Genomic DNA, 69736 nt, shown 5'->3' with positions numbered 1-69736 from the left:
TTTTACTCTCATCTATTATTTAAAACCATTCTATTTATTCTAACGCAAATTACATGCCAGTGTTTTATCTTTTTTTTTATTTTAAATCGTATAATGTCGGACTTTTTTTGTCGTCTGTGAGGAAAAGAAATGGGGCTTAGAGCCTCAAAATACTGAAATCTGTATTTTTTTAATCTTTTTTTCCTTCTAATTTGTTATTCTTTTCGAAATAACACACTGTTATTTACTCAACAATAACACACAATTATCCTTGTTTTTATTTATTCGTTTAATTCTATAATCTTGGGCTTTTTAGCATGCTCTTTAGCCGTAAATAAAGTCACCAGAAAGAGACGGGACATTTCGAGATTTAGGATGGCCGAAGACACTACACTACCCATAATCCCCAGCTATCGTTTGGGACTACAGTCCCGTTGACGAACCCGGTGATGTTGGAGTGGCAGTGCGCCAAGGTTACGCCGAGCGTCAAGCTCTTTGAAATGGAACGAAACCACGGCAGACTATTCAAAACTGGACTCGAACGCCCCCCGAGAACTACACATGCTGGCTATTGTGTTTCGCAACATGTTCTCTATGGCACGTATCTACTGGGAATTGTAGTTTTAAAAGACGTTTTTCCCAAAATTAGAAGTTGCCAGTATTAAACTGTGTACAGCCCTGGAGGTTTAGGCTATAGGAAACACATTGGTGTGTACACATTTAAAACATGTAATTACTAAATGGGTGAAAATCGCTTGTATCCATAATGGGCAGCATTAATATATACCCACACGACAGCTCATTGTGTTAAGAATGTCACAAGGCTCAGGACCCAAACGCACAACACCAGAAACAGATCTCATTCCTCTGCATGTTTTTAAAGCTAGGGTAAATGAAATGCTTGCCGATACAATGGGCACTTGTAAATGTCTATAACTATGTATCCTGTAAATATAATGTATAATGTCCTTTATTGTTTTATGTTTCATGTGGAACCTATATGCTGCAGGTCTCCCTTGAAAAAGAGATCTATGATCTCAATGGGACCAATCTGGATAAATAAAGGTTTGAAATGAAAAATGAAATGAGATCAGAATTAACAAGGTCTTTTAATTAAGGTCAAAACACAAAACACTCACATGGAGGATCAAAAACTCTAAACCAAAAAACATCTACATGGACTATCAAAAATATACTTCACACGATCAAGGGATGACTGGCAGGCTTGACGAGACAAGACGAACTGGCACAGGACAAAGGGAGACGCAGACTATATATACACACTAGGTAAGGGGACACAGGTGGCAACAATTAAGGGAGGGGCTGACAATCACATTGGAGGGAAAAACACACAAGGGCAGGAATGCTCTGAAACGAGAGGGAAAGGTTACTACAAAATAAAACAGGAAATCACAAGACAAGGCAAAAGACAAAAGGACTGAACTAAATAAACTAACTTAACACAAATGTCTAGACACCACACACATTGTTACTTTGTAATTCTACTCCACTACAATTCAGAGGTTAACCTGGTATTTTTACTCCACTTAGTTTAGTTACTTTGCAGATTCTGATTAATGATGTGAAATATAAACAACCCTTAAAGCAGACTTTAGTTACACCTGAGTCAAATTCAGGGAAGGTGATTGTCAAGTGCCAACAATCAGGAGAGATAATTGATAGTTGGTGCTTGAGAAGACTAAACATTTATCTGCAGATCTCTATAAAGTATATTCATTACTCGTTATTCTCTACTAATAGTTCATTAAAAACTGTATAATGGCTATTTTGCACATCCCTTTCCAGATTTCAAGATTTTCTAAGGTGTATTGATCATATACACAACTTGGGTCGCAGGTTCCTCAACAGTGCATTACAAGACATCTATCAATATGTGTGTACCTCCACCATTAAACTGTCATATTCTGCACATTTCTTATCTACATACATAAGAGTATAATTAATGTGTATAATATCAGTTCAAATAAGTGTTTCAACATGGTTAACATTGCAGGAAAGCAATATATTAGACATTAAGTACTTTGTCAGGCTTAATATTCATCGGTAGATAGATACCCCCAAAGCTTTTTTCTTGTTTAAAATAAGACCTTAACCTAAAGTATTCTTTAATGTGTTAATAAAGGTTAATTCGTTTGTCTGTTTTGCACATCCTCCTATTAATATCTTTGCTGACGCTGTCATTTGAACGGCGATCAAGCCTGAAGCCACAGAGCTCTTCTTTACTGTCCTTTCTTCTTAGAGAAAGTACAGAAACACGTAAACTGCTGCCGAAATTACAGCCTCGTCTACTGATTTTAATTTAACCATATATCGAGCCCGATTCTCGATTTCAAATGTGTGCTCTAAAATGATATTTATAAATGACTATTATCATTATTATAAGCAAGACAATAAATGGCAAAGATATGTAGAAAATAAAACGTATTTAAGATACGTTCATAAGGAACGTAACGTGGGAGAAAATATGTTTCTAGAAGAAATGTAGAAAATACGTTTCTAGCTAAACGTAATTGAGAATGCAGTTTAGTTCTGTGGGAACGTAATTTTTAGGAGACAGGGTTGAGATGAAGGTGTGCTTACCGGTGTTGTCAGGGCTAGCATGAGGGACAAGGTTTATAGTGTCGGTGAGTAGTGATAGCAAGAGTACCGTTAACCTAGAGTTAATTTATTCACATTAATTCCCATCAACAAATCCATTTTATGTGTCACATGAAATCTTTATTAGGCAAGGCAAGTTTATTTATATAGCACTTTTCAACACAAGGAAATTCAAAGTGCTTTACAAAAAATGAAAGACATTAAGAAAATGGCATTTAAAATCAGTCATTAAAAAGAAAAGCTAATAAAATAAACATTAAAAGAAAAAATACATGGATAAAAGTTACAGTGCAGTCTAAAATGTGAATAGTTCAATTAAAAGCAGCGTAGTAGTTTTGGTAGTAGTCCAAGTAGTACTGAATCCAACAGTACCAATTTCATTAAGAACTTATTGCACAAAATCATTTTATCTCAAATCAAAGATGGCAGAAAACATGCATTATTGTACTCAGGGGTGGAGTTTGACAAAGGATTACTCAAAAAGTACACAGTAAAAGTACTTGATTGTACTTGTGCTTCTAGTCCAAGTAGTACTGAATCCAACAGTACCAATTTCATTAAGAACTTATTGCACAACATCCTTTAATCTCTCATCAAAGATGGCAGAAAACATGCATTATTGTACTCTGGAGGGGAGTTTGACAAAGGATTACTCAAAAAGTACACAGTAAAAGTACTTGATTGTACTTTTGGTAGTAGTCCAAGTAGTACTGAATCCAACAGTACCAATTACATGAAGAACTTATTGCACAAAATATTTTTATCTCTCATCAAAGATGGCAGAAAACATGCATTATTGTACTCAGGGGTGGAGTTTGACAAAGGATTACTCAAAAAGTACACAGTAAAAGTACTTGATTGTACTTTTGGTATAGTCCAAGTAGTACTGAAACCAAGAGTACCAATTACATGAAGAACCTATTGCACAAAATCATTTTATTGCCCATCAAAGATGGCAGAAAACATGCATTATTGTACTTAGGACAGGAGTTTAAACGAGTATTACTCAAAAAGTACACAGTAAAAGTACTTGATTGTACTTGTGCTACTAGTCCAAGTAGTACTGAATCCAACAGTACCAATTTCATTAAGAACTTATTGCACAACATCATTTTATCTCTCATCAAAGATGGCAGAAACATGCATTATTGTACTCAGGGGTGGAGTTTGACAAATGATTACTCAAAAAGTACACAGTAAAAGTACTTGATTGTACTTTTGGTAGTAGTCCAAGTAGTACTGAATCCAACAGTACCAATTTCATTAAGAACTTATTGCACAAAATCATTTGATCTCTCATCAAAGATGGCAGAAAACATGCATTATTGTACTCAGGGGTGTAGTTTTACAAAGGATTACTCAAAAAGTACAGAGTAAAAGTACTTGATGGTACTTTTGGTAGTAGTCTAAGTCGTACTGAATCCAACAGTACCAATTACATTAAGAACCTATTGCACAAATTCATTTTATCTCTCATCAAAGATGGCAGAAAACATGCATTATTGTACTCTGGAGGGGAGTTTGACAGGGGATTACTCAAAAAGTACACAGTAAAAGTACTTGATTGTACTTTTAGTAGTAGTCCAAGTAGTACTGAATCGAACAGTACCAATTACATTAAGAACTTATTGCACAAAATCATTTTTATCTCTCATCAAAGATGACAGAAAACATGCATTATTGTACTCTGGAGGGGAGTTTGACAAAGGATTACTCAAAAAGTACACAGTAAAAGTACTTGATTGTACTGTTGGTAGTAGTCCAAGTAGTACTGAATCCAACAGTACCAATTACATGAAGAACTTATTGCACAAAATATTTTTATCTCTCATCAAAGATGGCAGAAAACATGCATTATTGTACTCAGGGGTGGAGTTTGACAAAGGATTACTCAAAAAGTACACAGTAAAAGTACTTGATTGTACTTTTGGTATAGTCCAAGTAGTACTGAAACCAAGAGTACCAATTACATGAAGAACCTATTGCACAAAATCATTTTATTGCCCATCAAAGATGGCAGAAAACATGCATTATTGTACTTAGGACAGGAGTTTAAACGAGTATTACTCAAAAAGTACACAGTAAAAGTACTTGATTGTACTTGTGCTACTAGTCCAAGTAGTACTGAATCCAACAGTACCAATTTCATTAAGAACTTATTGCACAACATCATTTTATCTCTCATCAAAGATGGCAGAAACATGCATTATTGTACTCAGGGGTGGAGTTTGACAAATGATTACTCAAAAAGTACACAGTAAAAGTACTTGATTGTACTTTTGGTAGTAGTCCAAGTAGTACTGAATCCAACAGTACCAATTTCATTAAGAACTTATTGCACAAAATCATTTGATCTCTCATCAAAGATGGCAGAAAACATGCATTATTGTACTCAGGGGTGTAGTTTTACAAAGGATTACTCAAAAAGTACAGAGTAAAAGTACTTGATGGTACTTTTGGTAGTAGTCTAAGTCGTACTGAATCCAACAGTACCAATTACATTAAGAACCTATTGCACAAATTCATTTTATCTCTCATCAAAGATGGCAGAAAACATGCATTATTGTACTCTGGAGGGGAGTTTGACAGGGGATTACTCAAAAAGTACACAGTAAAAGTACTTGATTGTACTTTTAGTAGTAGTCCAAGTAGTACTGAATCGAACAGTACCAATTACATTAAGAACTTATTGCACAAAATCATTTTATCTCTCATCAAAGATGACAGAAAACATGCATTATTGTACTCTGGAGGGGAGTTTGACAAAGGATTACTCAAAAAGTACACAGTAAAAGTACTTGATTGTACTTTTGGTAGTAGTCCAAGTAGTACTGAATCCAACAGTACCAATTACATGAAGAACTTATTGCACAAAATATTTTTATCTCTCATCAAAGATGGCAGAAAACATGCATTATTGTACTCAGGGGTGGAGTTTGACAAAGGATTACTCAAAAAGTACACAGTAAAAGTACTTGATTGTACTTTTGGTATAGTCCAAGTAGTACTGAAACCAAGAGTACCAATTACATGAAGAACCTATTGCACAAAATCATTTTATTGCCCATCAAAGATGGCAGAAAACATGCATTATTGTACTTAGGACAGGAGTTTAAACGAGTATTACTCAAAAAGTACACAGTAAAAGTACTTGATTGTACTTGTGCTACTAGTCCAAGTAGTACTGAATCCAACAGTACCAATTTCATTAAGAACTTATTGCACAACATCATTTTATCTCTCATCAAAGATGGCAGAAACATGCATTATTGTACTCAGGGGTGGAGTTTGACAAATGATTACTCAAAAAGTACACAGTAAAAGTACTTGATTGTACTTTTGGTAGTAGTCCAAGTAGTACTGAATCCAACAGTACCAATTTCATTAAGAACTTATTGCACAAAATCATTTGATCTCTCATCAAAGATGGCAGAAAACATGCATTATTGTACTCAGGGGTGTAGTTTTACAAAGGATTACTCAAAAAGTACAGAGTAAAAGTACTTGATGGTACTTTTGGTAGTAGTCTAAGTCGTACTGAATCCAACAGTACCAATTACATTAAGAACCTATTGCACAAATTCATTTTATCTCTCATCAAAGATGGCAGAAAACATGCATTATTGTACTCTGGAGGGGAGTTTGACAGGGGATTACTCAAAAAGTACACAGTAAAAGTACTTGATTGTACTTTTAGTAGTAGTCCAAGTAGTACTGAATCGAACAGTACCAATTACATTAAGAATTTATTGCACAAAATCATTTTTATCTCTCATCAAAGATGACAGAAAACATGCATTATTGTACTCTGGAGGGGAGTTTGACAGAGTATTACTCAAATAGTACACAGTAAAAGTACTTGATTGTATTTGTGGTAGTAGTCTAACATGTACTGAGTCGAACAGTACCAATTGTATTAAGAATTTATGGCTAAAAATGATTGTATCCCTCATCAAATATCATTGATTGATTGATCAAATATAGCATAAGCACTTGTACTACCGTCAGCGCCACTTCTCGGCGATTACCGTAAATACGCTATTAATCGCGCACTCAAAAATGAAGCGCTGCTTATTTGACCAAGCAAATGCGAGAGACGGCTGAGTTGACCGCAGTCTGGACGACCAGGCCTTGTAGTCAAGCAGCTGACCAGATGTTTTCCATCACATCTGCGGAGAACTGTCCTGGGGTTACATTCTGCGGCTTGGGGAGAGCTGCCGGCAACAGGTCTCCAGGGAGCAGGTAAAAATAGCATACCATTTTGGGCTGCCCGGTAGGCTACTCGGTTCCCACCACTCTGCAGGCTGGGAAAGGAGGGAGGAGCCTCGACCTCCCAGTGGAATTGTACAAAACACAATCCCATATCCTGTAAAAACCTGTTGTATTCGAACAGCATTACATCAGCATTATTATATAGCACGGGAAGAGTTGTTACAGGTGAAAATCCTGCATGCAAAAACTAACCTAACTATAAGTACAAAGGAATTGGCGTTAAAATATGCTTAAAGTAGGCTACCATAAGTAGGCTACTCTGTAGGCTATGCGTATTTATCTCTTTATCCAATTTCAGAATATCATATATTACTTGATTGTGATGCATTAGCGTGTTATTATATGTTAATGATTATCAAAAAATGTATTTATATTTTGTACTAACTAGTAATCAGAATCTATAAAGTATATAAAGCTCTTAGAGGAATGTAATGGAGTGAAAACTAAAATACTGGCATTTAAAATGTAGTGGAGTAGTAATATAACGTAGAATGCAATTTAAATACTCAGGTAAAGTAGGCTACATGAATATAGGCTACAGTTTGAAACTTTTCAGCACTGGTAATTTACAAACTATTTTGAATATCTTGCACCAATATTTATGCTTTATTCATTGGATACCATTGAAACTATGACAGCCAATTGAGTTTCTTTGGAGTATGAACATGCAGTCCTTTCTCACAGAGTGGAGACACATGGGAGGTAGTACCATGCGGTTTTGAGATTGGGTAGTCTTTAGTGACATCCCGTGGATTTTAGATGACATAACAATAAAATAAAAAATAAAAATTCTCATACTGATATTCTGAACAATCTATGCTATTGTATTAGCTGTAAAGTGTCTCTACTGTAGGCTATTTTTATTATATGTACAGCACTTTGGCTCGACCAAAAATCGTTTATAAATGTGCTATATAAATAAAACTTGATTTGATTTGATTTGAAAAGGCACAAGAGGGCGCTAGAGGAGTATCATCAATCGAGAAGGTGTCCTTGGTGATGGCCTTTATGATACATAAAACAGCTATCAAGCTAAAGGAAAATATAAACTGCATTCTATAACCCTTTTAAAAAGTATTTTTAAATGACGCTTAAGAATAATACATGTTCCTTCTTTATAAACTGGATGTGATTCAAGTTTTCTTATCAGAATTCTCTGAGTTTTTATCAACTTTGGTACTTAAAACAGATAAAGTGATAATTATCATAGGTGACTTTAATATTCATGTTGACGACAATAAAAATAGCCTAAGCCTTACTGTTGCATTTAACTCTGTATTAGATTCTGTTGGTTTCTGTCAGAGTGTAAATAAACCAACCCACTGCTATAATCACACTCTCGACCTTGTTCTGACTTATGGTATTGAAATTGAGCAACTATTAGTCGAACCGCATAATCCTGCTTTATCCGACCATTTCTTAGTAACTTTTGAAGTACTGTTACGAGACTACAAAGCATTAGTCAAAAGCTCCTGCAGCAGAAACCTATCTGTTAGTGCTATAGCCACATTTAAGGAAGAGATTCCACCAATACTTAACTCGATAGCATGTCTGCATGTAAGGGAGGAAACTTATACAAAATGTACACCACCCCAAATTGATCATGTTGTTGATAGTGCTACAGATGCGCTGCATCTGTATCATGTTTTGCATGAGAGTACCCTTACTCTCGTGCAAAAACTAATAAATAACCTGTTTGTCTAATTATATACTTTTGAAAACTTTTTATCTTTTACTGAATGCAAACTTTCAGTGAAACACTGTCTGGTACTTTTTCTAAATTGTATTCTCAAAGTCCATATTTAATGTTTCAATTCAATCATATTAAAGATTTTTTTTTGGCCTTGTCTATGGAGATTTTGGTTCCTGAATGACAACAGGCCTGACATTGCTTGCACCGCCATTGCAGTTCCCTGCATTTGTGCAGTTCTTTACCATTGTGCAGACACTAGGGGCCACTCAAATCCAGCTTGTGGAGCCAACAACAACTTCCCATTGGAAGCACTGATCTTTTGTTTGTCTGAACATAGTAAATTCCAGACCTAAAGGTCCTTTGACAGTTGTAAAATAAGCTAATAAAACTGCTAAGATCTTGCTTTTGTCAAGTTCATTCTGGGCTATTTTATGTTAATGAGATAAATAAATTGTATGTGAATCGTATTAAAGCATTAGCGTTTGACATAAGCTTTGACCTCTCTTTCTTCCAAAAGTGCTTGGCTTTATGGTCACTTGCTGGCTGGATAATACTGCTTCCCCCACAATGCAACATTGCAGCTTCACAGCTAGAACTTTGTCAATTGTGACGCAGTTTGCACCTCAGGGTCACCAAGGAGACTCACAAAACCAAATAACGTTAAACTGCTTTTTATTCCCCCTGGCTGATTACCGCGGGTTTTTCCAAGTCCTGAATTTACGGCCGTCTAGAGTTAATACAATCAAAGTTCAGTACTAACACACTGAATCTCTAAATTCAACATCCAGCCCTCCCACATTTCTCCTTCTCTCTTCTTTTTGCCATTAATTTAATGTTGCGTATTATTAAAGATAGAATCTTCATGAGTAGCTTAACCTCCTTTCGACATAAAATATTGGACTATGAGATAGTGGCATATTGGGACTTTACTGTAGTATTTTGGTAAGCATATTGTCTGAATTTTGGAAGTACATCAGGGGCATACAAAGCATTTATCTAAGTGTGGTCTTGAATCTACTCTTATGCCATTGTAGTGATTGTTCAATATATTTTTTTTAGTAATGACTACAAACATATGAAACACCCAAATATACTTTAAGAATGTCTTCTTCTAATTCTTTTTCTTCTTTATCTTCTTCCGCATCAGCCACACAATAGCAAGTGGTATCGTTTCCAGATATTGAATAAAATATCAATTACTTTTTCACCAGCTCAAACTGTGAAAATTGGGTCACAGCACACATAAAAGGCGTATTTTATATGTGCTGGAGGTTAGTTAACCGTATTGACTGTATTGAGATGTCGCTGCGCCAAGGCTGATTTCATTATCGAGCGAGGGACTTTAGGATGTAGATGTCAACACGTTGGCCACTAGACTTCTGATTTACTTTGACAGAAATCTATGCTGTGATTTAAATGAAACCACCCATCAAGAGTGGAAACAGAATATCTGTCATTTTGAGGAAAATGTATTTTTAGGTGGCGTCTGACCATGTCGGGTTAATGAAGTGAATGTCTAGTTTTGGAGGTCATTTTTTGTGTTCTTGTCAACTGCTTTTTGGCTTTAAATATGTAGTTTTTAAAACACAGTTGAGGTAGAACTCAGGGCGGGACAAAAGAGATGACCTTGATATTGAAGTATGAGACTATTTATCATCTTACATTTTGGATATTGTAATATTTACACAAGTGTCTTTTCCTGGTTTTAATGGCTGCATTATTGTGATGTATTTTCCTGAACTTTCCAGAATGCAATAATTATATTACTTGTTTTTACCCACCAAGCCATTATATCCACATTACTGATAATTATTTGTCAAAAATCTGGTTGTTGCCTATTGGTGCTGCATAATTAATAAAGATATTGTTGAAAGATTCGTATGGAATATTGCAATATTAATACCGCAGAAAGCTGAATATTTGTTAAAGGCTAATAATATGTTACCATATTGTGTAAAGTGTTGTGGAGCGGCAAAAATATCTCGGGCTAGACAATTGTTTTCTTCAGACCTATAAAACATATTTTCTTTGTTTTTTCTATTACGCCTCTTGTAGCACTTTGGGATTACTTTTAGCAATGAAAGGTGCTTTACAAATAACATTTATTATTATTATTATTATTATTATTATTATTATTATTATTATCTTTGTTTGGCACTGATCCTCCTAAAAAGAGATCCCATTGTAATCAATTTAAGGTTTTTTTATACTAAAATGGTCAATTCCTTAGACATTGTGAATCATATCGCAATTGTGTATCAGTCAAAGAAAAATAGCAATTAGTTATCTTTTCAATATGGTGCATCAGGAATATTGTAATATTTAATCTTCTTTATATCGCCTAGTACTAGTGGAAGTTCAGCAAATGAACACAATATCATGAAGCTTATTTCTCCAAAAAGGGTTGATTAATATTTTGTTTAAAATGTCTATTTAACAATCCAATTTAAGAGTTTTTTTAAATGCCTTTTCAGTTGTACTCTCATTACTATGAATATGCATTCTGGTGACTGAGACGTTTCAGAGAAGAAGAAAACAGGAGTGAGGCAGACAGGGAATTACATTAGTGCCTCTAGTGTGTTAGTAGTCTGGAGGGAGGGGCGGGGGGGACTGGAAGAGCTCTGATTAATGAGTGTTACTGGGTGGTGGAGAGTTTGTGTCCCCACTCACCCTCGTGTCACCAGCACACTCAATGGCTTCATCAATTTGTAGCCATTATCACGTCAATAGGCAAGAATGGAGGGAGGAGGGGAGTTAAGGAGTGAGGGGAGAAGGGGAGAAGGGGGCTTCTGCTGCAACATCTGTGGATAGCTGACCATAGCATGATGCAGAGAGTAGAGGAGTCCATTTTGGTTAAATAGGCCTCGATCTGTTGGTGATGCCTCAAGGTTCCTGTAGGGGGGTTCAGGCTCCTCTCATGGATGCAGTAAAGAATATAGTTTAATAAAAGGCTCCCCTCTCTGAATACAGCCAACAAAGAGACTTTCCCAAAACTGATGTCATCAGTTTTTTTCCCCTATGAAACTGTTGTTTAGTATGAGAGAAATAAAGGCCTTAATGTTTTCAATACATATAAAGGACATCAAATTATAATATAATGACACAATACTACAACAAAGTTAATACATTCAAAACATTTAGGAAGATCAAAAGACAAGCAGATTAATGAAAGAATTGAAAAAAAATGTAGATTTATGATTGTTTTGAATTATTTCTTATTATATATCAGTATAATATAGATTTTATGTTATAACTTGAAAAAAAATATATAATTTAAATGATTTAGAAAAAGTTATAATAATATATATTGTTTTTTTCTAGCCACGTTAGGTCCTGAGAGTGTTTAAGGGCAGGGGTTAGGGTGTTGGGGAACTACTCCGTAGGAGCGCAGCGTGGTGCACGGGCTCTCGGGTCAATATTTTGTGTTTAAAAACCTGTTTAAAAACTCCTGTAGTAAAACCAATACAAGTTTATAAAAGCCGTGTTTGGTCTGTGTTAAAAATGTATACCCCCCCGGTGGTTTTATGGTTCTACCCAAAGAAGAAACACATTTAAGTAAACAGTTATTTTATGGCTAAATGGCCACTTGCAGCATTAGCTTTGAATAAGTAAATTGTTAAATTGTCACTATCTTTGTGCTTAATAATCATTGCACCAACAAATGTGATCGGCTGTGTGTGTTTGAGTGAGTCGGTGTGTAAGTCTGCATGCACGTGTGAACACAAGCAGCTGTGGAACTGATATGGATAAGCAAATAGCTATACACACATCATTAGGCGCTCTTTTACAGACATTAGCAGGAGCACAGGCATGCGAACAAGCGAGTGTGTATCACCACCTGCTCACCACCGCAGACGTGTGAGTTTAGGAAACGTTCATCTCATGCGGGCAATCGTTTAGTCAACCAGAGTAAATAAAGGGATTTTTTCTCGGAATTAGATTTATCCATTATACTGATAAATACGATGGCTAACCTTTCCCCAAAACAATTAAAATTACTATAACTGAACTAAAAGCAAGGTGAAACATTGACTCAAGTACTATACTTAATTACATATTTTAGGTACTTGCAACTTGTACTTGCACTGTGTCTTTTCATCTGCTCCGTAAACTCCCTCAACGGGGCCGCTCGCTCTCTTTTCTTAATCACCCTCTCACGGGACAACACTTCACTCTCCCGCTTCATTGTAGGATTTCTGCCATGTCTCTACCACTTTAGTTTGACCATCTCTGTTATTAAGTTATGGAATACTAAATAAATAAGTAATTAGATACCTTACCGTTACTGCGCTGATAAAGAATGATAAGAATAAGAATAATGCGTAATTCGCAAAACAAAAATGTGCCTGAATAACGAATTTAGCATTGGAAATAAAAGTTAACTGAGTGCCCTTTTCCCAGTTTAGAGTAATAGCCCCTCCAAATGTCTGTGCACGTCCCTGGTTTTCACTATACAGGTAAGTACAAAATATTTTTTGGACGGACACTATAATTTACAGTTTTTTACCATGTTCAATCTGAATTTTCTATAAAATAAAAAACATCTGTATTGATTCTGACTTTTCTACATCCAACTCACAGGTTTATCATTACTTTGAGAAAAAAGATTATTAACTTAACCCTTTTATGGATATAAGATATGGTCATTTGTTCTGGGAATGTCATTTTCGAGCCTGAGACCTGAAAAACAGACTCAGGGCTTAACAGGTTGAATAGGATGCATAAATGAAACTATCCATAGGTATGTAAAGAAGTTAAAATAGAAACAATAGATGTTTACAGATTGATTTAAAATGCAACATACACATAAATCCAGCAGTATTAATCCCAAAACAGGGTATTATTTGTACTTTTACCCAAGTGAAGGATCTGAATGTGTCTTTTTCAGTGACTAAAGGTCAGAGCCCTTCAGTGTTTAGTCCCTCACATCCCATGAGGGCTGAATATCTGTAAAAGTGATTCAGTTATTCCAGAGGCTGCTCAATGCGGGAATAATGATTATTCATCAGGCACTTCATATGGCCTATAACAACGCTAATCAGTTCAACAACAGTTTTTTCATTGCATATCACTGTAACTAATTAAACTGTTCAGACTGCTGTTAGACAAGCAACATCTGGGGTGGGGGCTTTGAATTAAGGAGGGTATAAACAGATGGGGATACCAGCAGAAGGTAGAGCATTACAAGAACGAGAGAAGGAGTAAAGTCAGGGCGAGGGGGGGAAGGGGGGGTCAATTAGGAAAATGAAATCTCATCTTCAGTGTGGAACGACATACATCAAGTAGTGACAGCCCCGCCTCTAAGCCTGTCAGTCCCGTCTCTGTCAAAACGACCAATTAAAGCCAAGCTAATCCCCCGTTAACCCCTGGATAGCCCCTCTGATGCCCATTTCACACCAACGCGGTTCCAGGGCCGGTTCGGAGCTAGAGCCTGAAAAGCACCGTTTTTTTTCCTGTTCACACCGCAGCGGAGCCACCTCTCAGCTCCGAAGAACGGTGCTTTTCAAGCACCAAAAATGTGTCGGTCTAGAAGCAAGAACCGCATACGTCACGCTTACGTTGGAGGCGGGGGCAGGGGCGGGATCAACCTGAGCAATAACAGTTTATGGCGAGTAAGGCAAATGAAAGTTGTAACAAGCAGTAGCGCCGACCAAAGTGACTAGAACGCAACCACACACTTTATAAAGTCAGGCAACACTAACCAGGCTTAGTGTAATTCTGTTTATTTGTACATTACTTTGACCATCCGTTCGCTGTCATTGTTCATTGTGGAGAGCAGGCAGACGTTTTGTTTTGTATAATAGCAGCTAACAGATGGAATCAATACATGGGCTGCACAGGTTGTCATGACTCATGTCCGACTATCACAAGTAGAATCATAATGAAAAATACGCCGGTAAAATGTGCTGGCTTATGCCACAATAGGATAGCAACAAGTAGTCAATATAGTCAGTTTATCTTCGGTTGCTATGCTAACATCACCCATTTTATACCAGAGAAACTTTCATAACAGCGTTTTGATGCCAAACCTGATGTGATGCAGTACTGCAGCGGTCGGTAAATGTCGCTGAAACACATTAATAAACAATGAACCACGGCACTCTGGTGAAAAGTACAAGGGTTGAGAAGTAGTTATTTAATTTAATCTGGCTTCGTATGATTGAAACGAAAGCAACACAATCATCGACCCAACGCCGTTGGGGAGAAAATCAGCGAGGTAAACGGTGACGTCATGACGCAGCAGCGGCAGCACCAGTCGGGCTCTGGGGGGTGTGAACAAAACGGGGCTGAAAAGAAAAACCGGTTCCGAACCAGAAAAGCTCTAGCACGGAGCTAGAATGGGAACCGCATTGGTGTGAAAGGGTTATAACACAACCTGCTGATACACAAGCACATGAACACATTTGTAGCAAAGTACATTTCATTGTAACATTGGGTGAAAATGTTTTCACAAACAAAAACAGAATTTGATTCTAGGATTTTTGTTTTTATCTTTTATACCCTTTCAAATAAACAGAAGCAGCATGCATACTTTTTTTGTTAACCCTGGCTGAAGACAAAAGCACTATGTAAGCCACATATCTTTAAAATACAATCCACGCAAAAAATATGTCATGTGTGTAGAGGACACATGTCACCAATGTTGCTTATTGCCTCTTTTATCCAAATTGGTTTAAAGCCATAAATCAACGTGCAGGTCATTCCAATACTCTTTTACATTAAAGATGTAACAACATCCCTGCAGACTCTAAAGCAATAATTCCAGTAACCTGTGACACTCATTCCCAGAGTCACAAGATTCTTTCTCCAGCCTTTATATATAATCATCACTTGAGCAATGTAGGTTATTTTTTATTTCCAGCCATTTCCATGTGTTGAAGCAATGAGAGGGGACATGGAAAGCAGGAGAGGAGAGGTGATAAGGCAGTTTCAGGTGAGGTGGCAATGAAGAATTATGTGTGTCCCCTTCATCACCTAACCCTAACCCTCATGAACACCGCCTTGATTAAACCCCACAAACATGGATTGGTGGGCGTGTCCGTGAACCGCGAGTCTAATTGAACTGTCTCCCCTTTACAGGATGGAGGGTTATGGAGAGAATGATGAGGACTAGATTAAACAAGCAGGAGGAATAGTAATAGAAAAAATGCATAGAAAAGAAGCAACTGATGGGAATTGACGGTATTATTCAGTCTGTCCTTTGTCAGGGGTGTTTCGTCATGTCTGGAACTTCACGAAAACAATGTTAAAGAAGAAAATGGTGTCCTGTCCTATGTTTCTGCATCCTACTGATTGTCAAATTGCCATGAAAATTCTTACACATATTCAAGTTCCCCAGATGATAACCCTTTAATGGTTTTGGGGCTAGGGTTGGAGTATAGCCCTTCTGCCCCGTTATAAGTTTCACTTTTGTGTTTCAGAGTGAGGTTTCTTGACCACTGTTGGTTGGATTTCCATGTATTTACAGATGGCTTGTAATAACTTTTCAGTCAGACAACTCACGTGTTCCTTTAACATGTTTATTAGAAGCAGCATATAGTTGAATTTGGCGACTAGGCTCGGGCATCATCACTCCATAGATATACATAGCACGATGAGTGATGATTAAATAACTAACCCCCGAGCCTACAGGTGGAAGCTGGGGTGGTGGTGGGCAGGCAAGCAGCAGTGACGTAGAGGTAGCTGCAGCAATAGCAGCAGCAAGCAATGCATGGAGAGAGATCTGGCAGGTTAAATAGAGCGGCGTATTAGGAGAACTCTGTTTGGTTGGTTGTAGAGTGGCAAGGGGGCGTTATGTATGAATGCAGCATAAGTGGTCGAGTTGACTTCCTGAACTAGCTCGCAGGCTTCGCCCCATTCATGATCTCCTGACTGTTCCTCAAGCGCCAAAATCAAGTCAAATCGAATTGAATTTATAGCAGGAAGCTAACAAGGCTCTGCTGGTTTTGCCTTGATATATTGTTGTCTATTAAGTATTTTCTTTAATGGATTCATCTCACTTGGTTCACTTGCACCAACAGCCACACCATCAACATCTGCGTGACATCCACATTCAGTCTGAGTCCGGCAGGAGTCTCGCTTGATTTTATCGTTATGTTCAATAATCATTTTTAATATGTAGACGTGTGCCCAAATTGATTTGGCATTTGTACATTGTAATTGTATTACCCTTGACCCTTAATTGTTTTCGGTTTGTCTGTTAGTCTGTTTGTCAGCAGGACTATGGAAAGACGACTGCTGATTTTCATCAAACTGTCTGGCGGGCCAAGGAGGAACCCATTAGATTATGCAGCGGATCCGAATCACGCGCTGAAAACACAAGTTGTTCTCCTTTTTCGTTAACATTGCAAGATAAGACATGACCTTTGAGGGGGTTTGCGCTACCAAATGCCCTTCAATATATTTGTATAATTTGGAAGAGAGATTTGAAATTGACACAAATGAATCCTTAAACTATTGTTATCCTTTTTCCTCATGACTTTTGTATTAGAGATATGACCCTCTTTATTCCTACCTCTTCTGTACAATGCTCTTCATTTTTTCAAAATTCTTAATGTCTTATTGTACAAGTCTATATGTGCAAACTACTACTAATACATTTAATTTAGCTGACTTTTCTCCAATTTATAATTATTGCATTTATCCATGAAGATACAAACTCCAAAGGGAAGACTCCTCTCTTTACTAGCTTTAATGCTGACGCTTACATGTCAATATGGATAAGGGTTGTTCATATGGTTCACAGTGTATACCCTGTCAAAGTAGAAAGTTCCTCAAAGATAATGGCATAGGACGAACAATTGTATGAATCAAGTTGCCTATGTTACTTTTTGTACTCAATAAAAAGTATAGCAAACATCGTAAGAATTCACTCAAAACTTCTTACAGAGAAGACTCATTTGGTAGAAGGGTTTAAACAAACCATCATGTATTTGCATTAAAGGAAGAACATATTTTGGGTAATGAGTATTTTGGGAACCTGACCCTACAGAGCAGACTGGGTTTCCCACAGAGCAACAGATGTTTAACTACTCTCCGCAGCCTCCACTCTGCCGCCCCTGTCTTTGTGTGTTAACCAGCCCTACGTGTGTCTGCCTCCTCCTCTTATTCACAGGCCTCTGTTTAGCACTAATTAGCTATGTGCCTCGTCTCCTCTCCTCTCCCCCTCCACTTCTACCCTGAAGCCTCGTCTCATTGTACTGTCATCTCACTGTTTACCGTGCTAAGTAATAATCATCTAATCTGGGCTCTCCTCCTCCCGCCTCCCCTCCTGTCCCTCCTCTTCTCCTCCTCCGCTCCTCCCTCTTGTCCTCCTCATTATGGCCCGTTCTCAGTTGTGACAGCTGTCATTAATCAACTCATTTTGAAAGACGTTGAACCTTGCAACCCTGAACACCCACCCCTGTTCAACCAGGAAATGTTCTATTCCCCTGCGGTCCATTAGGCCAATCACAGCAAAACTGGGGCATGACAATAGATACAACAATAGCAACCAAACGCAGATATTAGACTATAAACCACAATAGGACACAGACAGCAGGAGAACAACAGGCTTTTTTATACTCTATCCGTTGGGGATTTTCTTATAGCTTCAATGTCTCCTGGGATACATAGTTATATCTTATTTCACTAACACACTGGTCCTATAAATTAGTGTCACTTGCGTCACTAAAGTCACTATTAAGGTTAAGTAACTCAATTTGCAATACTTTGATATAAACACACAGGTCATTCTTGGTAAAGTATCTCTCTTGAACTAGATTTGATTCCATGTATGTGTCTGGCAGCAGTTCATTGTGAACTTTATGTTCAATGTCCAATACAATTACCAGGCAGCTATTAAAATGGCCATTCAATGACTATAAATCCCAATTCCAATATATTTGCCTACCAAAGAAAATATTTCTCAGTGGTGTGAAATGTCACATCTTTATCTTTGCGGGACCTTATCTCAAATGGTGTGATATTTGAGCTAGGATATCAAGATGTATAGTACAAACTTCATTAAATGGTGAGCTATATCCTCCCTTATCTTATAGATCAGATCACAGAGTATTAATTATTTTACAGCTGGCTTTTACAACGTCAGTCCTATCCTGTTCACACATTACTGTGACCTGTTTGATCATAAATGGCAGTGGAAAACAAATTACATAATTGCAACAAAAAAAAGCATTTATTTTGACCAAATTAAAGGTAGGGTATGTACGTTTGAGAAACCGGCTCGAGATACACTTTTTGTTATATTCCATGGAATGCTCTTAACATCCCGATAGATAGAAATCATATTAGAGACTCATTTATACTTTTTGATGGTGACAAGCAGGTATACGGACGTGCCTGCACACACATCCATAGTCCTTTAAGTTTATATGTTGGGTAGTCCAGCAGGTGTTGGTGTGTTTGTCTTTGAGGTGAGTGCAGTTGGTTTTCCCAGGCGCCTGACTGTGTCTTATCAGTCCTGTATAAACCAGCAGAAAATCACCACTGGTTAAACTGTGGCAGATAGAAGCAGTTCGGACACTTACGTGGAACTGAATAGATCAGCGGATTTTCTGGATCAGGTCAGCTTAGGTATATATCTTCTGCAAAGCTATACAGTAATATATCACATTTTTGCAATGTGCAGTTCACAACAGTTTACAATAAACAGTTTGATCAAGTTTCTAGCTACTATTTGCACATATATTACATCATTTTGTTTTATATTAAAATGTGTATATTAATGGAGTAAACACCAAACAACTGTTTCAGGATTTTGTGTCACCTGTCCAGAAAATGAGTTTGCTCTCTGTCAGTTTACTGCCCCTCTTTCTGCTTCATGGTGTGGTGATGACCGATAATCATCGCAGCAACCACTGATAAGAACGGTTGGGTTTCTGTCAATCTTAGCAAGCAATAAACTATAATGAAGACTAAGTTGTAAAATTATGTTTTCGTCAGATCTCTAAAGTGAGATGAAATGAATTAACGGAGCATGACTGTAAGTGTTGTATGTGTGTGTCTCCATGTTTGTGAATGTAATACATATAACACATGTGTATGCAAGATATTGGTAGAGGAAATTGAACCTCAAGCACACATGAGACAGGGATATAATTGGAGGTCAAACTGCCAGAAAGATAACATAAAGAAAGAAAGTATAATATAATTAGATATGGATTATTTCACAGGCAAATAATTAGAATTGTGAATGCTTGAGAAGGAACCAAACAAAGACTTACAACTTTGCTGTATTGAAAAGCATTTATCTTGGAATCAACTCATATGATACAAGTATGCACCAATGCCTATAATTAACCCTTAAAAGAAAAATATATATACCCTTCCCCTGTCCTGTGCTGCATGGCTCTGGCCAATCACAACGCAGCAGACTTTATAACGCTCGTGGGTGCGAGTAATTTCCCAGCTCACTGCTGGAGTGAGTGAAGTTGTTTTTACGCACAAGCCATAAGTGGAGGTCAGAGAGATTTCTTCAGGGGACGAGGAGTGACAATATAGCAGTGTTTGTAAACTTTAAGAAAATACATAGTGTTCTCAGAAAGAAGTGCTTCAAAGTTCATCGTGGGACAGAATGACTACCACCATGGAGAAATCTAAAAACTTTCGCATTGACGCGTTGCTGGCGCACGACGTGGAGCAGAGGACAGACAGTGATGGTGCGTCCCCGGGGTTGTACTACAGCAGAAGCCCCGGTGGCAGTCCTGTGTCAACCCGTGGCTCGGAGACGCCCTCCCCACGTCCAAACCCAACGAACTACTCTCCAGCCCAGCCAGGAGTACTATCAAAGTCCCAGCTCTTCAGCCTGTCCCAGTCAGGATACACTGCTCTACACCATGGGGGTCTCCTCGGTATGCACCCCGCTTCCATGTATCCTCTGGCGGCCCTCGGAGGCCAGCACCCCGCTTTTATGTACCCCGGCTTCACGCAGCTGGTCCAACCGTACCATGAGCAGCTAAAGGGGGCACACATGGCCGCGACGCACCCGCTTGAGCCCTGGATCAGGGCCGGGATGATGATACCCAGACTCGGAGATTATGGAGGTGAGTGCATCTCGTGTCGTTTTAAACTGTATCTATTTCACTTCCTGTAATTTAAGACGGTCGAAAAACTATAATGCATGTTTAACCATTTCAGAATTTGTGGATAAGACTTTTAACAATCCCATTAAAATGCATTGGATATCCAAAAGTAATAGATTAGACAAAAATAATAATAATGAAAAGAATAATAATTGAACACATAAAATGAATTATGATGTCATTTAATATGTTTTACAACAGAGTTCTATATTTATATAACTGTAAATATTAAGTAGTACTCTTTAAAACATCTTGTTTTATTTGGATTTGTGTTGATTACATATTCCTTATTGTTATTTTACCTAATTTATAGAAACAGGATAATTTTCAATCCAGGAAATAGCAGCATTTTCAGCTTAGACCTTAAAATCAAATGTTTCCTTTTGAATTATGTTATTAAACATATTACAATTATGTATTTGTTTGTTTAGTTCATTTTTTTGTAATGGGTATTTTCAACTAGTCAGCTAATATATTTATATGTTTCGAGCCTCCTCCTCACACCTGTGTGTTGGTTCTGGCTTTAAAAGGGCCGTGACATTGAGTTGTTGTCTTTTAGGGACAATATCTCATCAACATAGCATGTAACATTGACCGTAAAGGTAGCACCTGAAATAGACCTACTACTTAATCAATTGATAACATTTATGGTGTTTTCATTAAGGTAATGGTCTCCTATGTTATGGTTTATTACCCCTCCAAAGCAATATCCTCTCACCACGACCTCACATCAAGGCAATAAATGTTAACGGATAGAGAAAACATGATATACAGATAGGAAGACAGACAGGTAGGGAGGCCTTAAAAAGGCAAACATTTGGGAAGTGGAAACCAAACTGGAAGATTTAAAAATGCTTTTGAAAAAATATCTTTAAAATTATAGTTTTCTTTGGGTGTATTTATTACACTTGGGCATCTATCCTTTTTTATTGGCCCACTATCCATAATATTGTAAGAGAGGTATAGTGCTCTTACAGAAATCGATTACACATTTTCAAATGTAAACAAGGACATGCGCAAAGAATAACCTGTATTTTTCTCTTTCCCTCATAGCAGCAGCCCATGCTGGTTTGTTGGGGAAGTGTCGGAGGCCCAGGACAGCTTTCACCAGCCAGCAGCTGCTAGAATTAGAAAACCAGTTCAAGCTCAACAAGTATCTGTCCAGGCCTAAGCGCTTCGAGGTGTCCACTTCACTCATGCTCACTGAGACTCAGGTAAGAGAGCCTGTAGCATGTTTTCTATTGAACTGTTTTATCCCCTGCTATACATAATTTCAATGTGTGAGTATATTCCATAAGTAGCCAAAGATGGAATAACTTCAAGATAATAAAGATGGTTTTCCAGAGTTTGTGTAACAACATTTTAGTATTGCACCTTATGCAGCATTAACTGTGTTTATAATGCTGAATTTTAACTATCTTCTATCTGTTTAGTATATTTAATTTGTTTAATTGTTTCTTGTGTTATAATGCTTTTGCTAAGTACTTTGATTTGCCTTTGTGTCCGAAATGTGCTGTATAACTATACTTAACTATTTTGCTTCTTCCTTGTCTCTCTTTAATCATGACGTCCTGTTTTATAATATATAATATAATATATATTTATATGGAAGAGGATTATGGCCACAGGAGAATTCTATATGATTTAACTCATAATTCTGAGTCTAAAGTCTTAACTCTGACTTTAATCTCAGCCCTCCAAAAAAAACAAAAACATGATGTGGGCCTAAACTCCATACATTCCGTAATATATACATCTGTGAAAAAGGAACATCCTTTGTTGCAGCCTGAACCCCCACTACTAAACTTGCTATTTGTACACAGTTTAACTGTCATGATTCTTCTCGTCCTTCGCCAGGTTAAGATCTGGTTCCAGAACAGGCGTATGAAGTGGAAGAGAAGCCACAAGGCCAAGGAACAAAAGTCACCTCTGACTGACACAGAAAAAGCTGCCATGGATATACACAGTGCCAAGCCTCAGAGTGATTCTCACAGCTCCAGCCTGGAGGATGAAGAGGAGATAGAAGGGGATGATGAGGACGAGAAAGAGGAGGTAGAGGTGCTGAGGGCGGCTTCTTTAGGCTCCGTAGGCTTCTCGAGGCACGCTGGAGGAGGAACAGGGAACTATTACTCAGAGGAGGAGCCGGAGGAAGAATGCCCAAGAACAAGAAGTGGGATTTTCCCATAGTTGTAAATGGCAGCATGCTTTTATTGTATGTCTTTTTATGTTTATTACTCTTAGGGGCGATACACAATGCAATCAGGTGCACAAACATGGTGGCATGAAGAGGATCATTCATTTCTCAAAGCCCTGCCCATAGTACTATATAAAAAAAGGGTACCGTCATCTGCACATCAGGCACATCAGGCACATCAGGCACATAACGCATCTCATTATAGAAGAATAATGCCACATTTGTGTTCCTCGACATTTATTGGTTTATATAGGCTATGGTCAGTAATCCATTAACCAATAATTCTGATTTATAATTTGCGCATGATGAACGTAGCCTCTTTTCCTGTCCTATCATCTGAAATGAATTAATTTATCTGTATATGAACATGTACTTAAACTGTATGAATGGGGGGGGGGGGGGGGGGGGTAATAGCACTTTTATGGAAGGTAGTGGATGAAGAGACAGAAACATTTACTTGGAAATCATGTTGTAAAGAGTATCAGTGTTACATTGTTATCAGGACATGCTGGTCTGTTACACATGTTGGATACATGTTCCCATCAATTTTGTTTTTCATATTCATTTTAAATAAGAAATAATAGATTCTTATTCACCCTGGTAAAGTTAAGGGCATATAGGTGTGGAAAGAAAATACCAATATGTTTTTTTTATGTGACTGTATAATATACAATTATCTTCTTATAACAGCATGTTATATTTAGTTATTTACAAAAAGAAAGAGGCTGCACGTACTGTATTGTATTTTACATTTTATGTTAAGGCTAAGGCAACCCCCATACCCTGTATTTTGTAAAATCTTCTCATATTAAGCATGTTATGATGTCAATATAATTTAACATTATAGACTTTAATATATTTCACTTTTAAAGCAATACTAGTGGTTTTTGTGGAGATAAATAGTCCAATAAAATTGAATTCATGTGTGATGAGTGCATTCAATTTCAGACTGAGACTAAATGCAATCTAAGACAGAATTTTCTGATTAAGCGGTTTTTAATGGGATGGTGTCACTTCTTTATTACTGTCAACAGTGGTAACTAAGTAGATGTACTCAAACACTGTACTTAAAGGTGGGGTATGCAATTTATTTCAGAAACACTTTTTGTTATATTCCATGGAATGCTCAAATCCCGATAGCAATTAATATTTTAAATGCTTTGAAAATAAATACATACAAAAATGTCATCTGTGGAAGCCGTCGCGCTGTAAAAAGCACGACCAATCATTTTAGAAGACCCGGCTGTATTGGTATATTGGTCATAAACTCGTAGGCCTATGTGATATATAAATACTACCAGTTCGCGAATTGACATGCCCCCCCTCGGCTGCCGTAATTACTACCGTCATACAAACAGTTGCTTGTTGCCTTGGTAACGCGGTCACGACACAAACTTCTACCAAATTTTCCAGACTTGTTTGCGGTGTTTTTATAACTAAAATGGAGTGAAAGCAATCTTATTCTATCTTTACTGTGGGTAGTTTGAAATAAGGTAAGGACACTTAAGTCCCTTAGACCAACTGTGTTATGTTTAGCATGCTTTTTGGTCTGTGTAGCAACTGTTTTAGCTTTCCCTGTGTTAGCTATCTTAATAGCTATATTAACGTTCATTTCAAAACACTAGCAACCTGGTTTAAGGTGTAACGTTAGCAATGTTTTAACTTTAGTAAAACTTTTAAGGTGATAATGTAATTATTAACTCGACTGTAAGAAAACAGAAACCCTTATAACCACCAGGCATCCACCAGAAACTCACATGTGTATTTTCTATTTTGTAAATGTCAAGCTAGCTGAATGCTCTCTGTCTTCCTCAGCCATGTTAGCTGAGGCTCGGGTTCCTGACCCCTTCACTCCAGGAAAACCGTGGAAGCCCCCCACCGCTGGGAAGGATATCAAAGTAACATTTAAAAAAAGAAAGAGCTTATCATAAATAATAACTAGTCCGTTTTTCCTGTGTACCAGTAAAATACAGAAAATGTATATCCAATGGTCTAAGAATAACAATAGGACAATCATACAAAGCACTTTACCTAGCTGTTCTCAGGTCTGTACAGAAATGATAAATAAAAAACAGTTTGAATAGAAACAGCTTATCATCAATGAATAACATGTGGTCTGCTTTTCATGTGTTCCAATATGTTAAGCTTTGTTTTGAATCCCTCCTTAAATAAGCAAAATGGTCCATGATCAATAACAGCCTATACCTAAATCTGTTGTGTATTTTAAAGCCTGGTTCTCTGCCTATTTATTTAAACATTTACCTATGAGGATAAACAACCTGCTATTCAAGAGGCAATGGCAGAGAGAATGCCCCATACAAGCCCTTTATCATATATAATACAATTAACATAGGCGTACATCCTGAAACAGTTGCACTGGTGGGCACAGAACTGAAATACATGTGACCTAATCTTTGTATGCTTTATCAGTTGCTCTGACATAATGACACACAATGATGTTCAGTAAGCATTTTGATTTAGAACTGGTCAATCCCATACTTTAATGTTAGCAAAACAAAATTGAGGCTGAATTACACATGCTTGGAAAACGTGTGGGTTTTTTAAGATGTATAGTAGATATCAGATTTGAAAATATCCATTCAAACCCTGCAAAAAAATTAAATAAAAAATAGTTTGAATAATTTGTTATGTACAGTAGGTTGTCTTCTGCAATTTCTATGAAACATTGATCTGTGTCTGCTCTCAAAACACGTCTTCTGCAACACCTCACCCAACAGGATCCAGGGAGTCACGAAATGCAGCGGGTTGGAAGGTACCAGCGACAAGAGTCCAGCCAAAGCAGCTTGGGGCTGGAAATGAAGCCAGAGCTGGTCTGGGAGGACTGGGACCTGGGAAGAGAGTTCACCAAGACATTAGTGTTAAAGAATGTTCATATCAGGCTTCAGAAGCTACACGTCAGGTATTAAAAAACACACACCAGTATGCATACACTCATAGGTATTCTCATATACACCCTCACACGATCTGGATTATTTTCCATGCATTTACTTGCACCATTGTGTTAATTGCGCCATTGTCTTGCACACTTTGTATGTCTTTTGTATGTTGCACTGAGCTTGGGATTGACGCTGTAGATATTGTGCATATGACAATAAAGCCTTGGGATCTTCTTGTTTATTTCAAGCAATGTGATGCACATTTGATGATTATCCAATGGCTTTTACATCTTATCTTTCCCCCCTCACAGACCTCCAGTGTCCAAGTTTTTCTCCACCTTGGTTCCCCATACCATCGTTATTAGCCCAGGGACTTCTTTCTCTGTGCCAATCAGCTTTAGACCACTCAAGAGGGTAACCCATCACAATCTTATACATAATTGTTAGGAATAATTGTTGAGTCATTTACCCCAGGGCTTACCAACTTGGGCTATCTTACTATTAGAAATGGTCAGATATAACTCAAATAATTGGGTAAGGGAGATCATAGGACCATTTCAAAAGAAGGACCTGAGTACATTCTAGATCGAGACCATCTTTTTTAATGATGACGTTTTGTATACATGATGACACCACAAGAAGCACATTTGGAAATAGATGATGAATTGTGTCCATATAATATTGATATGACACAATCTACCTCTCTTGTTTCATGTGTTGTGTTTGTGTTTCTTTCCTACTGCCCTGCACAGTGTGAGTATGAGGACAGCATTGATTTTGAAAGTAAAGATGGCAGCAGCTTCCAAGTATGCCTCCGTGCCACCATTCCCTGCTGTGCCCTGGAGGTGCCTGACTCTGTGCTGCTGCCACTCTGTGCTGTCCGAAACACGACGTATACCGCTTTCCTTCTCAAAAATGTCAGGTATGAAACCAATGCGACGAAGAAAAAATAATGAATACAAATTTTAAACAAATGTATTTGAATCTAATATTTGTGTGTTTATCTTCTTTTGTGTGTGCTTTTCTTCTTCCCACAGTAAACTCCAAACATGGTTCGAGTTGGATTGCACAGAACCGTTCCAGCTAAGCCCCGAGCAGGGGGTGTTGAAGCCCGGTCAGGAGTGTAACATCATGGTGGAGTTCCAACCACAAGAGGCCCTGGTGTACCAGCAACAGGTCGACTGCAGGTTTGGAGAAGAAGGGGACGAAGGGGACAAAGGGGACAAGGCAGAGAGCTACTGCAATGTTCTGCTGCAGGGACTAGGTACTGTATGAACTGAGACAGGGCAAATTGAGATGAACGACCCAGAGAAAGATTACCAATGAAATTATCAGGCTTTATAAACATAGGCGATCACGTATACGAGTACCACAGACAATATGATATCTAAACAATTGTTAGGTTGTTGGGCATGTATATGGTCTGCAAGCGCTGAAATCCCATTTGTATCCTGCGACATAGTGACATCACTACAGTACGTAACACCCACACTTCTATTGGCTAGCAGTCCAACACATTGTACATGATGGGGGGCGGGACATCTCGAAGCGGTTGACCGATCACAACAGAGCCGGTCAGCTAACCAATCAGAACACACTGGGCTCTGGTTTCAGACAGAGGGTGAAAAGAGGTGCTGCAGCACAAGGCAGAATGAGAAAATAAAGAGCTTTTTGAACATATGTGAACATTTCACAGTAGAACAAATATTACATTACATTACATTTTGCTGACGCTTTTATCCAAAGCGACTTACAATAAGTACATTCGACCAGGAAGACACAACCTTGAAGAAAACAGAATCATAAAGTACATCAGGTTTCATAGAGCCAAGTATTTCAAGTGCTACTCAACTGGCTATAGATAAGCCAATCCTTTATTAGTATATAAGTGCTCTGTTAGCAGTTCTTTGTTAGTAATTATATCGCTCGAGGTGGAGTCGAAAAAATATGAACCTGAAAATGAAAATAATAGGACCCTTTAAATCTATATCATCTGAAAATGAATGATATGATCCTAGCTCAAGAAGTGAACCATATGAAACGATTAAACATGCTCTAAACTTGATTGCTGGTTTGTAACATTAGTTATATTAGTGAAGTTAGAAAAACATATATCCAATGGTCTAAAAATGACTGATAGGAATTCAAACAAAGCACTTTAGCTACTTTTTACCCAGCTTTTCTCTTGTCTGTACAATGCAAACCTTAGAAGAGATGTCAGTCCTTGATTTGTCTTGATATACTGACATTATGTGGATTGAACCATATGGCAACAGGCTATATACTAATGTCAGATCAACTTTGTTACCAATACTCTCTGACTTGTTCTTGTCTTTTCTTTCAGCTAAATTCCCATTTCTTCAACTGAAAAGTCCAGGAACCAAGGGGGAAAAAGAACAGCATCATCCAGAGCTGCACTTTGGCTCTGTTGCTGTCGGCAAAAGTTTACAGAAACACGTCGACATCTTCAACCCCTCCCCTGTGAGTCGTACGCAAAGATTCACCAAAGCAAATCAGTGACACTCCCTCTAATCACTCTTTTTGCCCCTTCTCCTACAGGTGACTGCACGATTCTCTCTTTTATGTCTGTCCAATGGGTTGCCCCTGCAGAGGTCAGAGTTCAGCTGTGATGTGAGCCAGGGCGAGGTGGCGCCCGGTGGATCTCTACGGGCTACAGTCACCTATACTCCTGCTGTGGTGGATAGAGTCTCTGTGGATTACTTATCTCTAAAATATAGAGTGTTGGAGAATGTGACGCAACTCAAAATGACGGGAAGCTGTTTAGGTAGGGGACACACAGAAACACACTCTTATGTGTATGTATCTGTGTATTGGGTACAACTACAGTTATTGTGTATAAGAAGTATTTCTCTTTATAACTAGGTCCCAATGTGTCCCTGTCCTCCTCTGTGGTGGACTTTGGCTGTGTTGAGGAAGGAGGAGCAGTTGTACAGACATTGGAGCTGCTTAATTCCTCACACGTTGAAGCTCTCTTCCAATGGGACTTGGACTGCAGTGGGAACAGTGTGTTCAGCTTCCAACCAGCAAGTGGCGCTGTTCGCCCTCATAGCCGCACCACCCTGAGGGCGGTCTATAGGCCCAGGCAGACCATTGCTCACCACAGGAGAGTGGCATGTCTCATACTGCACAGGGTAGGAGCCAATATGCAGCTCACATTTAAACATCATCAATATTCATGATTTCTTCCTCATAACTCTTACTACCCTTTCAGCAGCCAAATGTTTTTAAGCTATGCATTATTATCCTATTAATAATAATACACTACTGTATTTATGTAATAAACATGTTGCATAATGTGGTATATTCTGCAATTGTGCACTTCTAATGTCTATATGAATATTTGTAATCTTTATTTTTGTTCTTCCTTTATGGGTCATGATACTTTAACATTTTGTTTTTGAATATATTTATATGTTTATTCTATTTTATTTATCTCTTTATTTCACATATAAATACATTTAATTTTTTATTAATCTTTTTTTTCTTTTTGAATCTTTCATTTTATTTTATTCCAAAATGGAGCAACTGTCCCGAAACAAGATATCCCCAAGGATAAATAAGTGTTCTGATTCTCTTCTCGCTGTAGGAGCCCTTGTTCCTGGACCTGATTGGTACCTGTCACTCAGAGCTGCATCAGCCAGCCGTACTGAAGCCTGAGCACCTGGTTCTCTACAAGCTGCACTGGTACCGCAGACACGACCCGGCAGACACTCCCAGTGCCATGCTGCAGAATCAGGATGCAAGCATGAACCACCAGGAACTTCTCTCCCCTGCAGTGGAGGTGAGGCGTCTCAAAGAGAAGCAACCTGCTGATTGTTCTAGATTAAAATAAGTACATAATCAATTTCACTAAAGAATTGGCAAAATTGGGATTCATGACAGTTTCTCTCTTAAGAATATAATAACATAATATTATATAAACCCAAGAAGTTAAGTAAAAATGTGCTTTTAAATGGTAGAATAAAAACTCAATCAAACTATTTATATGCACATAAGAAGTTAAAATAAAAATAAAACTCAATCAAACTATTTATACGCACATAAGAAGTTAAAATCAAATATGCAATATAAAAACGGGAAAAGAACATTTAAATGACAATATTAGCATAAAAAAAAGATTTAAAAAAGCCAAAAACAACAATGATATTAACACAAGACTTTAAAATAATAAATAAGTAAAAATGTGCAATGAAAAGATCAAAATACATTAAAATAACACGAATATACACCCAAAACATTATTGCAAAAATGTGCATTAAAATGTAATGTAAATCAGATTAGAAATGATTTTGATTAACATAAGAAGTTAAACTACATATGTGCACATTGTACACTATATGACGACAATACGTAAAATGTCGTTTACAAAAATATGCAGCCATAGGCTTTCAATTGTGTATTTGAATATTTTTCTGTGTCATTTTGTATCAGTCTCTCCAGAAGCCAGACAGTGCTGGTGTTGTGTCCAGAGATCCCATGCAGGAATATTACCAATCCTGCTTGGGCTGCATGGACCCCCTCCCTTCCAGCTCTACTGCATCGCCCCCACATGTATCTGTGATGCCCAGAGAGCTACTGTTTACCCACAAAACCTCCTCCTCTGTGTCTACTTCATCCAAATCCTCTCAGTTTGTCTCCATCACAAACCACACCAGGGGGAAACTCAGGTATCTGTGTTTTTTTGTCATGGAAGAAAACTCGACTTCAATATCTGTTTTCTTGTTAAATCTGAAATTTGTTTCACACTATTCCGCTCTAGCCTGGTGTGGACTGCTGGAGAAGACTCTCCGTTCTCTGTCTCTCCCTCATCATGTGACCTGCCTCCTCTGAAGTCCACCTCATTCAGGGTCACCTACCACCCCAAGCAGCTGAGCACTCTGCACGGAGCTCAACTTGAATGCTTTGCATACTATAAGGTAAGGTTGTTTGATAATCAAGGGATGTCTTTCTTCTTTGAAAAAACAGCTCACATGTTTGTCCACTCAAAATGTGTCATCCTGTCTACGGAAAAGGATAAGGGCCACATGTGAAAACATTTTTGACATTTGACCAAAAGTGAATATTGTACTTTAAACTGAGAAAATTATTTTTTCCCAAAATTCGGGATGTTCTCTCAGAATTCTCAGTTAAATATCGGCACTAAAAAATAAAAATTACTCACATTTTCTTCCACATGTACGACTAAAACATTCATTTTTTCTCAGTTTAAAATTCACTTTTTTTTCCTTCAGAATTGTATTCTCCATATTCTGACTTTGATATCAGAATGTTGACTTTAATCCCAGATCTAAAATAAAAAATTACTTTTGGTCCGATCTCCAATTTTTCTCTCCTCTCTTCGGTACTTGTCTGTTGAACGTAACGCTATAAAAGAATATCATGTAGAATATCACCTTAGCTATAAATTGTACCTTTGCTTTTCTTCAGTTTGTATCTTCATGGTTGAATGCACATGTTGTTGCACATCTATTGTCTTCTTATCTGGTCCTGCAGGACAATCCTCCCCTAGAGGAGCGACTGCTGTGCCCCCCCTGGTGTGTGACTGTCAGAGTCATAGGCCACTCCTTTCAGCCGGGCAAAGAGCATTTCATCCCCAACTGCTCTCTGACGCCTTGTCAAGTGGTAAGCACGAGAAACATCACAAACGTTACTACGACATGTCATTCTCTCTTTTTCGGAATCTCTCACTCATTTTAAAGTGTCTTTTGCTCAATAAACAGAAAACAAATCAAGATGATATTTCTGCTTTATAGTTTCTTTAGTTCTTTTTTTTGGTTGTATTTGACCTTACCTTGACCAATTTGTATATCAATATTATATTCACATTATACCTCATTGCATTTCACTTTTTACAAAAGCTGTTACTGCCTTTCATATTTAGAAAATGTATATATAGCATCCTATGTATATATTTTTTAGAAGTAGATTGGTCTATTGTAGTGTATATCCAAACTTATTTGTTGTGTATTCTTTTAGATATATATCTGACTACTGTTGATATGTATATTTGTACTGTTCATGTTTATTTCTTATTTTAAACTCATGTGCAATGCCTTGTTAACATGCTGCTGTAACAAAACAATCTCCCAATTTTTGATTAATAAAGCAAATCTAATGTAGTCTAATCTAATAACATTGAATCTATTCTATCTAATCTTGTTTAATCCAATGTATCGTTTCAATACAAAGGTTCTGTCATAATAACACTTTCTTTAAAACCTTTGCAAATGACATTTGTCCATGAAAGTACACTAACATACTATACTTTGGTAACTGTCATTTTTTTTCCTTCGAGGCCTTTCCAACACTCAGTGTTCTTTCCTACCGAACGGTGCTCCTCCAGAATTGTGGAGACCTGCCCCTCACCTTCTCTCTGGACCCCAGCTCAAACCCCGCCTTGTCAGAATACGTATCTGTAGTTCCGACCTGTGGTTTCATCCCACCTGGGAACCACCAAATCCTCACCCTCAGAACAACTCCCACAGAAGAAAGTCCCAAAATGAGGCTCAGTTGGCCCATTCAGCTTAATGCAGCTAACCACACAGAGGTACTCTACACTGCACAGGATGACAGAGGACAAGGGAAACACATTTTTTATTGTTGTATTGGCCACGAAAGGCTAAAAAGGACCACTAAGATTAGTTCTAAAGGGGCCCTATTATGCTAAGTTTCAGGTTCATATTTGTATTGTGTGCCTCCACTCCGACATGTCTCCATGCTTTAATGTTCAAAAAGTGCTCTATTTTGCTCATACTACCTGTGCTGCAGCACCTCTTTTCACCCTCTGTCTGAAACCAGAGCCCAGTCTGCTCTGATTGGTTAGCTGGCCGGCTCTGTTGTGATTGGTCAACCTCTTAAAAGGTGTCCTACCCCCTTAGCCTATCCTGTACAATGTGTCGGAGTGCTAGCCAGCAGAATGCTCACATATACAATATTCACTTGGATGTTGAAGACAGTTTGTATAACAATACTGTCTTTTGGCTAGAAACGTTTTTGTATCGGCAACATAATAATAATAATATATTTTATTTAAAGAATGCTTTTAAAGGGAATCAAAGACACACAGATCCAGGTTAAAATGTATCAAAACATAATTTAAAAAACACACTTTTAATATAAAAATAAAAATGATCCTAGCAACCACAACAAAAAGTTCCCATCTGTTGATGAGATGAAACACCTCGATTTTCCCGGCAAAACTATTTTTTTCACCGGTACTTAAGTCACACAGGTACAACACAGGAAACATGTTACACAGGTGATTTAATCTGTGCATCTGTCTCTGTGTCCCTTCAGGACCTGAACGTTGTCCTTTGGGTGGATAAGGTGAGTGTGTCTCTGAAAGAAGGCAACAGTTTATATTTCCAGCCTACAGCGGTGGGCTCTCGAATACAGCGCACCGTTGACATACGAAATCTCAGCAGCCTACCTCTACGGTTTGTGGCCATAACGGTTGTTTTTCCTGTGACATTTTTCTAATTGTAGTCTGAGGCATCATTAATCTTTTCTACAGCTGGCTCTCTGTGATTGTCCTTTCATGATAGATTCCAGTGGAGCATTCCAGAGCCAGACCAGGAGCTTATCTCTGTTGAACCAGATGCTGGAGAACTGCATCCCAATGAGAAATCAGTGAGAAACTGAATCAGACATACAATTATGCAAGAAGAGACTGTGTAACTGATTTTTATGCTCATTTCCAGGTTCATATTTGTATTTTGTCCCTCGACCGTGACATGTCTCCATGCTTTAATGTTCAAAAATCTCATCAATCATACTGCCTGTGCTGCAGCACCTCTTTTCACCCTCTGTCTGAAACCAGAGCCCAGTCTGCTCTGATCGTTGGCTGATATGTTGTGATTGGTCAACCACTTACAGACGTGCCGCCCCTTTGCCTATAATATACAATGTGTTAGAGCGGTAGCCAATAGAAGTGCAAGCGTTACATAGTGATGTCACTATGTCACAGAAGTAAACAAAGGAGTCCAATGGAGGTGTTTCAGGCAGGGGGGGAGTGTGTGGGAAACTCCATCTGGAGGGAACTTTGGTATTTTAGTCTTTGCAGACCATTGACATGCACAGAAACCTATATAACACACTACAGGAAAGGGAAAACCCCCAAAACATAATAGGGCCCCTTTAAATACGCTCACATTGTTCCTATTTTGTCATTTTGTTATGTTCTTTAATGTATACACATTACATCTTTTGCATGTCTGTCCGTCCTGGGTTAATGATTGCTCCTGTGTTGCTCTCAAAGATTTCTTTAAATTCTCTCCATCAATGTGTTTGTTTTGGGGGGAGTGTTTCCCTCTTCGCTGCAAGGTTATATTAACATAGGGTGTTGTATGCTCTGTAAAGCCTCCTGAAACAAATTTGAAATGTGTAATATTGTGCTTTATAAATGACATTTGATTGATTGATTGTTTTTAACTGTGCCTTTACAGGTCCAGACATGGTCCTTCAGCCCACTGGAAGAAAAAACATACACACTGAAACCCACTTTCACCTTCTGCTCAATGCAGACTACTGGATGTAACAAGTCACAACTTACCCTTGCAGTGGTGGGGACGGGCTCAAAAGGCTTCATAGAGGTGGGACTGTCAGTGTGGTTGGGCGTTTCTGTGCGTGTGTTTGGGTGTATACATGTACTGGAACTGTATGTGAATTTTCAAGAAATAGCCGTAAAAAGCCGTGTGTATTTCTCTTCCTCCACAGGCAGAGAAAGCTGTTCTGGATGTTGGGGAGGCTCTGGTTGGAAGCTACCGGTCGATTCAGGTTCCTCTGGTGAACAACAGCCCCTGTACCGTCTCCTTTTGTCTCTCTGTGCAGCAGACGCTTCTGGACGAGGAACTTAGTTATGACCCCGAGACTGAACCAAATGGTATTCTATTTCGTGATGGGTTTGTTGTTCTTCCCTTAATGTATGTACATGATATTGATCAGCTCTCAGCAGAGTATTTGATTTTAGCATGTGTAATGGTCAGTAGGGAAAATGAATGGTGTAAATTAAATATTTCCCTCCATTAAGGTAACTTGCAAGTACAAATATGATCAGTTGGTGAAGTCTCATCTTCTTTGTTTTGACTTGAGAGGATTTGCCATGCTTATCTTTTTAAGTTTTTTGTATGTTGTAAAACTCATTTTGGCCACAATAGCTGATTTGCACCACCAAGATTTAAAGCATTTATGTTTTCTTTCATGTAAATGTCAAGCTCTCAATGCACTTCAAATACACAGTACATATAATGTATGCTAGAAAGTTATCTAGTATGTCATGTATCTTTTTTTTTTCTATAAATATCTTTTTTTCTAGAAATACATTTGTATCAGTGCTAATCTCAAGCTTTTAGTCCTATTCAGATCATGGCTTATTAGAGCACTTAAGCCTCTTGTGAGTTTAAATAAGTATAACAAAAATAACACTTGATCTGACAGGTGTAAAACAGTGCCGAAGTAAAATTACCCTCGCAAAACACACATAAAAAAAACTATGAGCGAGTGATGAGAGTGAAATGAATAGCACATACAGGTGTAGTAGTTGGAACAGTGCTGTATCTAGCTGTGTCCTGTCTGCCCTTTAGCCCTGAAGCTGGACTGTGCAATGGGAACCATCGCTTCACGCTCCAAGATGCTGCTCCGATCCACAGTCAGGCCAAACAGACAAGCCCAGTACCTGTGGACCATCAGCTACCAGACGCTGAACGCCAGTGGTAGATAAGAAGAAATCAGTTTTAAATGATTTGCTGCTGCCTTTTATTAAATTGTACTGCACTGTTACTTTTATTCCATTTCATTTTTTACCTGTTAAATTCAATTTGAGCTTGTATATCATTTTTTGAATGTGTTTTAATATACTTTGAATTGCCTTAGAAACCTGCCTATACTTGCCATTTCATTTTATATTACGTGACACTTAATGCTCCTTTCTGTTCTATATCTGTCTCTTCTCAGGTGTGGCTTCATCCCCTCTTCAAGCTGTGTGTGAAGTGCGAGCTAAGGGTGTGTTTCCCACTCTGCGGGTGATTGATGTGTGCAGTGGTGGCAGTGTGGGCAGACTCAGCAAGGGGCACCTCTGGAAACTATTCTCACTGGACCGCCTCAATGAGCTCATGCTGTCCAACCCCTGCCCCGCTGAACTCACTCACAGAGCGCCTATCAGACACAGGTGAGGAAAAGCATTATGGCTCTCAATGTAAGACTTTAATACGTGAAGAAAAATAACACTTGCTCCCAGAAAGGCTCACCACTGTATGAACACATACAGTAATGCTCACAATTTGATATCGGCAGCAAGTATAGAACCATACGAGCTAAGCTTTGGAAAAATAACATGACTTGTCATCATGTTACTGTACAATAAAGTAAAAAACCCTCTGATTTCTCTTACCAGTTTGTCATGCATTTCTTTATTACAACGCCAGACCTGTATTTGTTTTATTTCTCCCCTAAAATACAAGTATACACTAGTATTATAAACTCGTGATTTCTTATGATTTATTTAATATTATTGGTGTTTAACACAATTACATTTTTTATTTTTTATTGATTGACTCCACTTGAAAGAATATGTAAAATCTCATTTAAACATTGTATTTTCAAAATAAATAAAGACCTTGATCGATTTCTGATGACACCTAGTGGCAACACCTGTTGTTAAAGGAAGATAAAATACTACTCTTCCCACTGCCAGCTAATTAAGACACACACATGAGCAACTGGTACTCAAGACATTAACAAGATATAGTTCTTAACTAAACAGTTCTTAAAGATGACGAAACAAATCATTCAACGTGATGGAAATGTCTGTTTTAAAAGGTGTCTACAGTGGCTTTTTGAGACTTGTAAATGTATATAATGTATGAATAATTGTATTGTTTATTATAACAACACAAAATGCTATCACACCTGAATTCTACTTTGACAAGATGTGTCCTGTATTTACATTGTTAGGATGTGGTGTGTTCTCTTCCTGCCTCTAGTGTGAGCAGTTCTCCTTCCATCTTCACCAACGCCATGTTGGATTTCAACTTCAGTGCCACTCCTCTAAATTCAGAGCCCTCAGTGTTTGGGTTGATGTTTCACAACCCTGGCTCCATCCCTGTGGACTGGTGGGTAAAAAGCTGACTCTAGAGAATACAGTCAATCGAAGGCTAAGATAACTGCATTTAGCATTCTATTTAAGATCTCATACATTGCTCACAGCTAAACATTTGGCTTGATTTGAAACTTTAATGTCTACTGAATGTTCTCTTTTCAATATTAGGGCCTTCTTGTTTCCAGAGGACCAACAGATAGAGTTGGAGTACTGGGCAGAGACCGGAGAGTTCAGCAGCACTGAAATGTACCAGATGAAGGTCAGACCCTTCCAGAAGGGGTTTTAAATATAAAATAATATCAAAATACGTTATTTTTGATACAGATAAAGACAGCAAGTAAGCACACATACTATATGTTCATCTCACCGACAGGTTCAAAACAACAAACTGTTCAGCATTACTCCTCGTTCTGGGACTTTACTTCCTGGCCAGCAGAGGGTGGTGAGCTTCACCTACAGGTCAGAGAATATTGCACCATACAGGAGGATCATTTCAGACAATTTGCTAACATTTGCAAATTGTTTAAAAACAGATAACACTAATAAGTGGTCCCACAATAATAAAAAATTGGTCCTTTGCAGCCATCTCTTTGCTGGTATGGATCGATTCCCTGTCGTGTTCAAACTCTCTTATGGCAGAGAGATCTTGGTGAGGCAAACATCCATATACAGTGACACAAGGCTCATTTTTAATCAAGTCTAAGAAGACAAAAAATACATTTGTAATTTATCATTAAGATTGATGAAAAATGTGACTGTTTGATATTTGATGTTGACTTCACGTCCATGGCTTGTGGTTCTGTGTGCAGGTGAACTTTCAGGGGGTGACGGTGGAGAGAGACAGACCCTTTCTTCACTTTGCCTCCAAGCGACATGTCTTCACTTCTGTAACTATTGGGGACTGTACTCCTCCTAAACAGGTGTGTGTTTCATTTCTCTAACATCCAACACAGCATAGAAGGAGTGAACTTTTCAAAGTGAGCTGAAATGTTTGCATTCCAACTTGGAGTGTAATATTCCATATAAGAACTCAGTGAAACATCTTCCACTGATTTCTTCTGTTTTTTAAAATGTTTAAACTGCAGCATAAAATCACTGATCTCTACATAGGTGTGATCCACTACGCAGCATCTAACAAACAATTATCTAAACATTATTATACATTTTCTTGTTTTTGTTTTCATACAAGATACAATTAACTGGATTTACTAATTACAGTGTTGCCTAAAGAGTGTTTGGAAATCCATTGTTTGACTACACAAATTGACGTAACAATTTCACCAGGAGACTATGCTCCAATTCAAACACTGAGTAAGTGCATTGAACAAATCAATGACTGGATGTGTCAGAACTTTCTCCAATTAAACAAAGATACAACTGAGGTAATGGTTTTTGGAGCCAAGTCAGAACGTATAAAAGTTAGCGCTGAGCTTCAGTCTGCAATGTTCAAAACAACAGATAGAGCCAGAAATCTAGGTGTATTCATGGACTCTGACCTGAGTTTCAACAGTCACATTAAAACAGTTACTAAATCAGCCTACTATCACCTAAAGAATATATCTAGGATTAAAAGAATAATGTCACAGCAGGATTTGGAAAAACTTGTCCATGTTTTTATCTTCAGTAGACTCGACTACTGCAATGGTGTCTTCACAGGTCTCACTAAAACATCTATTAGAAAGCTGCAGCTGATTCAGAACGCCGCTGCTCGAGTCCTCACTAACACTAAGAAAGTGGATCACATCACTCCTGTTCTGAAGTCTTTACACTGGCTTCCTGTGTGTCAAAGAATAGATTTTAAAATACTGCTGCTGGTTTATAAAGCACTGAATGGTTTAGGCCCAAAATACATTACTGACCTCCTGCTAAACTATGAACCATCCAGATCTCTCAGGTCTTCAGGGACTGGTCAGCTTTCTGTCCCCAGAGTCAGAACTAAACATGGAGAAGCAGCGTTCAGTTATTATGCTCCAAACATCTGGAACAGACTCCCAGAAACCTGCAGGTCCGCTGCAACTCTGACTACTTTTAAATCCAGGCTGAAGACTTTTCTTTTTGCCGCTGCTTTTAATTGATATATTCATATCTTAGACTGCACTGTAACTTTTATCCATGTATTTTTTCTTTTTATGTTTATTTTATTAGCTTTTCTTTTTAATGACTGATTTTAAATGCCATTTTCTTAATGTCTTTGATTTTTGTAAAGCACTTTGAATTGCCTTGTGTTGAAAAGTGCTATATAAATAAACTTGCCTTGCAATGTATGGAGGCAAGTGAGGAAAAAAAACAATCTTCTGCAAAAGATCTAAAATATTGTCTGTCCGTTGCCTATGACTTAAGAACAGGGGTTTTACCAGGATAATCTTTCTAAGTGTCTAAAAAAAAGTTGAAAAGAATTTTCTGTTAAAATATTTTCTCAGGTTAGTTTTTCTTGGTGTTTGTTGTGGTAATAATAATGGTAATGCACAAAAAAGATATCACCTTAAAGGTCCCATGTCATGCTTTGCGGGTGCTAGTGGAGCCTCGCAGATGGGGGTGCTGCAGCCCCCTCAGCACCCCCCCTTCCCGCATCCATTCGCGCTGTCTCGCAGCAAGCAGGAAATGACACCAGTAATCCAGCTCACACTGTCCGCTTCTCACAGCAGCGAGCCTCGCAACGTCCCGCCAACACGGCACCCAGAGCCCACGCAGCATTCTCATCTGGTTGTCATTACTGGTGTCATTTTCTGGTTGCTAACGCCATAGTAACACATAATCACTGATGTTCCGCTGTAACGGTGGTGGACTCATCAGAACAGAGTGGGCGAGCTGACCAATCAGAGCACAGTGGGCTGACAGGGAGGGGGGGGGGGGCAGGAGCTCCAACAAGCCGTTTAGGACAAAGAGTGAATACACATGCTATACAGAGATGCTGTATGAGAAACCAATGTGATTTTGGAACATTGAACAATGTAAATCTATTCTAGTAGACCTCAACAATGGAATTTTGATCAGTAGACATGGCCATGTCATGGGACCTTTAAGAAAACATTAGTTATTAATCCTGTTAAGAATGGTAGTAGTGTAACCACCAACGCTAGAACAATATTTCCTTACCAAAAAAAGTAATAACCTGCCATAATGTATTCCCCCCACCTGTTTTCCAGATTACATGACATTCTCACCTTAGCTTCTCTGAAAGACTGGAAAAAAACAGGGTGACTTTGTATATCTTTGCTTGGCCTTCAGGTGTATAAAATACACAATCGCGGTGCAGTGCCGGTCCATTATACGGTGGACACGGCCGTGTTGTTACAGCTGCAGGAGGACAACTTTAACCATCCAGTGCTTTGCTGCCTCAATCCAGAGGGACAGGTCCGTCCTGGAGAGACGGCCATGCTGGGATGGATCTTCTCTCCATTGGAGGCCAAGATGTACCACGTAAGGATGGAGCTATAATCTGCAGTGCTGCTGCCGCCCTCTTACCACTGCACTGGTTTGGGCTGCTCCTACAAAAGTGTCTCTGTAATATAGGTGTAGCTTTATCATCAAGCTCATGCGCAATGTAGAACCTCTCGTTACTCCACTTTATATATCACCATCATTGTGTAATATGTTTTATAATTTTTTTATAATCCCTTTAATACTACTAATATTTATATGAATTTTTTTCATTTTAATTTCTATAGGTTTGATAACAATTTTATTATTTTTTAAACAATATTTATTTATTTCCTTCATGTCAGTATTATTTTGATAAAAAAGCACATCAAAAAAGAAGTACAAAAAAATACACTCATGTCACTAAACAGCAACAGAAATGTGTATAGTTTTGAAAAAAAAAACAGATAAACAATATTTTTTTATTCAGAATAATGACATATACCATTTATACCTAAGTAGCTAATTGTCACATCTGTGTAATTTCAAATCTTTTACTGTGTAATAACAGGTGGATATTCCGATCCACGTGGAGGACGGGGATTCCACGCTTGTGAAGTTTGAGGGATGTGGTTTGGATTCTCCCACTCTCATCTCCAAAATCCCATCTCACTGCAATGATATGAAGGCATCTGAACCCTGTGTCCAGAGAGGGCCTTTCCCGGGACAGGTGGGAGCAGTTCTTGACTCCTATCATGCTATTTTTAGGCAATAGCATACTGTAGGTCTCAGATATATAAAAATATATAAAAAACATGTCTATGAAGTGTTTTGCTAAAAATACCAAACAGATCACCCATGCTAGCCATGCCCCGTATCCCTGTATTTCACTTACTATTACAAAAGTGCTGATTTTGGGTATAAAGCTTTAAAAAATTCAAAAACTGATCAACAATAAAAAAGGAGGGGGCTGAGCTCATGTGGGACCTGGCAGCTACTGTCTAAACTAAATACTGCCGTGATGAAATGCCATATCATGGATTATCAAGGATTATGTCTGAAACAGTATGGAGCTCAAAGGTTTCTCTTTGTCTGTGCGTAGGTGGTCTTCCTGTCAGAGGACAGTGTTTCTCTCAGTGACATCCCTGTGTGCTCACAATCCTCAAAAATCCTCTTCCTGACCAATGTGTCCCACACAGACACTGTCCACTATACATGGGAGCTGCAGAGCAATAAGCAGGTACTGGAAGATGTACATGTCCGATGTGAATTATTGTATATATATAATATATACAGTATATTATTGTTTGATACTGTTTAACTCCTCCCTCAGAGCTACAGGCAGTCAACAGACTCTAGTTATTTCACCATTAGCAGTTAAACCCTCTTTAGAATAATTAATTAAGCATGAAACATGCATGTCTTCCCTCTTTTTGTCAGACTTTCTTTCAAAATCAGCGAAAATTAAGATATTGCATGTCTTTGATTCTCCCAATTTCTTAAAATATTTGTATCTTTGGCTTTTGAATGACGAAACAATGATTTGTCATTTGCATGACCCATACCACCTTCAAATATAATTTTCCGGTATGAGAGTTGTGATATTGTTTACGTTTGAAAATGTGTTTTTTCTGTTTTGCCAGGCAGTGGAGATCCATCCAGAGCGAGGGACTCTGTGTCCGGGGGAGAGTGCGCCGTGTGTCCTCACCTTCACCTCCACTGACTACCCTGCTGTTTATCAGCTGGATATCATCTGTCAGGTACCACAGCAGTGCTAATGTGTTTTTTTAAAAACCTGGTGAATTCAAATCCATTTTCCAATTTCATTTAAATCCTGGTTTGGCAGAGTATTTTTAGAAGTTACTTTTTTCTAAATTAGGAATGATATGCGTTTTTTCTTCTTTTCTCCAGGTTTTTCAGGAAGCCGCTCTGACTCGGTATTACGATGCTTTACAGCATTTGGAGGAAGAGAAAAAGAGACAGCAGGATGAATTCACTGTCACGGATAAGATTATTAAAGGCAGTTATGGAGTTCTGATAGATAAGGTGCTTCCTCACATCCAAAGGCATATTGTTGACAGACATGCTAAAGGCTTCTGCCACACATTCATCCTTTGTCTTGTTACAGGAACCTGTAGCAGCTCCAGTAAGAAAAGGGCCGCCACTCAGGAAATACAAGGTGCTCCTCGTTTGTTGTACATTTGTTTTTTTGTAAATATTTAATTTATTTATACTAAATTGTATTCTATTTTAATTAATTAAAATAATATAATATTTGTTTTTTGATACATTGATACACATTGGTATTCACGTGCCAAAGTTACCTAGACAGATGTCTATTATTATAATATTTGAAAAATATATGTCATTTAAAACATGGAACATAAAACCTCACAGCACAGTAAATGTCAAATAAAATAAATATATATATAAAAAAAGTGAATATAATACACATATATATATATATTTATACAGTATATATATGTGTATTAAACATAAGAAACAAATGAATTCTGAGAAGTCAAATTAAGAATATTAAGAAAAATGACAAACTGTAGAATACAGATATTTTTATAAACATAAGAAGCTAAAGTAAAATGTCCAATAAAAGAAGATATAATAAAATATGTATATAAACACTATATGTCCAAATGTCCACATTGTACTCCAATATTTCTGGGATTCAGTTGCTCTTTTTGCAGCTTTACTAAAGAACTTCATTTTAAAATGTATCAAATTAATTCATAAAGCCTTCCCTTTGATCCCTCCAGACTCTTCCTCCTATCTGTGCCAGTGCTGCTTGTGAAACAGTCGGGGGGATATGTACCAAGATAACAAGAGCTGAGAAGCGAGCGCAGCGAGAAAAGGGAAACGTTTGGAGGTGCCCTGAACCCCCCCTGCCGGCTCTGCTGCATCTGGGGGTGACTGCACGCTCACACGGGCTTCTGGAGTACCGTGCACACTTTCCTGACCAGTCCAGTGACTTCAGGTAACGCATTCAGACTGAGACAGACTGGACTTTAATACATATTTTATAAGGGAATTGTTGTTGTACATATGTTGATATCATAACGTCCTTTTCCATGTTAGTAATCACTTAAGTAGAAGTAAAAATACTGAAGTTAAGTCACTTTGATATCTGTGCTGTTTTCCCAAGATGCCTCCAGTCAGTGAATCCCCGGCAACCTGAGAGCACTTCCCTCCATGCTGGGCGGGGTTCACAGAGAAAAGGCCCCGATAGAGACGTCACCATGCGCATACTCGCCTCTCTGCTCAGGTAACGTGCACACAGACACCCAGATACATGCAGTGAAGACAACATACTGTATATATATATATACACACTGACCTCTGCACTGCAGTGAGGAACTTTTTTGATATCAAGCAGAATCAGAATACTTTATTTATCCCAGTTGACGTCGGGTTCTGTGACAATTGCTAAAGATAAAGAAATGAGAATACAAATATACAGTCAAGTGAGAGCCAGTAAGGACTTGGACGATATAAAAACGTTATTTTGGGTCAGGGTAAAACAAAATCTAAGCAAGTTGATTGTTGTAGAATTTTAAAATGAGAATTTGGTATTAATAAATTATATGTTATCTTAGTATCTATTTTGAGTGTCTTTACATTTGTTTTTGTTTTTTACATACAGTACATACATACGTATGTACATACATACATGATTTTTGATCACCTTATATGTTTTTAACAAAAAGAAAAAAAACGTATCTATCTGTGACACAATACAGTTATTTGGTTTTTTAACTTAATCTAATCAACTAATTCCAGTATGGTTTAGTTTTATTTTAACAGTTTTGTGTGTATTTTGGTATAATTCATATTGTAAGCTGAAGTTAGTTAGCAAAGATAATAATGACATGAAATGTTCATATCAAACCCTTGCCTCTGTGTATTTGTGTTGATTAGGGATGTGCTACTTATACAAATTACTTATTGCAACAATTGCCCTTGCAATATGAAATGTTTTTTTTAAACACATATTTTACCAAATATTGTGCTTTCTGTGATTTGAATATTAAGTCCTTATTCCAATTTGTATAAAAAGTCCATAACTGGTGCATCCATAGAGCTAAGGTCCCCCCCTTTTCTTCTCCAGGGGAATACTTGATGAGCCACCCTTCTCGCAGTCTCTGATAAGTATGGAATCGAAGCCCATCACCTACCAGCCTCGAAAACCTAGTCCCTCCTTATCTCCGTCCTCCCTCCCTTCCTCCTCCTCTTCTTACCCTGCACCCCAAGCACAACTTCTGTCCAGTGGGACCCAGGGAGAGGAAGATCACCTCAGCCCAGTGGACGGTGAGGGGACACCACACCCTGAACATGTGCCTGCTGACGTGAGTGAAGAGGTTCTGCTGAACACGCTCCAGAACCTGATAATGGAAGCTGTCGGAGGAGAGCTCGTCCTCACAGCGCACCCCCGCACGGTTATGTTGCCCCCAGTTTCCACCAGGTGAAGACACAGTGTTAACACACTAACACCAGCTTTGACTGAGTTACCACCCTCCTCTGTTTGTTGCATTAGTCAGATATAACCAAATGTCTAACATGTGTGTTCCATCAGAACCAGGAGGACGCCCAATGCCGTGGCCGAGGAGGAGAAAAAAGATTTCATAAAGTGAGCAGCAGTTAATAAATTATGTTTATAAAGATGTTACCAAATGTTTGGGCATTATTAAAGGAGATTCAAAATCTCCTACCCTAGGCCATAAGGTGAACCCTGTTATCGTTTCATCCCGCTCCACAGAAGTGGAACTACACAATCTTTAGTTCATAAAAAAGAACGAGTCATGCTTATCCACCAAAAAAAAGTTTGTCGCTAAAATTCCTGTCAATTCTTCTAGGCACGTAATTATTGGCTGAACTAGTCCCTTCAAAGCGTAATAATATCTTGGTCAAAAGTAGTGGCACGGTCCGTCACGTGATCGTGCTACACCAATTGGGTAGCTGCATATACCGGTATCAAAAAACAGATTTGGAAAAAATGGCGACAGCCATGGTTTCATCGAGTAGCGGGGACGAGGAAAACGCACCAGAAAGTCTCAAAAAGTCAAAATTATCAACACACAAACATTGTGACATGCATATTACGTCTGTGAAGCACGAAAAGGTTGATTATTTTACCAATACAAGATGGAATACGTACAGGACAAGCTTACAACGGGGGCTCGGCTTGAAGGGAGACTCTCGGAACGTGGTGGCTGAAAACCACAAGCACTGTCTTGATTTCGAGTTCGAAGATATTCCTGAGGACGCTGGCTTCCACCACACATGCTACAGAAGGTTTACCGACAAAAAGGCAGGTGGAGGAGGCAGACAAGGTGGAGAGTGCTTGGTTGACAAAGTTCCAATAGGTGGTGCCATTCTTTTTGATGGCATGGCAGTCATGCAGGCCATGCGATCCAGACCAGCAACATTTGGAGAGCTTGCAGAGACCATACTGCAGAGCATACTCCAACTTGCTTTGCATCACACGCATTAATTTTGTCACTGACCGGTATCCACCCATCAGCATCAAAAGCCTAGAACGGTCCCGTAGAGCTGATACAGGGTCACAACTAACAACAATCTTCAGCCCAGATCAGAGAACTCCAACCCAGTGGAAGAAGTTTCTCTCTGACGGAAAAAATAAGGAAGCACTGGCCGAATTCCTTTATGTGGCATGGACATATGCAGACCTCACAACAGTGGGTAAAAACCTCACCTTGTACATTGCCCATCAAAATCAATGCCACTGTGTAACTGTCATGGAGGGTGTACAGTCTGTTGATGTTGTTGAAGACCTGCAGTGTGATCATGAGGAATGTGACACACGGGTGTTTTTACATGCCCAACATGCTGCACAGGAGCACAAAGCTGTCGTCATCAAGAGCTCTGACACTGATGTGGCAGTCATTGCTGTAAGTCTGCAGGCAGATTTGCCATGCAGCTTATATGTTTTCACAGGGACTGGCAACAGGACACGGATCATTGACATTGCCATGGTGTCATCAGCTCTCGGAACCAGTGTGTGTTCAGCCTTGATTGGAATTCACACGTTCTCTGGGTGTGACTCCACAAGCGCTTTCTATGGCAAAGGTAAAAGAAAGTCATTTTCTGTTGCATGTGAGAAAGATGACTACCTTAAGGCTTTTAGAAGTTTAGGTACTAACTTTAACTTGGAGCAATCAACATTTGCACTTCTTTGCCGGTATGTATGTCACCTATATGATCAGCCAGCAGCCGAAAATGTAAATGATGCTAGATACAAGGCTTTCTGTATGGCATCATCGGCCTTGCCAGAATTAAGCATTCCCCCTACTCCTGATGCCCTCCATCAGCACTGCAAAAGGGCAAATTACCAGGCAGCAATAATGAAGTCCTGTCTCAAAAGAGAAATAAATGCTCCATCACCTGCTGGATATGGTTGGGAAATAGAGGATGGGAACTTACAACTGTCACCTGGATGACAATAAATCCTGCCCCTGACAGTGTGTTGAATGTGATACACTGCAGCTGCAAAGAGTCTGCCTGTGAGAAAGGCAGATGTTAATGCTTCTCTGCAGGACTCTGTTAAACAGACTTATGTCATTGCTCAAATTGTGCAAATAAAAAAGAAACGGAGGAAGAGAACGATGACTGCCCTGACAGTGAGGAATAGGAGTGTCCTTATTCTGTTTTGTACTATGTCATACCTTTTATATTTGTAATAAATCTCGTTTTTATGGTTCATCAGTGTTGTTTTCATTTGTGGAGGGATGAATGAGTAAATAAATGAATCAATGGACATTGGTATAAGTACTGCATGTTATTGATCTAAATTACTTAACGTAACAAGTTAACCTTCTTCTTGGACGCAGCTATGTATGAAATCAAGTCATGTTTATTTTAAGAGTGCATTTAACGTGTACAGGGTACAACCCAAGGATGCCACATCAGTGTCAGAGCTCTTGATGACGACAGCTTTGTGCTCCTGTGCAGCATGTTGGGCATGTAAAAACACCCGTGTGTCACATTCCTCATGATCACACTGCAGGTCTTCAACAACATCAACATACTGTACACCCTCCATGACAGTTACGCAGTGGCATTGATTTTGAAGTTACAAATACAATATTATCATATTACAATAATTATAATAATATATATATATATATGATATATATCTATAATAATAATCTATATATATATCTATAATAATAATAATAATGTAATTCATCAAATTATTATATGATGAATGAGTAAATAAATGAATCAATGGTCATTGGTATAAGTACTGCATTTTATTGATCTAAATTACTTAATGTAACAAGTTAACCTTCTTCTTGGACGCAGCTATGTATGAAATCAAGTCATGTTTATTTTGTGTGCATTTGAGTGCATTTAACGTGTACAGGGTAACAATAACAACAGACAGACAGACAAAAAGTCCTCAGTCTAATGGAATAATGCACGAGCTCAGTATGAAGGTAGATATGGTGCAAAATGTGAGAGCGTGTAAAACCTGATGTGAGCACTTGCAGAAAAAAAATCTGAGCTTGTGTGCATACATTTGCACTTGTAAAAAATATCCACGTAACTGTGAACCAAATTTGAAGTTTTGTAGCTTGTCGAAAAAAAATGAACTTAGTGATGAAATGTTCACTTGCTTATATTTGCTTATATAATGTTTATATTTTCCATTACAACTTCAACTTTATTTATTACAACCTCTCAAATCAGTCATTACAACTTGACGAATCTGCTCTGTGGCAGTATAAATCGATGAATCTGCGGTCTTGACTTTTGCTACACTTCTTGCGATAAATGTGTCGCAAAAGTAATTTTAACCTGTAGATGTGGAGGGGGAGGGGGGTTGGAGCGAAGGGGCGGAGCTATCAGAAGGATGAGGCTCGGGAGACTGCGGGGGCTCGGCCCATCCACACTACAGCGTCGACAGCTTCAATCTGCCCATTCACTTTGAATGGGGTGACGTCACGTTGCCTCGCTTTTTCGCCGAACTGAATTATGGGTAGCATAGCGGTCCGTCTAGTAGCCAGCGCCAGCCAATCAAATCCCGTTTCGGAAAATCTGACAGCTCAAGCCATAGCCAATAAAACCGCGTCTAAGCTGGGAGAGATATCCCGCCGTTCATTTCTATATTTCAAAAAGAGTCGGAGGAGAAACTAACTATCGCCGTAGCGAATCACCCGGTTTTGTATGACCAGACCCTCTTCACCTACCGGGATACAAACCGGAGGAACCAGGCATGGAGGGAGGTGGCAGAGACAGTGGGTGAAACTGGTAGGTTTTCGCCTGTTTGGGGAGTTTATATATATATTGCTCCCATAAAATCCCCGGGGGTTTTTGCTTTGTATGTCGGGGGCGGGAGATTCATGTGATTGGTTGTTGGTCGCGTTGCTTGAATAAAATCCCCAAGCTACAGACACGCCCAGCTCCAAGCTTTTTTTGAAGCTGTAGTGTGGACGCTCCGTTGATAACCATTTATGAAAATAAAACCAATTGAACTGTACTGAAATAATGACAAGTTTTATAATTGTCTTGGGCTCCTGCTGTGTTTTTAAAGCCTTTGTAAATTATCCATGCTATTTTCTATTTAGAACGAAGACTTCAGAATCTTAAAATCCCTTAACGTTTGTATGCAATTGTGCTAGATTCAACTCTGGAATCAAGCAAATATTAATATGTTTGCATGACATTAGTTATTTATATGTTGCCATCACTGAACTATACGTTTAATATATTTGAGTCAAGCTAAGGTACATGTGATGGTAGCTAGTTAGTGCTCTTACCTGTGATGCCTCCAAACAGCATAATAACCAGACTGTATCATTACAACTTAAAAGTACCAGTTCTAGATCCTTGACTTTAGACAAACAATTCAAAAGACAACATGTATTTAAAGACCAATCTTTATTTGAAGGTGCCTCTTAACCTGAGATATTAGTTATACAGTAATAGTATTGACAATCTAAAAAAACTGAGCAACTCAACAGTCAACTTTATATTTCTTATTGTCTAAAGCATTTATTATTTTCATTTTCTCCCTCTCATATTCAGTGTGGACGGATTGAGACAGCGTGGTGTCCAGGGGCTGCAGAGACTTCAGGGAGAAACCTCCGTGTGATGGACGTCCTGTCTGTTGGTTTGGAGAGGACTGAGGGTCTTTCCTCAGCGAGGAGGACCAGGCCTGATGGAGGAGCCCATGCTGGGTATAGCTGATACCAACTGCACAGGCCTAGTCTGTCACGTTATTTGACTAAATGTGTTTACTTTACATTTAATAGGTTTACACCTTCTGTCCATATGGGCTTTTTATTTAAAACATTTGATTAACTTTTGGTTCACATTTCAATAATTTGTATTTGCACTCCTTTTGTCCATTATTCTTACTGAAAATGTTAGATTACACATTCACATCTGACTGAAGATTGGCCCCATTTATTTGTGACGTTGCAAACTCTGCGGTACAAGGCACAAGTGATGTGAAGCTCATAAAGTGAGGCAAATAGAAATAATCAGCTGATGGAGTGTAGATGTGGAAATAGGTGCATTCGATCAGCTGACTATGTTTTTCGCCACACTTTATAAGCCTGACTATAACCACCCCTTCTCTGAGGTGCAGGCAGCGTCACAAACAAATGATGGTCCTGATAGACTACAAAAATATTCGGTGTGCAGATCTTTGTTTTCACAATAAAAGTAGTTTCTTAGTGAATGTCCTGTACTGGTCTTAAAATCTCATAACATCAGCTTTTAATGTTCCTCTTGGATGTTCTTCTTGACCCTCAGAGAAGGAGAAGATGTCGTGTCTTTCGGGCATGTCCTTTCCTAACAAAAATTACAGGAAACATAAAACATTATTGCAGAACAAGTGTGTTATTTTTATGAAAGAGGTGTGTTTGTGTGTTATGGGGCTGTTGATATAATTATTTTTTAATTGTAATCAGATTATGAATGAACAGTATGAAATTCATCAACATTGAAATATATGTTATTATCAAAATAATATTTAACTGTTATCAAAACGTAGTGCAACTGTAGAAGCTTGCTCTGTTGTCTCACTGAAAGAATAACTTTTACCACGTTTTTTACAGACAATATTGAGAGATAAATAGTAGCAGTTCTCACTATGTGTTAAATATCTTTGCCTTCAATACATTAAATTAGAAAGCTGACAAAGTCATATTGCTTGTTAACATCTAAATGTGACTTTTTGCATGGAATAATCCCTCAACTTAACTCATGTGTAGGTGATCTAGTATTTAGTATTGTTTAATGGAATGTATATCAGTGTATTCAAGTCAATACTTCATTCATTTAAACCAATATCTTTCTTGATTCTTTGTACAGTATGAAAAAGAGTCTTAGTACCTGTGCTGAAGTTCACTGCTGTGAGGAGTCCAGTTCTGTCTCTCACTCTCTGGTCCAGCCTGTCTGCATCACCTGGACACCTTAAACAAACAGATATATATGTAAAGTACCATGTGTACAAACAATATAACTGATTATCTTCTGTTGAACATGTTGGATTGTGTATTGTCCGAGTCCTTTTTATTTTACTGTAACTTTGGAAATTGTGTTACCAATGCTTACTGTTTATTTGATATCAATTTGTAATACAATTAATAAAAACAACAAGGTTTGGGTTCGTTCTTCAGATGACTGTGACGTTAACGTGTAAGCTCAATAATGAACTCCAGCTCAACCAACCATATTGTAATATCTAAGTAATCATCTTGAAATATGACATTAATAATTGTAATATACACACATCTTATTGTGAGGCTGATTTCACATACACTAATTCGACGTTAGCTAAATAGAAAATAGCATGGATAATTTACAAAGGCTTTAAAAACACGGCAGGAGCCCATACAATTATAAAACTTGTCATTATTTCAGTACAGTTCAATTGGTTTTATTTTCATAAACGGTTATCAACCGTCAGTGCCAAAGCAGTAAGCTATAATATATGAATTACTGCTGTATAGACTACAACCACTACTTGTTTAGCTAGCATAAACTCAACAAAGCTAGCGTTAGCTGGCTGACTGACGTTATTTTGCCGCTAAACTGCACGATATAAAACGGTGGTCTTCAAAGCGGATTTAATCCTCAATCACAATATTCAAAGTAATACTGGGCAAGTAATGGGCAAAATGTACCGTTGATTGATGCGCCATGTCAGAGGACTGGTAGCGACACGAACCGTTAGCCCCGCAATCTCCAGTCACCCGAGCCTCGTCCTTCTGATAGCTCCGCCCCTTCGCAAGAACGTGACTGACACAATAAGATTCTATGGTAGCAGCCTTGCTCTTGTTGTTGAGCCTGGTGAAAATGGACTGCTGTGCATTTAGCCGTCCTTTCAGGCCCCTCCCCTTTTTGGAGCGTAGGGCAGAATTAGGAGGGAATTCCGTCTCGTAGCGTTTGTGCCCTGTTTTGAAATTCCGCTCCTAAATTACCCTTCTTCGATAAAGCCACGCTCGCAGATGAGACAGATGAACTTTGAATTGGAATAGATACAAAAATAATCATCCTCCCACTCGGAGTGAAAATGATATATTTTGGGCTTTTTTGCTTCTGCCATAATTGCGGTCTTATGTGTGTGCGGACTGTCACTCCTGTTGACATGGACAACATCAGCGAACTATGCCCAGTTGCCCACTGCCCACAAGCCACGCCCCGACACATGGGGTCACGCCGGCCAATCACAAAGCTTTGATGCGTTCAAGTGCATTATTCTGGCACGGGAAGATTAAGTTATAGGACATTAACGATAAAACAGAATATTGTTGTTCTATTTTTAGACACATCTCGCGATCGACTGGGAATCTCCCCGCGATCGACCGGTCGATCGCGGGGAGATTCCCAGTCGATCGCCCAACCAGTCGATCGACTGGTTGGGCACCCCTGGGCGGCCGCGGCCAGTACACGGCAAGCCCCCAGGAAGTTCGCCGGAGTCTGAGAATATTCGTGCTGGTCAAACGGCGGTACTACACTTCCTTTAGGTTGCTGGGCCCGGAAACACTTTTTCCCATTGACTTACATTGTGAAAGAGTGGTCTGTAACTCTTTGGATAATTTTTTTTAAACTAAATAAACTACCCAGTATGAACGTTTGTATAGCCCTTATTAAAAACATTCGTTCCTCAAGTTGTAAAAATGTGCTAATAACGTTATTCTGAGAGATATTTCCCTCGACATTATGAACGCGCATCTAACCCACGGGACCGCGCCGCCCGGCACGTTCAAGTTACGTGTTCAGTACTACATGAGTTTCTCTTTACCCATGGATGCACAATAACAACGGACCATATCGCCTAAATATTATACTACATGGGCTGTATGATGTAAATCTTGTACCGTAAATGTTGTATTAAATAAAGTTAATATTACCGACGTAGATTAACGTTCCTGTAGCTTCTTATTGCACTTGCAATTGTTTTAGTTACTTGTGGGCTACTTAACATGAATAATCACAGTTACTATCCTTTTACTCCATCACATTTCAAAAAGAAATAGGCTATTGTTATTTTAACTCCACCACAGTAATCCATCATCAACTTTACTTTTTAGATAAAGTTTTAACTCACAATTTATCATAACAGGCTTCAACATATACATTTGTATATATTACCAAGTGGTTTTATGTACAACCCACACAAGTATCATGCTAAATGAAGCTCTGTTGCTTGGATATCACTAGATCCTGATGTCAGCGTAATATAAAAGTACATAACGATTGATGTGTAACTTAGCATAATTTACTAGCTAGCCGCTAGCTGCTAACTACCTCGATAATATAAATCCAGTACTAAGCTGTCATGAATGCGCGGTGCTGTTACGTGTACGCAAATTCACGTGCTTAATGTGAACGAGCCTTTTGGGTGGCGTGGTTAAAGTTGCGCATGCTCTATGAGCGCACATACGGGTACTTCTCAGGCATGCCGGGTAATCTGTGACGTTTTGCTCTCTCAAAAGTTGGGCCATTTTGTCATCATGCGCCATTGAGCAACTCTCATAGGATTGAATGAGGGCCGCCTCCCACGCTGTATCCAGTTCTTATTATACATCCATGCGTGTACCGCCCAGAGCCATAGAGAGATAAGAGTTACGACCATAGATATATATAAACACTAGATGGCTCATGGGAGATTTTCCAGCGTAGGTGACTGGCCGCCATCTTGCTACAGTCAACAGTTACTCTGATTCGCGTTATGGTAGCTGTTGTAAGGTGAGTGATCTGCACAAAAATACTCTTAACTCGCTGAAATCTTGACTGATTTACAAACGGTTTGGTTTATTATAAACATTATTAGCATGGCTATGATACAGGATGCTTGGACATGTTGAAATTGCAGCTTTTCTTTGTGTATGTGGTTGTATTTATTAGCTGCCTAATAACAAGAGGCTGTCAGTGAGACCTAGTATTACAAAGTTCACCCAGCAACTTTACACCAGTGGGAGAGGCAGAACTGCTCTTTCTTTTCAACATAACTTAAGTTACACATGATTTATTCCAAGTGGTTTGGCTTGTTAAAAACATCTTGCATTATGATACAGGAATTTGCTGGCTTTGTGTTTACAGAAGTACCTGACTATGCCGGACTTTTGTGCAGCCTACGGATGCTCCAATCGCCGCTGTCTGCAAACAAGAACCCGTGGGATCACCACATATGTTTATGTTTGCTCAGTCTAATAAACCCATAACATGGTTGTGAAAGAATACCAAAGCTGAGGCTGGACGATGATTGATTGTTAGTGTGCCATGTGTCACTGTGTGTCTTATTGGTTTTGTGGTATACTGTATTTTATTTTATTGTGTGCAAGACACATTTAAAACAAATAACCTTGAACCTTGAAGCCCCATCTCTCCCCACCTGCTCCTGCTTCCTACATCCCCTCCACACCACACCAAGTTGTTCTTCTTAATAATAATAATACATTTATGTTGGGGGGCCGCCTTTCATAACACCCAAGGACACCTTACAGGGGCATAGGGGCAATATAGGGAACAATTTAAACAGTGGATTTTGTGATATATCAGCCGGGGTGAGTCAAGACAAACCACAAATGGACTACAGAAGGACATATGGTACAGTTTATATTATTCTTGGTCTTTTTTCAATAACATATTTCAAAGGTTCTGGATTTGTTTACAAATCTAGAAACTAAATACAAAACTAGGATGATATGAAGATCTCATGTCAAAAATAATTGTGATAAATTAGACAGAACTGGCCTGTCTGTGAGCACATTTTATGTTGGTTTGGTTCTTCTGATAAAGGTGTGAATATCTAAATAATATACCAACATATGCTATTGTCATTAGTTGTGTCCCTGTTCTTCAAGCTAAGGCATTGCTCAATTAACAACTCTTGGTTTACAGAGTGGTAACATGAGACCGATTTTTATATATAAAATATAAATGTATTTTAATTTTATAATTTATTTATAATTTATTTAAAATATTGACAATATAATAAAATAAATGGAAATATATACACCGGCAAATATTTAATATAAATACCTTGTGTGTGTGTATAGCTATTGCTTTATCTGATGTTATTTTCATATGAAAGTCCATGATTATAAGTATGCAGTATCATAACTACATCTTTGATGTTTATAAAAAACTAAACCGTTTGAAAATCGGTTGAAAATTGAGCAAGCTATGGTTATTTAAATAGTAAACCATAATGTTATGAATGAGAGCACTGCCTGTAGCAAGATGGCGGCCAAGTGGCAACGTCGGTCTCCATTGGCCAGCAGCGCGTGTGAGCCATCTAGTGTTTATATATATCTATGGTTACGACACTCCCATAGACCTCCGTTGTAAAAAATGGCGGCGCCTACTTCCGGGGTATGGACATCGAAATAGTTCAAAATATTGTCATTTGGGCGTTGGACCTCATTCACTTACATTACGGCGCGTCGATTAGTTCTAGAGGTAAGTTGCTGAAATATCGAACTCTTTTGAATTGTCAACTGTCTATATTGTATCAGAGGCCCTTTATGATGCTTATACTGGTCTTCATTTGTATATGCACAGCGTAATTATCTATATTTTATCTTGGTTGTTACAACCAATTTTGATAGTATTGCATGCTAGTTACACGCGGATACAAGCGGCCGAGATGGGTTTCCTCCGCCGGGTGGCTGGTGTCTCCCTTAGAGATAAGGTGAGAAGTTCGGTCATCAGGGAGGGACTCGGAGTTGAGCCGCTCCTCCTTCGCGTCGAAAGAAGCCAGTTGAGGTGGTTCGGGCACCTAGTTAGGATGCCACCTGGGCGCCTCCCTAGGGAGGTGTTCCAGGCACGTCCAGCTGGGAAGAGACCAAGGGGTAGACCTAGGACCAGGTGGAGGGATTATATCTCTTCGCTGGCCTGGGAGCGCCTTGGGATCCCCCAGTCAGAGCTGGTTGATGTCGCCAGGGAAAAGAAAGTTTGGGGCTCTCTGCTGGAACTGCTACCCCCGCGACCCGACCACGGATAAGCGGGAGAAGATGGATGGATGGATGCATGCTAGTTAGCTAGCGCGACTTCGTCAGCTTTGAAGGTAAGATTTCAGCAATGAATCGCTAGCAGCTTATATATCAATGATGCTGGGTAACTAACAAGCAGGATTTATATTGATTATGTGATTTTATTGTTATTTTGGTTTTTATCTGCTGAACCTGACCGTGTCAACCATCCTTAGTCAGCTTTTTCTGTATGATATGACTTAACTGCTAGCACTAGTAGAAATGAGGTGGCGTTTGTGATAAATATTTCGTTTAATATTTCATTGCATTTTGGGATATACTAACATTTCATTATGTGACATGTTGACTGTACTTAGTTTTTGTTTGTACTGTTCCGTGTTAACTCATCTGTACTGTACTCCAGCCTACTGGCTGGAGGCTGCTGACGGAGGACCGGGAATGGAGATGCCAAGTACATCGATGGCAACGAGTAAGGTGTTTGGCAGTGGCCTAGATGTTATGACCTTCGGTGCAGAGGTCTGTTGGGTCTTCTTTGCCTTCTTACTCTGACTCTTGCTGCCAAGATACCCTTTATGTTTATCCTTCCTCTCAGCCCTGATGCACTTTGATGCAATCCTTAACCTCAGCCTGATGTATGTTGAGAGGATTTTTTTCTTCAGGTCATGGCATGAGGGCAGGTTGCTGTCCAGCAACATGGCTTCTTGTTCCAGCTGTGACACTGCATTTGAGGACTCCATGAGGGAATCGCTCGTCCTCACAGGGAACAGCTGCTCCACGTTCTGAACAAGGGTGAAAACCTCATCTGATGGACGGTAAAGTGCACCCCTTTTAAATTATTTTAATACTAGCAGACCAGCTCTCTCATTTTCACCATCACTGACATTTTTCACTAGGGCACACTGGCATTTGTCACAAAGTGAGAAGCTGATGACCCTTTTCACGATGTATCCTGCAAGGTGGTATAGCACACAGGACTCGGTTTTAGTGATGTCAGGTGGTGTTGTCAGGTCTACTAGCTGCTCCACTCTCAGAACGTCAGGAGGACTGCAGCTGCTGTTCTGCGTGTCCAGGAAGTCTGCCAAGTGGTCTGATCCATCCTCCACGTAACTGCCAGTATGCACTGGCAATAGGAACTGGCCCACGGTGACAGCGTGCAGTGCATATTGGAACTCTACAGGTGTTGGGGCAGAGTTCCTCAGACAAATGGACGAAAATGTGTTTTCCAGGCAGTCTTGAGTGAAGTGGCTTGTGAGAACAAATGTGTGCCCTTGTCTCAACAGGTCATGCTGGACCTCCAGGATTGTTGTTGTGGCCATCACCAGTCCTGTCTGGACTGGTTTCCAGCTGCCCTTGGGACCGATCTTCAGACCCCGAAACAGATGGATGGAGTCCCGGAGGAAGCTGATGGCCTTATCATACTCCTCCATCTTGAAATGACTTAGGGCAGTAACAGTGTTGCGTGACGACATGAGGTCAAACCAGTGGTCCACCATCTCCAAAAACCACGCAGTGGTAAGGTAGGACTCTGGTCTGTGCTCCTCCGCCACCATGTACCTCAGGGCAGCACTCGATGACTTGGAGAAGACGTGCATTGCTGAACTGACCTTCATTTTCTCAAAATGACTAGGCTCCAGGACGCCTCTAGACAGCTTAGGTGCCAGTTTTATGGCCATTCCCTCTTGGTATGACACCAGATCCTTCAGGGGGCCAACAGACACCACACTGGACGACAGCTTCTCTTTGTCCACCACATCCTGTGGTATGGTGATGACGCAGAGATGTTCACAAGTCTTTTTTTGCAAGTCCAAGTCAAGTCTCAAGTCTTTGGTCACAAGTCCAAGTCAAGTCTCAAGTCTTTGTGGGGTGAGACTTGATCAAGTCTCAAGTCTTTGGTCACGAGTCCAAGTCAAGTCTCTAAAAAAATAAAAGTCTCATGTCTCTTCTGGTTGTAATAAGCCTTCTATTGTCTGCTGCTATCCAGTCTGTTAAGAATACTGCACAGCTATATCTAAGAAATTCAAAGCATTTACTATGTTATTATCACTCCTATATCTATTAGCATACAGTATCAGTACTGATTAGTTGTTTGTTATATGATCACTTTAAACAGGCTATTGCAATGCAATATGAGGAATAGATAGCCCTATAGATGCCGCTGCTTCAACGATGGTGAGTATTATGGGCCGGTACACTGCACCGTCAGTAGAATTACCACTGTAGTGGTAAGCCACAACCTGTTTCCACCGCGTAGTAGCACCAGCCAGCATGAACACTAAGGCATGAGTGGCCTGACCTTTGTGGCCAGGTATTGTTGTGTTCCCAAACAGCCTCCCTGTTCCCAGATGCAGCTCCACGCTAGGGGTGATGGACATCTCATCCAAGGTGAGCACACATTTCTTCTCCATCTCACTCATGCCATCTGCCTTCAGCCTCAGCATATCAAACACCTCCCCCAACACTCCTGGCTCCAGTTTGACGTGCTGCATCCTCCTCTGAATGGTCCTGATGTCAGGCAGAGGAATATTCATAGCTTGGAGGGTTTTATATCCTGTAGTGCAGTGACCACCAACTGGCGGCCCGCGGGCCACATCCGGCCCGCCAGACATTCTCATCCGGCCCGCACGACGGGGGTGACTGTGGCGTTAGCTGAGTGGTTACTGCGTTTTTTTTACAACGTCGTGAGTAAGGTGCAGTACCGGAGTCCAACAGAGAGGCAGCAGCTGCGGGACAGTAGACTGCGTACTGCGAAACCTTCCATGCCTTCAATAAGAAGTGACACTTCGTTGTGAAGAGTCTGCTTTGTGCACTCCACGCAGCAGTAGCCCCGCTGCGACGGAGTCCAACAGAGAGGCAGGAGCTGCGGGACAGTAGCCTAGAAGCAGGGTTGGGTTGTAACCTAGACTGGTTGTAACGGAATACATGTAACGGCGTTACGCAGAATATAAAAATCAAGTAGGCTAACTGTATTCAGCTGGCGTTACATTTCAAAAACGAGTAATCTGAGTACAGTTACTTTCATAAACCTGAAGTGAATACATTTTGGAATACTTATTGGAGTTATTGGTGGAAAAGTCTCCTCACAAAATGTAATATTCATTACCGGCAGAACTGTGTGCACACTGCACGGCGCTGCAGCATGTCTGTGAGCAAGAGAGAGATGCAGCGTGTCTGTGAGGCCCCGCCCCCGCACGCAGTGAGAGAGAGATCTCTTTTAAAATATATTGAAAGTTAGAAACAGAGATGGTTAGATAAAATGTGCAAGATAACGTTTATGTAGCATTTCTTTATTGTCGAAATGATGACATTTCATAACGATCAAATCAAAGTGAATGGCCTGCTGCTGCTGAATGCATGGGGCAAGTAACTGGAACAAGTTTTAAAAGTTATTACATCGTTTCAGATAATAAATTAAAGGTCCGCAGTACCTGAGCGTGCTCCACTAGCATTGTGGACTATATAAAAATCACTGGCCCGTGATTGTGTCTATTGGATATATTTTGGCCCTTGGACAAATGTAGTTGGTGATCCCTGCTGTAGTGCCACAACAGAACCTTAGTTGTATTGCTTTTTTCACGTTTTTTTTCCCCCACCGTATCCCACCTTTTTTTTATTGCCCAAGTGCTCTAATTTGGTCTGTGTTGAATTTTTTTTGAAACTTTAGATTAATCAAATTGTGTTTTTTTTTAAAATGCCAAATTAATCCTCTTCTGGTTTACCAGAGCCCTCTCTGCTCTCTTTCTTAGTAATCTCTCCCTTCTCAGTTGCCTCATTAGATCCTCCACGTGAGCCCGGTCACAACTGGCCCTTGGCAGTCTGGTCCCTGGAGCACCTGACCCTGGCAAACTGGCCTCTTCATAGCTGACTCCTGACTGACTGGTTCCTGGCACACTGATCTCTGGTAAGGTGGCCTCTTGATTGTCGGCCCCTGACATACTGGCCTCTGGCAGTCTGCTGACATCTGTCTCACTCTCTCTGTCTGTGATGTCCCTTCATTCCCTTGGAACTCCACCTCAATATCTCCCTGAATCTCTGTAACAATAACAAGGCAATCTTGCTGTTATATGTGTATGCTGCCTTTACATGTGCACCTATTGTCATTTAAGGGTACACTACACTCCTATAGTGACATTCCTCTAAGTTCGTCTATTGGCAATGTTACAGTATGAAGAAATCTGTAGATGATCTACATGTGGTATATGAGTCTTCAGAGAATCCCTGAACCCTGGTATTTTTGAAGCTGTATAATCTGAAAAGTTGCATTAGGAGTGTAGTCTATCCTTGAATTATATAACATGGGAAACATTGTTAGCTTCATATATCATACCAATGTTTGATGTGCAGTAATAGGTGTGGTCATTATTCCTGACAGCTGGAGGCAGGGGCGCCGCCAGGGATTTTGGGCCCCATGAAAATATATCACATTGGGCCCCACCACCAGGCACAGGCCACTTTGTTTATAAATTACCTCGATGGCCGTACCAAATGGTCTAGCGGTTCGTATACGGCCCGGGGGCCAGAGGTTCCCCACCCCTGCTTTAATATAATAACATTAGTATTAATATCATAACCAAAATGTCTGTGATTAACATTTTGTTTACAGACTGATCACTCAATGCTTCAAACTGTCCATCATCCTAAATAGAGTAAAAGCAGTTTTTTGTTTTATATAGATCATTGGCTATGTGGGAAAATACTGTGTTTGAAATGTATAATTTAAATGAGATGTTAGCTTTTTGTTATATATATATATTGTATTCCAGTCTCCCTTCAGATATGTTAAGTGGCATTCAACACGATGCTGCTCACCTCCATCAGTTGGGAGAAAAGCTAAAGATGGATCTGTTGGACCTGGCCCCAGAGGGAGGGACAACTGATTTAGTATGAACAGCTGCTAAAAATGTGCCTGCATTTATTAAAGGTAGGGAGGTAAGAATGGAGAAACCAGCTCGAGTGTGCTAGAATTTGAAAGTACACAACCAAAAAAAATCTGCCCCTTCCTTCAGAGTTCCTTACAGAGCCCCTCCTCCAACACACACAAACGCACATATGACCAATGAGGGCACGAGATCAGTTTGTGCACAGATGGAAGGCTGACAGGCAGGTAGGCCATCCAGTTATTTTAGCCGGCTCAGATGATTGGTCGTGCTTTTTACAGCGCCAGGGCTTCAACAGATGACATTTTTGTATGTATATATTGTCAAAGCATTTAATATATTCATTGCTATCGGGATGTTAAGAGCATTCCATGGAATATAACAAAAAGTGTTTCTGAAGTGAATTACCTACCATACCTTTAAATGTCAGCTAAAAGAGTAAATAATAACAGTGAAATTAAAGACCTCTGCATTTTCTGTAAAGATATTAAGAGTACTTCATGTCAGCTTAGTAAACAAAAAAACATTAGCTAACAGACTAATTTCCACCACTCATGGACCACACCCACCTTTTCTTGTGAAAAACTGGGTGACATACTAGAGGCTTCTCAATACTCAAATTTCCCCTCCTCGACTCCCCTCTCCCTCGAGACTTAGACCCGCCCACAGTAAAACAGTTTAGTGCCTGATAGGAGGATGTGCTAACTAATAAGGCTTTAATTAAAGAAATGTGCAGAATACTACAGTGTAATGGTGGAAGTATACACACACATTGATAGATGTCTTGTAATGCACTGTTGATGAACCTGTGACCCAAGTGTTTCATTCATTGCATAACTACACTGTTGTGTATATGATATGTCAATAAACCTTAGAAAATCTTGAAATCTTGAAAGGGATGTGCAAAATAGCAATTATATACAGTCTTTAATGAACTATTAGAGAATAACGAGTAATGAACATGCTTTAAACGGATCTGCAGATAAATATTTAGTCTTCTCAAGCAACCAACTATCAAATATCTCGCCTGATTGTTGGCACTTGTCAATCACCTTCACTGAATTTCATTCAGGTGTAACTAAAGTCTGATTTAAGGGTTGTTTATATTTCACATCATTAATCCAAATCTGTAAAGTAACTAAAATAAATGTAGTGGATTAAAAATACCATGTTAACCTTAAAGAAAGCCCTCAGGATTATAAAAGACCCCCATCACCCCAGCCACAAACGGTTCTGTCTGCTGCAGTCTGGCAGGCGGTACCACAGCATTCGGACTAAAACCACCAGACACAGAGACAGCTTCATCCCACAGGCTATACGATTATTAAACACCTGCATTTAGAAATAGCATTCATCTGGCAGCTACTTATTTATCTAATATATCATATTCCAATCACTTGTATATAGACTCTTATTGCACTATTTCACTATTTTTTCTGTGTATCTGTTTTATTGCGTAGCACTGTTGGAGGAGCCTGTGACCTAAGGGGGGGAGGGGGTAGGACACGTTCGATTCCTGTTTTGAATAGTGTGCCGTCGATGGGTTTCATTCCATTTCAAAGTCCTTTTGGACGCTCTGTGTAAACGTCGCGCATCCAATCACAGAGGTTGAGGACTGATCACGGGGTTTGTCAAGCTAAGCACATGGTGTAGTCCCAAACGATAGCTGAGGATTCTGGGTAGTGTAGTGTCTTCTACCGTCCAAAAACTCCGAAAATATATTTGTTTCTCCGAATCGAAGGGGGAAAATACAAAAGCATTGTACACAATTCAAACCAATCAATGTTGTGTAATTAACAAGGACAATTTGGTGTTTTTTAGTCGATGAGTAGTGCAGATATCACTGTAAAACCAATCGACAGTAAGGAGAATAGGCTACTTACTTCCGGGTGTAAAATTCTCCGTTATCCAATGGGAATGGACGCTCGTAATACAATACAGGGGACATGATCATTATCTTTTAAATAACGTTAACTGAAGGGAACAATCTATTTGACACAGCTGAAGCTCTGGCCTTCCTTAAAAACTAATTTAATAAAAATAACAGTTGCATTACACACAATGCACGTTGTAGAAATGCGTGCGTGCACCACGACAAAGGAGCCTCATTCACTTTACATAGCGGTTGTTTGCGTGGTGCCGACACGCAAATGTAACAAAGTTCGTGACTCCACCACGCATTGTGGTGTTAAGGAGTCGTGGTGGAGTCACGCATTCTGGTGAGATCAGGTTGCTTATCTCTCTATGGCTCTGGTACCGCCGTGTACTGGCCGCGGCCGCAGCTAGACCATATTGCATTTATCGCAAGAAGTGTAGCAAAAGTCAAGACCGCAGATTCGTCGATTTATACTGCCACAGAGCAGATTCGTCAAGTTGTAATGACTGATTTGAGAGGTTGTAATAAATAAAGTTGCAGTTGTAATGGAAAATATATTTAAAAAATATGTATTTTTCTGCAAGTGAACATTTCATCACTAAGTTAATTTTTTTTCTACAAGCTACAACACTTTTTTTTTCTTCTGTGACTTCAAATTTGGTTCACAGTTACGTGGATATTTTATACAAGTGTAAATGTATGCACACAAACTCAGATTTTTTTTCTGCAAGTGCTCACATCAGGTTTTACACGCTCTTGCATTTTGCACCATATCTACCTTCATACTCAGCCAATGAACCTAGCGACGCGAACATGGTAGTCCAGGAATGTTGTTGTAGCTGGAGTTGGCTGATAAACGCTGCTAGCCAATGTTGATTCGATGGTCAACTCTGTTCCCAGATAGTAAAACCTCTCACAAATACCGCGTATATAACGCAAATACCTCGGACTTAGTGATGTATTAAGACATATGACAAAACATGACATAAAACAAGCATACAGCACTGTTTAGAATCCATTTGGTCTGGTTTAGCGTAACCATGTAGGCGGCCATCTTTCACTTCTGTTGACAATATGCAGCTACCCAATTGGTGTAGCACGATCACGTGACGAACCGTGGCACTACTTTTGACCAAGATATTATTACGCTTTGAAGAGACTAGTTGAATTGTAGAATTGACAGGAATTTTAGCGACAAACTTTTTTTTGGTGGATAAGCATGACTCATTCTTTTTTATGAACTAAAGATTATGTAGTTCCACTTCTGTGGAGCGGGATTTCTTTTCTAAAGGACTTTTCGAGATTCACCTTGCGGCCCTTCAAGCACAAATGGCAAGTTAATGAGAAACATCAGAGCTTCATACTGTAGCGATTAAGTAGGATGCATTTGTGTGACATTTTGCAACATTGTTAAAGGTGACATGTCATGCTTTTCCGGTTATTACCCGTCCCCTTGTGTGTTATGAAGGTTTGTATGCATGTAAATGGTGTGCAGAGTCAAAACCCTCAAAGTACACCATGTAGCGAGTAAACTCTAAAACAGAAAATACCTCCCCAAAACGTCTCGTTGGAGATACGTCACTGTCCATTTGATTCTTCCGGGTACATCATGATGTCATGTCGTCCCCGTAACGAAATGGACCAATCCGTGGAGCCGTTATGTTACGTCCGCGGAGCCGTTACGTTAAGCCCCCGCTGATTGGTCCAAATTGACCAATCCACGGACTTCCTCACAAACTCAGACAAAAAGCACAAAAAGTGAAGGCAGCTCTGCTGATTTCTCCTCCCTGGCTGCAGGCTGATAACAGACAGTTGGGATCGCAGCGAAATTCTCTCTGCAGACCCATTCTCACAGCGTTTATCAACCTTTTTCTTACTCAATATCAAGCCACACTTATTGTTTTTACTTCGGCTGTGACTTTGTGTGTGCTCAGGATGAGTTTCGCTGTGTATCGCTAAACAAGGAAATCACACCTCCACGGAGCTCATCGCGATTCACAACGTCCCGACTGGTCCCGACCAATCGGAGCACACTGGGCTCACAGGGAGGGGGGGGCAAGAGCTGCAACGAGCCGTTTAGTGGAGAGAGTGAATACACATACTTTACAGAGATGCTGTATGCGAAACCAATGTGAGTTTGGAAAATTGCACAGTATAAATCTATTCTAGTAGACCTCAACAATGGAATTATGATCAGTGGAAATGGCCATGACATCTGCATGTAGTTTTACATTGATTTTAAAACTTGAAGAAGATAAATAAGAAAGTATACTGTTTTAAGCTTAGGGCATAAGAAAACATAAACTAAAGGAAAACAGTATATTTACAGTATATGTTGTCTTTGTCTGACATCATTAATCATATTACAAACAACCAATACCAGAACATTTGGACAGAATATTTTACTTTTTGCTTATAACGTTTATTCCCTTTACTTTTCTAACCTCAGGACTTGATTCCTGCAGTGTTGCTATTTGTGTCTGTCCGTGTGATCCAATTAATAGCAGTCAATAACAATACAGGCAGGTGTGCAGTATGAGAATACCTTCATAACTGTTATTGACTGTTAATAGTATAGGACGTTGAAAAAGATGTCAGACATTTGAAAAAAAGTCATAGTATACTGTTTCAATGATATCATATTTATATGAATTATGTCATATCATTTTTGTGTATGACAAAGTCATTGTATAGTGTTTTGAAACAACCACAAAAACATAAATATTATAGTACGTCGTATTAAAAATACTATACTTTTTCATGAAATATTCAACATACCTTACTTTGCCTTTCAATATTAATCAGCATACTAGTTTGAATTATCAGTATTTTCGACAACTATACTATAACTTTAAAAAAAAAAAATATATATATATATATAAAGAGCCACCTTCACGCTTGCAAAGCATGTCATAAAAATGTCAGTATGGTATATCATAAAATGCCAAAGTGAATGAGTATTTGTCATTCTGCAACACAATGTTGCACAGCAAAATGCAGTTGTGGTCTTTTTATTAAGTTATTAAACAAATTATAAACACCAGAACCTAAAACTGTTAGTATATCTTTATGAAGATATTATATCCGACAGCTTGCCTTTAAAAATTCAACATTGGTTGGTTTTTAAAAAGGTCCACAAGATGGGGCTATATGCAAACAAAACAAACTAACCTCAGCTGAGTTTAAGTGCCCAACACACACACACACACACGCACGCACGCACGCACGCACGCACACACACACACACACACACGCTCTCTCTCTGCTCATTGTCAACCCCTGTCTTTGATGGCCTGCTGTCTAGTCCTACCAAGCCCTCTTTGTTCTTCCAAAATAAGCCCTTCTCCCCTCCTCTTACCCTCTCATCTGCTCCTCTGTCTGGAGGACCTAGGCACACTTAGTCTTCTAGATAAAGAAGAAATAAAAGAAGGTAAAGAAAAATCGGTTATTTATACTTCCAAAAATACAGTAAAGCTGAAAATTACTACAATAACTGACCTTTTGTTGTCTTTATAGAAGGCTTTATGACATCCACAGTAATCAAGGCCTTACTACAGTGGCCGACAGGTGGAAACGCGCTACAACGGCCCAAAACACTAATGTTAGGAGAAACACGCTGCAGCTTCAGAAACGATGCTTAAATAAAAACGAAAATGTACCAAAACACATGCAACACATTTTGAAAACATTCACCAACTTGACGTCTGCCACCGTACATAACTTGGTCATCGTAAACATGAGGAATATTTTAATATCACTAACTTCTGGTAGGATTTCCCAAGATTTTTTTCCCATCTTTAAATAAATCTATTTTTGTAATTCCGTTCTGTATTGTAAATTGTGTATACAGTCCTGCAGAGCTATAACAATGCATACGATTCATTAAGTGCTGTCTTTGTGCGCTATGTCAATTATACCCTAAACAAAACAAACCTTTTTTTCTGCCCACACCCTAATTTCCCTCCGGCCGAATACAGTATAGATGTAAAGGTTCACACACAGGTTCAAATCCAATGTGTTTCACAGTTGGGAAGGACTGGAGTGCTGTTTACACAGTCTGGAGATTCCTGCTCCATGGGACCAGAGTGTTGAGGCTTTGATGCTCAATAGGAGCTACTGAAAGAGAGCATGAAGAGCACGGAGAGAGCGAGAGTCGGGTTGGAAAGAGACAGAAGTGATGATGACCTTCTTGGAGTAACCTCGGATTGCTCTTCTTGGAAGCTTCAGAAAATATGGGTAACAGATGTTTTATGTTTTTGTCAGTGGGCTTATCATGCCCACAAGGCAGAGGCACTGTGATCTGTACTGGTTTCTCTGAATGTGTGAGCAAATTCAAATCAAATGATCAACTCTTCATTATATTGTTTCAAGTAAATCTCACTCACTAGGGTTTTCAAGGGGGCTCACCACACAATGTAACATGTTTCTAAAGTTGCAAGTGCGAGTCCCAACTCACAAACCAGAAAACCATCAGTTCCTCCACTGTCAATTCAAAAAGAAAATACTGGGTAGTCATATCCAGTTGAACTGCAACAAAGCTGTTCCAATGCAAATAGAAACCTTTCAGACCCCCTCATAGCCTCTGGCTGTTGTATTTTCTCTGAGACAGAGATCAGGGAGAGCTCCACAGCTCCGCGGCTGCTGGCCAGCTGGCTGATACATTTCTATCAACTGGTGGCTATCTAACTTCCCCTCCCTCCCCACCCTGTTTTTTCCCTCAATCCCACCCTAACATCAACACAAAAACACACTCTGAAATGCAGTGGAAGTAAAAATAATAAAGGGTAATCACTCAAGTAAAATACATACACGGTGCTTTAGTAAATATATTTTTTATTCTAAAATGCCAGTCATAATTAGTATAAAAGGGATTTTCTGTCTGAGTCAGATATTATACTTGTCTTACTCAACAGCAGAGGGCAGCATTGCATCCCTCTTCCGCCGACAGTGTGTCTTTCTTTTTCTACCGCTCCCAAAACTGGAATACATGACATCAACCCCTACATTCTCCCATGTGAATTACCAGAGTCCTCACCCAGGGGTAAGGAGTCATCCAAGGAAAACAAACCGAAGCAACCAAAAAGGCTTTATTACTGGAAAGTGGGTTTGTCACACCCACAGGGATCAACCATCTCCTCAACAGGTGCTGCAAACATGTGGAGGACACTTTTTTATTCGTTTTTAATGTAGCTTCATGTTTTTCTAGTAGGCTGTCACCACAAATATAAACATGGGAAGGAATAGTGAATACTTTAATAGGAAAAATCCTTTTCAAGACACCAAATATCTGCCAGCTCCTGATATACAGTCCCACTGATAAGCCCATAACACCAGCAACAGCGCTAGCATTAAAAGTTGCTCATAATATCAAAGACATCTCAAATATGTTCACAAATAACATCTGAAACATGCTACGTTCAATAAACTACAGCAGGAAATAATTTCCTCCAATCACGTTGGGTTTGTTATTTCAGTCACATTTCACACAGTAGGCAGCAACACCGCCTAGCTTAGCAGTCAGATGACACAGCTACTGCCTAATGTGGATCTTGTTATTGCAAGGGCACCCAGAGGAGCGTTTAGCCCCCACAGCGGGCCTCCCTTGCTGGGCTGCTATCGTCCCACATCATCCCTGGTCTCCTTGATGTGGTTTGGGAGGACATGACGGGGCCGAGCAGGGCCCAAAGTGATCAGTCGCGCAGTAACATCTGAAACCCATTTCCCCACAATTAAAGAGAGGGAGAAACTATCAGGACCAAACATCGCCTGTTTCCACGGCATCGAGTCAAACATTTGCATGTGTGTGTGTGTGTGAGCTGTACCTCCCCGCCACAATCACTCACAGACACACTCACACACTTCTTTCCCACCCTAAACAGTGACAGAGCAATTCCAAATGTGTAAACTTACAAAGGAAAACACTTTCCAACAAAAAAAGGATATTTTAAGCTGACAAGTAAACAGATAAACAAGCAAAACGGTGATTCTAGCAGACTCGTTTTTTGTCTTTTCACCTGCTCGTGTCATACAATATGTTTGCTTATTTCCAAACTTGGATGGAGCCAGTTAAAAGGTGCCTGTCTGTGATTCTCCACCATGTGTGTGTGTGTGTGTGTGTGTGTGTGTGTGTGTTTGTGTTTGTGTGTGTGTGTGTGTGCATTAGCAGAGTATGCGTGTTGAGTTGCTCCGTCTAGATTCTCATCGGACATCAAACACAATAAAGCAGCGAGTGGAATGGAGCTGATCGCTATCTACAAATGTAATCAAACCAATTCAACCCACTAAAACCCAGGCACATACTCTCCTCTCGCACATACACACACATGTACACACATCCTCTCCTCCTCCAAACCCTGAGTAAAGGCCACACTCTCCCACTCCGTTCGCAGTGCCTCCTCCCTGCTTCAGATCATTGGTCATGATTTTCTCGCCATGTCCTTGGCTCAGTATGTACGGTACAGTCACAGAGTGCTCTTTACTGTGGTATCAGTGGTCGGCCATTTTACAAACATCCTCCAAGATAACCTGTCAGTGAAGTTCCTATCCGGTCGAGCCAAGAGCTGCAGCTTCCCATGACCCTCAGCTTTCATGGGAAGGGTTGACCTACAGTGAACCTAAAGATGACCTTCTGGAACATCAAGGTTTTTTTGATCAGCTTGTCTGTTATGAATGAGGCATGAATATGATAATATCAGACCATGTCAAAGACTACTTATCAGGCTCTTGAGGCTTAGGTTGCCCTGATCTCTGATCGTCTTTGGCTCAATAAGGACGATGTTCATCTCCATTTGTGGGTAAGAGGGATGGAAAAGAGAAAAGCAATGACAGATGGAGAAAGAGGTTGTGTGTGAGAGACAGAGATGAGCTGTGGGATAAGTTTAACTACTTCATCAGTGAAATGTGGAAGATACCCAACACCAATAATGGACCAAACTGTCACTTTCTGGGGAGCTAAAAGTTGCCAAAGATAATTTTTGATCCAGGAACCTTGGACCACTGATGATCTAGGTTTTGGATGTATTTGTCAGCTCTCTGATCATGTTTGAATTAGAAAATACGACTGACTTGATCGTGTGCCTCAAGAGTATTTGGGCATCAGTGCAAGCATGTTCTTGGACATGTAGACTTAGACGGATCAGTCTGTTGAGGCAGAAACAGAAACCCAACCAGGTTAAGAGGACAGAAGGATAGAGAAGAAAGTTAAGACAGAGACATAGATAAAGCCTAAAGGAAACAGAAACAAACCAGAGATGAAGAAGCAGAGACAAGTGAGGGAGAACTGAAATAA

General features: G+C 39.3%; 2 protein-coding genes across 3 annotated transcripts; both read left to right on the top strand.

Moving 5' to 3' along the window:
• The first annotated feature begins 20019 nt into the window (after window positions 1-20019).
• Window positions 20020-23161, top strand: LOC117467055 (motor neuron and pancreas homeobox protein 1-like). Of its 2 annotated transcripts, none has more exons than XM_034110625.2 (3): window positions 20020-20607; window positions 21703-21860; window positions 22504-23161. In XM_034110625.2, exons 1-3 carry the CDS (start codon window positions 20139-20141, stop codon window positions 22831-22833), a joined length of 957 nt encoding a protein of 318 aa, XP_033966516.1. In that variant the 5' UTR covers window positions 20020-20138; the 3' UTR covers window positions 22834-23161. The 2 variants fall into 2 exon arrangements, with proteins under 2 accessions (XP_033966516.1, XP_033966514.1); XM_034110623.2 differs by having other exon boundaries at window positions 21700-21860.
• Window positions 23162-24235: 1074 nt separating this feature from the next.
• cfap65 (cilia and flagella associated protein 65) lies at window positions 24236-50615 on the top strand. The gene is made up of 37 exons (XM_071207087.1): window positions 24236-24333; window positions 24656-24738; window positions 25579-25760; window positions 26049-26151; window positions 26490-26659; window positions 26775-27001; window positions 28082-28218; window positions 28297-28522; window positions 28621-28889; window positions 29345-29539; window positions 30190-30425; window positions 30518-30674; window positions 31252-31380; window positions 32054-32305; window positions 33055-33194; window positions 33303-33387; window positions 34203-34349; window positions 34474-34639; window positions 35340-35468; window positions 35710-35923; window positions 36738-36866; window positions 37022-37112; window positions 37227-37312; window positions 37436-37502; window positions 37663-37773; window positions 40082-40273; window positions 40785-40943; window positions 41316-41453; window positions 41857-41973; window positions 42125-42259; window positions 42342-42392; window positions 42985-43202; window positions 43371-43490; window positions 44334-44687; window positions 44799-44852; window positions 49274-49425; window positions 50567-50615. The coding sequence occupies exons 2-36, from the start codon at window positions 24658-24660 to the stop codon at window positions 49338-49340; spliced, it is 5334 nt and encodes a 1777-aa protein (XP_071063188.1). The 5' UTR covers window positions 24236-24333; window positions 24656-24657; the 3' UTR covers window positions 49341-49425; window positions 50567-50615.
• The last annotated feature ends 19121 nt before the right edge of the window (window positions 50616-69736 follow it).

The sequence above is a fragment of the Pseudochaenichthys georgianus genome, chromosome 21 (assembly GCF_902827115.2).
Source record: "Pseudochaenichthys georgianus chromosome 21, fPseGeo1.2, whole genome shotgun sequence".
Lineage (NCBI taxonomy): Eukaryota > Metazoa > Chordata > Actinopteri > Perciformes > Channichthyidae > Pseudochaenichthys > Pseudochaenichthys georgianus.
The sequence above is the reverse complement of the archived record's forward strand: the minus strand, read 5'-3'. Positions and strand labels throughout refer to the sequence as shown.

Coding starts and splice junctions, on each gene's coding strand:
- LOC117467055 (XM_034110623.2), top strand. CDS start 20,139: ATGACTACCACCATGGAGAAATCTAAAAACTTTCGCATTGACGCGTTG. Junction 20,608..21,699: donor CAGACTCGGAGATTATGGAG/GTGAGTGCATCT, acceptor TTTCCCTCATAG/CAGCAGCCCATGCTGGTTTG. Junction 21,861..22,503: donor TCATGCTCACTGAGACTCAG/GTAAGAGAGCCT, acceptor GTCCTTCGCCAG/GTTAAGATCTGGTTCCAGAA.
- cfap65 (XM_071207087.1), top strand. CDS start 24,658: ATGTTAGCTGAGGCTCGGGTTCCTGACCCCTTCACTCCAGGAAAACCG. Junction 33,388..34,202: donor TGCATCCCAATGAGAAATCA/GTGAGAAACTGA, acceptor GTGCCTTTACAG/GTCCAGACATGGTCCTTCAG. Junction 44,688..44,798: donor TTGCCCCCAGTTTCCACCAG/GTGAAGACACAG, acceptor GTGTTCCATCAG/AACCAGGAGGACGCCCAATG.